General features: G+C 36.6%; 1 protein-coding gene across 1 annotated transcript; it reads right to left on the bottom strand.

The window, feature by feature from the left end:
• Window positions 1-26823: 26823 nt before the first annotated feature.
• Window positions 26824-64704, bottom strand: DSG1 (desmoglein 1). Its single transcript, XM_007455156.1, has 15 exons — window positions 64660-64704; window positions 55703-55738; window positions 55307-55438; window positions 53938-54093; window positions 52189-52333; window positions 46080-46246; window positions 40986-41120; window positions 40493-40678; window positions 37803-38062; window positions 36239-36378; window positions 33672-33950; window positions 32320-32453; window positions 32012-32084; window positions 29959-30167; window positions 26824-27867 (listed from the first exon to the last, which is right to left on the bottom strand). The coding sequence occupies exons 1-15, from the start codon at window positions 64702-64704 to the stop codon at window positions 26824-26826; spliced, it is 3141 nt and encodes a 1046-aa protein (XP_007455218.1).
• Window positions 64705-72089: the final 7385 nt, after the last annotated feature.

The following is a 72089-nucleotide window of genomic DNA, read 5'->3' as shown; positions in this document are numbered from 1 at the left end:
ATGGGGGGGAAGCTTCAGAGCCACAGAGAGCACAGCCACAGGGGTGCGGAGGGCAAAGCGGAGAGATTCCCACACAAAGGATCGGTGCCGACCAGCACTCATCAGCCTGAGAGGATGGTCTGCTCACCCTCTGGGGCGGGCGGGGCTGGAAGCTGAGGCTCGAGCTTCAGTCGGATCGGTAGGATCGCAGGGAGAGGACTGGCGGCGTGAACACAGCCTTGAAGGGGTTAGTGCGCCACGGCTAGCCGGGAGGGAGTCTGGGAAAAAGTCTGGAGCTGCCGAAGAGACAAGAGACTTTTTCTTCCCTCTTTGTTTCCTGGTGCGTGAGGAGAGGGGATTAAGAGCCCTGCTTAAAAGAGCTCCAGAGACGGGCGCGAGCCGCGGCTAACAGCGCGGACCCCAGAGACGGGCATGAGATGCTAAGGCTGCTGCTGCCGCCACCAAGAAGCCTGTGTGCGAGCACAGGTCACTGTCCACACCCCCCTTTCGGGGAGCCTGTGCAGCCCGCCACTGCCAGGGTCCCGGGATCCAGGGACAACTTCCCCGGGAGAACGCACTGCACGCCTCAGGCTGGTGCAACGTCACGCCGGCCTCTGCCGCCGCAGGCTCACCCTGCATCCGTACCCCTCCCTCACCCCGGCCTGAGTGAGCCAGAGCCCCTGAATCAGCGGCTCCTTTAACCCAGTCCTGTCTGAGCAAAGAACAGACGCCCACCAGCGACCTACAAGCAGAGGCGGGGCCAAATCCAAAGCTGAGCCCCGGGAGCTGTACAAAGAACAAAGAAGAGAAAGGGAAATCCCTCCCAGCAGCCTCAGAAGCAGCGGATTAAATCTCCACAACGAACTTGATGTATCCTGCATCTGTGGAATACCTGAATAGACAACGAATCATCCCAAATCGAGGAGGTGGACTTTGGGAGCAACGATATATATATATTTTCCCCCCTTTTTCTCTTTTTGTGAGTGTGTGTGTGTATGCTTCTGTGTGTGATTTTGTCTGTGTAGCTTTGCTTTTACCATTTGTCCTAGGCTTCTGTCTGTCCGTTTTTGTTTTTTTGTTTGTTTTTAGTATAGTTCTTAGCACCCGTTATCATTGGTGGATTTGTTTTTTGGTTTGGTTGCTCTCTTCTTTCTTTTTTTTATTACTTAAAAATTTTTTTAATAATTATTTTTTATTTTCATAACCTTTAAATTTTATTTTATCTTCTTCTTTCTTTCTTTTTTTTCTCCCTTTTATTCTGAGCCGTGTGGAGGACAGTCTCTTGGTGCTCCAGCCAGGCATCAGGGCTGTGCCTATGAGGTGGCAGAGCCAAGTTCAGGATATTGGTCCACAAGAGACCTCCCAGCTCCACATAATATCCACACTGTTTGATATAAACGGTGAAAATCTCCCCAGAGATCTCCATCTCAACGCCAAGACCCAGCTTCACTCAACGACCAGCAAGCTACAGTGCTGGATACCCTATGCCAAAAAACTAGCAAGACAGGAACACGGCACCGCCCATTAGGAGAGAGGCTGCCTAAAATCATGATAAGGCAACAGACACCCCAAAACACACCACCAGACATGGATCTGACCACCAGAAAGACAAGATCCAGCCTCATCCACCACAACACAGGTACTAGTCCCCTTCACCAGGAAGCCTACACAACCCACTGAACCCACCTTACCCACTGGGGGCAGACACCAAAAACAACAGGAACTACAAGCCTGCAGCCTGCAAAAAGGAGACCCCAAACACAGTAAGTTAAGAAAAATGAGAAGACAGAGAAACACAGAGCAGATGAAGGAGCAGGGTAAAAACCCACCAGATCTAGCAAATGAAGAGGAAATAGGCAGTCTACATGAAAAAGAATTCAGAATAATGATAGTAAAGATGATCCAAAATCTTGGAAACAGAATGGAGAAAATACAAGAAACGTTTAACAAGGACCTAGAAGAACTAAAGAGCAAACAGAGATGAACAACACAATAAATGAAATAAAAAATTCTCTAGAAGGGATCAATAGCAGAATAACTGAGGCAGAAGAACGGATAAGTGATCTGGAAGATAAAAGAGTGGAAGTAACTACTGCAGAGCAGAATAAAGAAAAAAGAATGAAAAGAACTGAGGACAGTCTCAAAGACCTCTGGGACAACATTAAATGCACGAACATTCGAATTTTAGGGGTCCCAGAAGAAGAAGAGAAAAAGAAAGGGACTGAGAAAATGTTTGAAGAGATTATAGTTGAAAACTTCCCTAATATGGGAAAGGAAATAGTTAATCAAGTCCAGGAAGTGCAGAGAGTCCCATACAGGATAAATCCAAGGAGAAACACACCAAGACACATATTAATCAAACTATCAAAAATTAAATACGAAGAAAACATATTAAAAGCAGCAAGGGGAAAACAACAAATAACACAAAAGGGAATCCCCATAAGTTTAACAGCTGATGTTTCAGCAGAAACTCTGCAAGCCAGAAGGGAGTGGCAGGACATATTTAAAGTCATGAAGGGGAAAAACCTACAACTAAGATTACTCTACCCAGCAAGGCTCTTATTCAGTTTTGACGGAGAAATTAAATGCTTGACAGACAACAAAAGCTAAGAGAATTCAGTATCACCAAACCAGCTTTACAACAAATGCTAAAGGAACTTCTCTAAGTGGGAAACACAAGAGAAGGAAAAGACCTACAATAACAAACTCAAAACAATTTACAAAATGGTCATAGGAACATATATATCAATAATTACCTTAAATGTAAATGGATTAAATGCTCCAACCAAAAGACATAGATTGGCTGATTGGATACAAAAATAAAACCCGTATATATGCTGTCTACAAGACACCCACTTCAGGCCTATGGACACATACAGACTGAAAGTGAGGGGATGGAAAAAGATATTCCATGAAAATGGAAATCAAAAGAAAGCTGGAGTAGCAATTCTCATATCAGACAAAATAGACTTTAAAACAAAGACTATTACAAGAGACAAAGAAGGACACTACATAATGATAGAGGGATCAATCCAAGAAGAATATATAACAATTGTAAATATTTATGTACCCAACACAGGAGCACCTCAGCACCTCAGTACATACGGCAAATACTAACAGCCATAAAAGGGGAAATCGACAGTAACACAATCATAGTAAGGGACTTTAACACCCCACTTTCACCAATGGACAGATCATCTAAAATGAAAATAAATAAGGAAATGATACATTAAACAACATGGACTTAATTGATATTTATAGGACATTCCATCCAAAAACAACAGAAAACACTTTCTTCTCAAGTGCTCATGGAACATTCTCCAGGATAGATCCTATCTTGGGTCACAAATGAAGCTTTGGTAAATTTAAGAAAATTGAAATCGTATCAAGTATCTTTTCCGACCACAACGTTGTGAGACTAGATATCAATTACAGGAAAAACTCTGTAAAAAATACAAAGACATGGAGGCCAAACAATACACTACTTAATAATGAAGTGATCACTGAAGAAATCAAAGACGAAATCAAAAAATACCTAGAAACAAATGACAATGAAAAAATGACGACCCAAAACATATGGGATGCAGCAAAAGCAGTTCTAAGAGGGAAGTTTGTAGCAATAAAATCCTACCTCAAGAAACAAGAAACATCTCAAATAAACAACCTAACCTTGCACCTAAAGCAATTAGAGAAAGTAGAACAAAAAACCCCCCAAACTTAGAGAAGGAAAGGAATCATAAAGATAAGATCAGAAATAAAGGAAAAAGAAATAAAGGAAACGATAACAAAGATCAATAAAACTAAAAGCTGCTTCTTTGAGACGATAAACAAAAGTGATAAACCGTTAGCCAGACTCATCAAGAAAAAAAGGGAGAAGACTCAAACCATTGAATTAGAAATGAAAAAGGAGAAGTAACAGAGGACACTGCAGAAATGCAAAGGATCATGAGAGATTACTACAAGCAACTATATGCCAATAAAATGGACAACCTGAAAGAAATGGACAAATTCTTAGAAATGCACAACCTGCCAAGACTGAACCAGGAAGAAATAGAAAATGTGAACAGACCAATCAAAAGCACTGAAATTCAACTGTGATTAAAAATTTTCCAACAAACAAAAGCCCAGGACCAGATGGCTTCACAGGCGAATTATATCAAACATTTAGAGAAGAGCTAACACCTATCCTTCTCAAACTCTTCCAAAATATAACAGAGGGAGGAACACTCCCAAACTCATTCTACAAGGCCACCACCACCCTGATACCAATACCTGACAAAGATGTCACAAAGAAAGAAAACTACAGGCCAATATCACTGATGAACATAGATGCAGCAATCCTCAATAAAATACCAGCAAACAGAATCCAACAGCACATTAAAAGGATCATACAACCATGATCAAGTGGGATTTATCCCAGGAATGCAAGGATTCTTCAATATATGCAAATCAGTCAATGTGATACACCATATTAACAAATTGAAGGAGAAAAAACATGATCATCTCAGTAGATTCAGTGAAAGCTTTCAACAAAATTCAATACCCATTTATGATAAAAACCCTCCAGAAAGTAGGCATAGAGGGAACTTACCTCAACATAATAAAAGCCATATATGACAAATGCACAGCCAACATCGTTCTCAATGGTGAAAAACTGAAACCATTTCCCCTAAGATCAGGAAGAGGACAAGATTGCCCACTGTCACCACTATTGTTCAACATAGGTTTGGAAGTCTTAGCCACAGCAATCAGAGAAGAAAAAGAAATAAAGGAATCCAAATCAGAAAAACAGAAGTAAAGCTGTCACTGTTTGCAGATGACATGATACTCTACCTAGAGAATCCTAAAGATGCTACCAGAAAACTACCAGAGCTAATCAATGAATTTGGTAAAGTAGCAGAATAAAAAATTAATGCACAGAAATCTCTTGCTTTCCTATACACTAATGATGAAAAATATGAAAGTGAAATTAAGAAAACACTCCCATTTACCATTGCAACAAAAAGAATAAAATATCTAGGAATAAACCTACCTAAAGAGACAAAAGACCTGTATGCAGAAAATTATAAGACATTGATGAAAGAAATTAAAGATGATACAAACAGTTGGAGAGGTACACCATGTTCTTGGATTGGAAGAATCAACATTGTGAAAGTGACTATACTACCCAAAGTAATCTACAGATTCAATGCAATCCTTATCAAACTACCAATGTTTTTTTTCACAGAACTAGAACAAAAATTTCACAATTTGTATGGAAACACAAAAGAACCCGAATAGCCAAAGAGCTGGAGGAATCAGACTCCCTGACTTCAGACTATATTACAAAGCTACAGTAATCAAGACAGTATGGTACCGGCACAAAAACAGAAAGATAGATCAATGGAACAGGATAGAAAGCCCAGAGATAAACCCACGCACATATGGTCACCTTATCTTTGATAAAGCGGGCAAGAATATACGGTGGAGAAAAGACAGCCTCTTCAATAATTGGTGCTGGGAAAACTGGACAGCTACATGTAAAAGAATGAAATTAGAACACTCCCTAACACCATACACAAAAATAAACTCAAAATGGATTAAAAACCTAAATGTAAGGCCAGACACTATCAAACTCATGGAGGAAAACATAGGCAGAACACTGTATGACACGAATCACAGCAATTTCCTTTTTGACCCACCTCCTGGAGAAATGGAAATAAAAAACAAAAATAAACAAACGGGACCTAATGAAACTTAAAAGCTTTTGCACAGCAAAGGAAACCATAAACAGGACAAAAAGACAACCCTCAGAATGGGAGAAAATATTTGCAAATGAAGAAACTGACAAAGGATTAATCTCCAAAATTTACAAGTGGCTCATGCAGGTCAATATCAAAAAAAAAACAAACAGACAACCCAATCCAAAAATGGGCAGAAAACCTAAATAGACATTTCTCCAAAGAAGATATACAGATTGCCAACAAACACATGAAAGAATGCTCAACATCATTCATCATTAGAGAAATGTAAATCAAAACTACAATGAGATAGCATCTCACACTGTTCAGAATAGCCATCATCAAAAAATCTGCAAACAATAAATGCTGGAGAGTGTGTGGAGAAAAGGGGACCCTCTTGCACTGTCGGTGGGAATGTAAATTGATGCAGCCACTATGCAGAAGAGTATGGAGGTTCCTTAAAAAACTAAAAATAGAACTACCATATGACCCAGCAATCCCACTACTGGGGATATACCCTGAGAAAACCATAATTCAAAGAGTCATGTACCACAATGTTCATTGCACCTCTATTTATAAAAGCCAGGATATGGAAACAATCTAAGTGTCCATCAACAGATAAATGGGTAAAGAAGATGTGGCACATATATACAATGGAATATTACTCAGCCATAAAAAGAAATGAAATTGAGTTATTTGTAGTGAGGTGGATGGACCTAGAGTCTGTCATACAGAGTGAAGTTAGTCAGAAAGAGAAAAACAAATACCATATGCTAATACATATATATGGAATCTAAAAAAAAAAAAAAGTCATGAAGGACCTAGGGGCAAGACAGGAATAAAGACACAAACCTACTAGAGAATGGGCTTGAGGACACGGGGAGGGGTAAGGGTAAGCTGGGACAAAGTGAGAGGGTGGCATGGACATATATACACTACCAAATGTAAAATAGATAGGTAGTGGGAGGCAGCTGCATAGCACAGGGAGATCAGCTCGGTGCTTTGTGACCACCTAGAGGGGTGGGATAGGGAGGGTGGGAGGGAGATGCAAGAGGGAGGAGATATGGGCATATATGTATACGTAAAGCTCATTCACTTTGTTATACAGCAGCAACTAACACAACAATGTAAAGCAATTATAGTCCAATAAAGATGTTAAAAAAAAAAAAAGAAATAGGTCACCTAAATGTTCCCTTCCTGGACTGTAGGAATGCCTTGATAATTCCAGAAAGGGTTTGTCATAATGGCTTGGTTTTCTTCATTTCTCTTTAGCCATTTCTTACCGGAAAATTCTTATGATTCAAATATTTTATAATTAGTTGCAGTGTGATCTTGACATAGCTAACATTCCTCCACCTTGAAACAAACTCGCAAGGAAATAACTGTTTAAAAGAAATGGACTTGATCAACTTTACTTCCCTACAAGTGTAGATCCCATTTGCACTGGGAATTTTGGCAGCAATCTGCCTGATTTAAGTATAAGTAAAAGAAAATAGAAAAATAATTTTACTTCTGATTATATATTTTAGAATTATTCCAGCATTTCTTCTGAATTAGATTATGTCTCTGATGTCATTTAAGTTGAATTCAACCAGATTACACCCTGCTTCTCTATGGCATTTGTTCCCTCAAGCATGGAGGATCCTTTGAAGTCACCAGAGGCTGAACTCATAGAACTCCCTTTGCTGGAAGGGGTTTAAAAATGGAGTGAATCCCATGTAGAAAGTCCAACAACTGACATAGGAGGCAAGGCTTCAAGTTTGTATTTCTTTCCCAGGCCTTTAAATTCTACTTACCATTAAAATGATCAAAAGACAAATATTCCTGAAAAGGAGCCAATCCATTCCTCCAGTTCTCTCTTGCACAGCAACCCCAGTGAGATTTGATTTTAGTCTTAATCCTCTGGGTCCTGAATTTGGCTCTTCAGCAAGATGTGCTTCGAGATGCCCTTCTAGGAGGGCCTGGGAGATAACTCTGCTGCTGTCTGGGCAGAGCAATTAAGATGTTCTATAATGGCTCTGTTTCCCCACCCCGAGCTCCTGGGCTGGTCTGGAAGGCTGGCATTGCTTGGGCTCTGGGTTAGAGCATAGACACACCTTGATTCTTATTGCAATGAAACCCTTTGTTGGACACCAAAGAAAAATCTTACAGAGTGAGGACAAGATTTACAGGGAAGATACCCAATGAATAATAAATTACTCACAACGTGAAAAATAATTTAAATGTCAGGGCCTGTCATCATGCTGAATAAAATTAGTAGGCTTCTTACTGCCAGCACTGTAAAAGCAAAATTACATATACTGCCACACACACACAAATGTCCACTACAGAACCAACTTCAAGGACTGACACTTTGAGCAGAGGACATTGTGAAAAGGCACCAAGCCTAAGTATGGTGTAGGGAGAAAGACAGAATAATGAAACTCTCATCTCTTAATTCTGGTGATTCCTGCTTCCCTCCTTAAGAAGTCCTATATTTGAGCTGCATTCTTCAATTTTAAAGATCTTCTAAAAATAAGGTTAAGACAAAGAAACTCTGATTTCACTAGAATATTTGTTTCCACATTTTAGCAACTTTTTTCCTCAATATATAGTCAAACCAGTGCGGTATAACATTAACTAAATTGTTTTAAGGTAACCACAATACAGAGTGTGTTCACTCCTCATGGCATTTCCACTGATAAAAAAGTACATAATATGGGTGAGGAACACCTTTAAACCTTCATAAATATATTTATTGAGAAGAAGCTGAGATTGGAAACCTGAGAATTTAAGGGGAAAAGACCAGAGCAGCATCTGTATATTTCTGAAAATCATTTTCCCTTTTTCATTTTTCTCTTCTCCTTTGTTTGTCTGGGTTTAGTGTACGCATAGTTTCCTCATGAAAAACTTTCAGGCTGGCAGCAACACTCACAAACATAAAAAAGAAAGTGTAGTTAAAGGTTCTCTAATTGCTAATAGGTGCTGGTTGGGGAATTTTAAAGGGAGACCGCATCTTGCCTTCACTACCCCATCCCTGCAATTCAGAAACAAGGCAGGTCTATCCCTAGTCAGGGAATGTATTCCAAATAACACTTAATTCCTCTAGAACCTTAGTTTAGCATTTTTGCAAGCATAGGAAAGAATCTAGGCAATTGGAGGGCTGGCATGGTATTCTAAAATGAAGAGAAATGAATTATATGTTAAAGATATTTATGGGACAGAGAGCAAGAAATTATACTTAAGCAATGGGAAAAAAATGAATTGTTATGAAGAGGCAGTATTTGGACATATCTGCCTAAGCCAAACCATATATTTGGGGATATCTGCCTAATTCAAAAATGTGTAAGCTGACCTGATAAACCATGTATATGGTTCACGTTTTAAAATACATCTTTGGGTGGTCCTCCAGATTGTCTAGAACTAATACACATACATTCATGGAGTGGATATTAACCCACTATTTCATTGTATGCTAGATTAGTCTTTAAACTAAGAGTTATGGAAACCTATGCTTGAGTAAATAAGCATTTAAAACATTCCCTTGTAACTGTTTATATCCAACTGAGCTTCCATCCTTCTTTGTTTTCATGAATTTTTCTCCAGAGGTTTGAAATGTGACAACTGTATCTACTACAAAAATTTTCTTTTATAGCTAGGTCAGAAAAGCATTAAATTATTTTTACTCTTTGAGATATATCCTCTATCAATGGTGCCAGTGAGCTTTGGGCTTTTGGGATGCACAGCATTTTCTCTTTGTTTTTGTATATATCAAAGGTACAAATGGTGCTACTGCTTGAGATTATTGCCAAGAGAAAAGGTGAAGTGAGGGGGTTCTCTCCAATCCAGCCTCCCAAGGACGTTTTCATTGGCTATAACTGCACTGTGGCCTTGTTTTTATTGTTAAAATTATTTATTTATTTATTTTTTTAGCATCTTTATTGGAGTATAACTGCTTTACAATGGTGTGTTAGTTTCTGCTTTATAACAAAGTGAATCAGCTCTACATACACATATATCCCCATATCTCCTCCCTCTTGAGTTTCCCTCCCTCCCATTGTACGAAACATTTGACTTAGTTTCGAATAAAGAAGGATGATGAGAATTTGCACTGTGTCAGTGAGTGGGGATATTCCTTGGCTAACTGAGTATTCTTCTATCCGTAGAAACACACCACTAACAGCTCTGGAGATGGTTTGTGTCTTGTGGAAATGTAATGTGCAATACTGCTTAAGATTTGAATTACAGAAACATAGGAGGAGAAAATAAAGTGTCCCAAATAAATGGAATTTCAGGCTTAAAAAAATGTATGGCTGACACCCTCTTTCTGTGTGCTACCCAGTTTACCATGGCCCATGTACATAAAATTCTTTCTGGTGTCTGCCTCAAAAGGAGAATATGAGAGGATGGTAGAGAGCATACAGGAACTTCACTGTTTCCAGTACTATGCACTGGGCCAAGAGGCAGGAATAAATGTGGGAGAACTTTGATTGCAATGGGAGTCACTGCAGAAAAGTAGAGAATGGGAGAAGCCAGCAGGGATTTATAGTCCATAGTGAATTTATGGTTCTGAACAATGAGTGAGTCAGAGCTTAAGAAGGAACTAAGGGATCAGGGAGAAATCTGTAGCTATCACGATGGTTTTATTTCCATAACAACTTCCAAGCAAGCTCTGAGGCAACCTCTAATAGTGTATTATACTAACATCAATAATATGAAAAATTGTCCATTGTTTAGCCAGTTAAAGAAATTTGTTTTTGTTTTATTTTAATGTTAAATTAGAATAATTTAATTTGCCTAAGAGAATTAATGAAACAGGTCTAGATCCCTATTGTTATTGTTTTTCACAAGGGGAAAATTATACTTTTCCCTTGCTGTGTCATATGGAGATATTTTACAAGGGTTTACCCCCTTTTGTTTATATCATGCTTGGTTGATTTCTTCTGAAATATAAAATTTTCTATCTAAATTGCTATTCATTGGGTGAATTTCAAAGAAAAGAAACAACAATCAGTAGAAATAAGGCCTATATCATTTAGATGATTCTTCCAGACTTCCCCATTTATAACTCCTGATTTCAGTGCTCCCCAGAATTTGCTGGAGATTACTCTCATGAGCAGATTTAAAAGATTCTGCAATAACTGAGAAATGGCCACTTCATGCCCTATGACCTTATTTGGACTTACTTTTTTGGGAGAGTTGAGATTATCTCAAAGTAGAATCCTCAAAGAATTTTAGTTAGTGAAATCCTTTTCTAGGCAAAGCACATGGTTTTGAGCTTAGATAGACAAAGAGCAACTACTTCTGTTTCTCTTGTGAGGTACCAGCCATCAATGACACAGAGCATGAAATATTAATGCTTAAAGATATCCTAGAGATTATCCAATCTGTACCCTCTTCCTTCTCTTGTCTCAATGTTACAGTATAGCCCAGAGAGGCTGAAAAGTTTATTAGTACTATGAAGAGGGCAAGAATTCTACCTCCTGATTTATAGTCAATTTATATATATACCAAGCCACTTTTCAGTATTGGCTAGATATGTGAAGGCAAAATGGAAAAGAGTGGACAGTTGAACGTTATTATTAAAAAAAACAAACCTTTCTGTATTGGAGAGTTGACCAAACTATTGAGTTTAACAGCTGACTCTGCAAGCGGAAATTTTCAAGTTAAGTTTGCCCTATTATTTATGTTTGAAATCAAACCAATTTGATTTCATTTGCTCATATGAAAGTGTGCATTGAATTTCAGGGGTGCTCTTGATATTTAATTATTGTTCTTGTGTTTCTGTAATATTGTCTCATCTTGCTTCCAAAGTTGTAGGACATTTTCATTCCAAACGTCATAACCACCTAACACATAGTAAGCACTTTAACACATATTTAAAAAAAATAATGCCACAGAGGACAGCTAATTCAATACATTCCAGTACAAATTCTTTTTGAAAAAAAAAAAAAGAAAAAGAAATCTCTACAGACAAAGATATTATGAAAGTGGTGTCAGGACAAAATTTTACAACAAATTATCACAGTTTAGGGTTACTGGTGGATATTCTTTAAGTATCTAAGGGCAGCTTAATCTCTTGAAAACAGGTGTTAGAGGAAAGAAAATTTAAAAAATATTTATGGTCCCAATCTATGTCAAATGCTACAGGCAAGGAGGTTCTAGAGTTGACTCAAGCAAAAGGGTTTTCATTAGCATGGACCTGGAGGGATGGAAAAAAGGTAAACAAAGCTGCCTCGGTCTTGACCTAGAGTAGTTACTGTGAATACATGTCTGTTCACCTTGAGATAATGGCATTGAAGATAAACAACCTGTCTCCTCATTAAATCCAGTTTATGTATGGCAACAAGGGTGCTGGCAAACTAGGTTATTTAGTGGGTGTTAGAAATCATGGAATTAAGCATCAGTTTCCTAAAGAGTTATGCTAATAACATAAGGATGATGTTAGTTTACACCCTAAAATCATACTTACCCACAGACAGACGCGCCTTGTTGGTTCTCTGGGACTTCATTGGTGTGGGATGTATTCCAAATAAGGGCAGAATGAGTAGCGTGGCTTCTAGCTCTGTATTAATTAAAGTGCATTACTTACATACTTACTGCATACTTACTACATACTCATTCCCCAAAATGTCACTGTAGTTCACCCCCGACTCCTGATCATGACAGCAGTGGCAGCAGTTCCACAATGTGGTAATTACTTAGATGTCAATCTGGCTACTTTGATGACACTGGCAGTGTTCTTCTCTAGCAAAGTTGTAATGTACATATATATAGTATATATATAGTTTGCTTTTGGTGTAGTTATGCATCTAGCAGACTCTGAATGGGATCTGGGCTCAGGTTGTTTTGGAAGAAATCCAGATATAGGAAGGTCAAAAGCTAGGCAGTGTTTTTAGAAATATATTTCTTGGGCCACTTGCAAAATCGTAAGGTCCAGTACATAACAAGAGCAGATTTCTCGGCCCCAGATTTACTGAATCAGAATCTCTGGAGGCGGGAACTAGAATTATTTATTCTTAACAAGCTTTCTAGGTAATTCTAGAGTTGCAGGCTGAAGTTTAAGAGCTACTGAGCCAGGGTAATTAACCTGGGCCTATGGGTAACCGGAAACGGCAGCAGGTAAACATGGACATTTTTCTAACATGATAAGATTAGCACCTCTTCATGGGAGGGAAGCGGTACTGGCTATTAGTGTTTCTTTTTATGTGAAAAGCTTGCTTCCTTTTTCCTTTTTCCCATTGTGTTACTGAGGTCTTAATTATAGATTTATAAACTTCTTATGTAAGGGAAATTAACCTTTGTCATATGCATTGCAATTATTTTTACTTATTTTTTTCTCTTTTAAGTTTGTTTTGGATTTTTTAAAATTTTGCAATTGAGAATGATTATATTTTTACATAGAATAGACTGTTAGAAACAATCCTGCTATTTCTTAGTACCCTATTGCTGCTGTAATAAGTTATCACAAACAGTGACTGAAAACTACACAAATTCATAATCTTACGTCTCTGATGGTCAGAGGTTCAAAATGAGTCTCATGGGGCTAAAATAATGGTGTCAGCAGGTCTGCAATTCTAGAGGCTCTGGAGAAGAATTGTTTCCTTGCCTCTTCCAGCTTCTAGTGGATGCCTGATTCAATTCTTTGGTTCATGGCCCCCTTCCGGCAATCCTATCATCTTTGCCTCTTTTCTCACATCTCCTTTATATCAGTATATGTACACAATTTCCCTGGGGCGTATACAAGGAGCAGAATTTCTGGGTCCTAAGTTAATTTTCTTTAACTTGTTTTCCCAAATGACTATACTGTCCTGGGCTGGGTTCCCATCATCAGTTTTGGAGAATTTGCTTTGCTCACCCACACAGAAAGCAAAAGCATTGTCAGACTTTTAAACTTTATCCAATTTTCAGGGTGGGTACCTGTTATCTCCTATGACTTTCTCTGATTGTTGTTGAGTTTAATATCTTTGCCTATGTTTATTGTCCATTTGGATTTTTTTCTTTTGTTAAAGGCATATTGAAGATTTTTTTCCCCATTTTTAATCAGATTGTACCTCTTAAAAAATTGATTTGTTGTTCTTTACATTATACATCTTGTGTGTCATTGTTGGATATATGCATTGCAAGTATTCTTCACTCATTCTGTGGCTTGGCTTTTTACTTTTTAAGAAGATATAATGTATAGAAATTTTTATTTTTGAAATTGTCAAGTTTATCAGTCTTTTCTTTTATGGTTAGTGCTCTTGTGTCTTAAGAAAGCTTTTCACACACTTATACAATATTGCCTTTCAAAGTTAAGTTCCTAAATCATCTGGAGATGATTTTTGTAAATGCTATGGGATCGATTTCATCTTTATTTTTTATATGTGTACCTTAATGTCCAGACACATTCATTAAAAAGAGACTGCTTTCTGCACTGCTTTCTGTAGTACCAATTATAATAAATCTGAGAGTGTGCATAAAATATATAATATACAAATAAAAATTTAAATAAATAAAATATTGAAAAATAATAGTGTGCATAAAATTGTGTATCTGTTTTTAAGCTCTGTCTCTCCCTCTTTTTCCTTTTGCCTATTCATCTATTCTTATGTTGGTGCTAAGCTGTTTTGATTGCATAACTTTGTTCTATTCAAGAGTGTTTTGTCTGTTCTTGGCCAGTAGCATTTCCTGTACATTTTAGAACCTAGTGTTTCACAAACAAACTGCAATTTTGACTAGTATTGTATAATATTTTAACAGAAATTAGAAAGAATTGTCAAAATTTCAATTTTGAGTCATGTACTGGAGTACACAAACAAGGAGATTTCTTTATATTTTTAGGTTTTATTTAATGAAGTTTTATTTTTTCATTGTTAGGGTCTTACAGAGACCTTTTAAAGGTTATTCCTTGGTAGTAGTATAATAATATAATATATTTTCTTTAATTACAATTTCTAACATTTTCTCGCTTATAGAAGTACAATTGATTTTGGCTTTCTGCCATTTGTATCCAGCAATTTTGCTAAACCCTTATTTTTAATTTGAATGATATATCTGAAGAGTCTTTTGGATTTTTAACTACACAATCATTTAATCTGACAATAATGATAGTTTTGTTTCTTTTTTTCCAATCCCCATAACCTTTCCCCCCTACTTTTGTACCATCAGCAAAATATTAAACAAAACTTTGATAGTGAACATCTCTATTTTATTTCTCTATTTCATAGAGAAAGCTTTTAATATTGTACCATTAAGTATGATATTTAATTTGGGGATTTTTGTAGATAGTCTGTATAAAGTTAAGAAAGTCTTCTCTACTCATAATTTACTACGAGCATATGTTTTACTAAACATGTCCTATATGTTGGGAAGATTATATAATTTTTCTCACTTAATTTATTTCTGTGGTGTATTACATGGATTGAATTTTCTAATGTTCACCCAGCCTTGTGTTTTCAGTTATAGACCCAGATTTGGTCATCATCATTTTGATATAGTACTAGATTTAGTTTGTGAATATTCTGTTTAGGAATTTTCCACCTATGTTCATGAGTGAAATTGGCATATAGTTTTCCTGTCTTACGCTAATCTTGTTGAATTTTTTGGTCAAAGTTATGCTAGCCTTCTTAAATGAGTTGAGGATTGTGATGTTTTATTCTCTTATCTAGAAGAGTTGTATTAGATTGAAATTATTTCCTCCTTGAGTGTTTGGTTCTTAAGACAGTTTGAGTAAATTGTACTTTTTACTATGAATTTCTCCATTTTATTTAAATCTTCTAATTGATTTGCAACGTGTTGTTTATAATAGCCTCTTATTATTTTCCTAATATCTGTGGAATCTATAGTTAAGTCCTATTTTAAAGAATTCTTGATATTTTAAATCTGTGCATTCTCTTTTGTTTTGATCTAGTATAGTATACTAGGTATATGAATTTTATTGGATTTTTATTTGATAGTACATGCCTGATGATTTCAATATATGAAGTGTTTTAAGGTGCTTTTCTGCATTCTGTTGTTTCTGCTGGTTTTTACTCATGAAGTTTATTTGGATTGGTCCCTGGGTTACCTTGAATGTGCTATAGTATTCTCTTTCTTCCTTCCTTCCTCATGTCTATGGGGTGAGGAAGTAAAGACGACATCTTTAAGGAGTCTGTCTTTCAGCTTTGACTCACCTACTGACCAGTGATATGGAATGGGTTTCCTATAAGAATGTTCTCTGACAATTCTATAACTTGCCTACATCACTGAATCTTGAAAGACTGTGTCATTTACTTTTAGAGAAATCTGCCCTCCACAGGAGATCTGGAGGAATATTAACTACCTCTAGAACTTCCTAGTTTTGGTCCACATTTCAGTCTACTTAGCAGACGTTGCATATGTGTGTGTGTGTTTGCTTTTTGTAGGTGGATTGTTATGTTCAACTATTATTTTATTTATTGTTATTTTATTTCATAAAGTTGAGTAGAGTAAAAATATCTTGACTCAACTATCATTAATTGGAAATCTTCATTGTCTTCATTTTTATCACATTTGTTAGTTTTTATTGTATAGAAGTTAAAATATCTTTTTATTTTATTTATTTAAGGTGTCTTATCTCTAATTAGAGCATCTTGTTTGTCAAGCGTGTAGAATTATCTACTTACAGTTAAGATCAATGTGCTATGCCAGTGTGGCATATTGAAATGGATAAAGATTTAGATATGGTTCAAATTCCAGGAATTTCACTAACTGGGTTTGTTTCCATGAGTGAGTTAATTTATCTCTGTAAATAGCAAATTCCTTATCTATTTTCTTCCCTGGAAGATTTTGGGACATTAAATTAGATACATTTTAATAGAAAAAACTAGCATACAGTAGTATTCTTTCTTGAGAAAGAATATTCTTGAGTAGTATTCTTGAGTAGTATTCTTTCTTTCATAATTTATAGAGTGTATATATCTTTAACAGACTTGCCATTTATTAAAACCTCTGGCATTAGGTGTAGATATAAGTTATTTTTTCTATATACTAGTATTCAGCTTTTACTGTTAGTCATTATATATGATTTTCTTATTGTTTGCTACTGTAGTTTATAACAAATTAATTTCTGACAATTTTACATCTGTGTTTAAAGTTTTATTCTATTTAATTGATTTTTAATCATTTTGGTTTTAATAATTTTAAAAATACATTATATATCTTAAAAAATATGGCTGATTATCCTTACTTTGCAAATAAGAATGTTTTAGAAGGAAAGCTTTTGGGTTGTTAGTGATGAGTGTTGCAAAGAGAAGTCCAGCCAGTCACCCAAATGGGACCTATTAACTACTTAACTTGCCCTGAGTTCCCCATTGCATGGTTTACATCTGAGTTTTCTAGGCTCACATTTATTTTTGTCTTTATATTGAAAACAGATAAGTTTTCCTGGTTACTGATGCTCAATAATCGTGTTTGTAGATGATTTATAAAGTAAATATTAATTTATGAGTTTGCAGTGGGGGGGATTTTTCCACGGTGGGATAACTGTAAATTTAATATTTTCTCTCCAGATGCCCTCTACTTGCCCTAGCCAGCAAGGTACCAACCCCCAAATTGTTTATTGATCATGAATAGAGAGCAAAGATGGATAGATATTTTGACATGCCCTTCATCTAAGCTGCAGGGCTGTCTAGTAAAATATTCTTCCCCTGTGAGAAGGAATGTCTTTAATTACTCTCCCAGAGAACAGCATGTGAAAAGGTCTGAACTTACATATATTTGATTTCATCTATCGGGTGATAGTTGTTATGATTTGTTTATCTCATAGGGTCCTGGAAGCACTTTTCTATTGCTACCATGATCGTTGTCATTTGAAGAAAGCTACATTCTCATTCCAATATTTTTGGACTCATTTTTCAAATATTTGAAAAATATTTAGTTATATTTGGAAATAAACTATTTTTCTTTAGTTAACCGTTTAATTCTAACTACATACTAGTAAGATCTAAATTTTTATATATCTAGTCTTTTTTAAGACATTTGATATAGATACATTTTACAATCTTAAGAAAATTAAATAATATTGTCCCTCATTTTAAAGAGGCATCATTATGCCAAAGAATAACTTCAAAAGGGAAGTTCTATTGGGAATGGCTGGAATTTGAGAAGCGCTATGATGTAATCTAGGGGCTCAGTTCTCACATAGAACGTCAAGGCAAGAATGGATTTTAGAAGAACTGAGGCATGAATGGATTGCATTTATTCATGTATCCAGCAAATAATTTTTCAGTTTCTGCTTGCCACTATGTTGACCTCTCTGCATCATACATTAATTCAAAATTTTTTATTTAATTGCTTCCATATTCAAATCATGACAATAGAATTTTTGAGGTACCTTTTTCAATTTTTGCAATAATATGTCTTAGAAACAGAGTGAACTGTATTGTTGTTGTTAGAAATAAGCTATTAAAGTGTTTGGGCTATGTATACAAAAAATAATGACTGACTCATAGCCCTTGTTTTTTGGCAGTAAATAGACATCAAACCCAATTATTTATCAAGGTCACTCCTAAATGTGTAACAGTAAAGCTAAGTCATGTGTTATAGGAGGATGATTATATGTCTAAACACTTTACAGGGAGAAGAATCTAATTAACATAAGTGATATAATATCATAAAGGTACAAATTAATGACAAGGGGAACCCGAAGACATTCTTATTTTATACCATTGGGTTTCGTTATCCAATCTATCGATCCATTCTTATTTACAGTGGAATGTTCAAGAAAGGCTTGTCAAATCAGAAAATTCTGAGGTTCCATGTCACATATTTCATCAGAGAATGCTCTGTAGAGCATACCAGTGGTTGTAACAAATCCTTTCGGTACTGTCTCCATATTTTGCCCTTATCACTTCAGGGTCCGCATGCCCGATTTCTAACTGCCAGCTCCTGTGTTTCTTCATTTCGTTGGTGCCATAGCCACTTTACCCACCTGTGCAGCAAGCACAGGGAATTCTGTGCCCAGGGGTGGTCCTTAATTACTAACTGATGGTAGCCGTTGTCTGAATACAGAATCACCTTCATTTCTGGGACGATTTAGCTCTATGGTGCAAGTACATTACCAGGGTTTTCCCTTCCCAGGAGGGCTGAGCTTCAGTTGTACATGGTGGTCACTGGCTTTTAATGGCTGCTTCCCTTTCCCTCTTTCATCTCCCCATTTACTACCAGTGGTTTCTTCACCTCCATCCTTTGCCCCCAGATTGCGCTCACATCCTGTCTCAGAGTCTATTTCTGCGTGAATTCAACTGAACATGTGATCAAAACCACCTGAGAAGCCTGGGTGAGTAATTTATCAAGCAGAAACTGGCATACATTTTGAAAGAGATATCTATTAATTTGAATGCAGCAAAGTATTTTCCTTTGAAAAATGTGACCAATTACATTCTGGGTCCAACCAGATATGAACTTTGATAAGAATTGGAGCCTGATATTTTGAGCAATTGCGGGAAAGTTCTTGAGGCAGGGGCTTTCCTCCCTAGGTTTTATATAAAGAGGATGGCTGGGACCACACAGGCACAGAGCAGACCGGGATATCCCAAGTTTGGCATAATTAAGCTTTGTTTGTAAAATTAGGAAAAGTAAGTCTCCCAGAGTCAGCTGGAGTTTGTCTTATTTGAACACAAGTACATGCCCAGAAACTGGCATCTGTTTCAAACTTTTTAGTCAATTTAATATTCTCCATTTGTATTTATTATGCTTGAGTCCTTTCAAGTGAGATTTTTATATATTATAAAAAGAATGAGGTCTTTTACGTTTTATTTTTTTTGGCCACAGCGTGTGGCATGTGGGATCTTAGTTCCTCCGATCAGGGGTCGAACTCACGCCCCCTGCATCGGAAGGCGAAGTCTTAACCACTGGACCGCCAAGGAAGTCCCTATAGTAAGATTTTAATTTAATCTATTGCTCAGTGCCCTTTTTCCAATTTCTTTTTGCATGTTGCTATTAAACTATCTAGGGCTTTTGGTTTATTTTTGTCACTTGTTTTGCTACCAAACTGTATGCTCAAACCAGGTAATAGGACTCTCTCATAAGAGAGCTAGCAACCAGTAATCTTTTAAAAATACAATTCTGAGCAGAGCACTCCTCTGCCCAAGCTTTCCAGTGGCTCTCCATTTCACTGAGAATGTCAGAATTCTTACAATGACTTGCAAGGTCGAACTCCATCTCATCCCTTGTTACTTCTCGGACTTCATTTCTTATTGCTTTCCTTCTTTCACTGCCACATGCATGGCTCTTTCTTCTTCCTTGAATACCTCAAGCACATGCCTACCTCAGAATTTTTGCAGTTTTGTAGTCCCCTCTCCTGAAGTGCCCTGTACCCAGATAGCCACATGGCTTGTTCCTGAATGTTTTTCAGGTGTCTGCTCAAATATTGCCTTATAACTAACTCTGCCTCAATTACCTTATATAAAAGAGTATCCCTCCCACCCTGCACTCCCTAGCCTAAGTTGCCCTGCTTTTTCTCTTGACCATTTATTGCCTTCTAACATATTATACACTTACTTGTTCATTGTCAGAACCCCTGCCCCATCTTGAACGTAAACTCCATGAGGAGCTTTGTTCACTACCATATCATCACTGCTTGGCAAAACTATTAGGCATTTAATAACCGTCTGTGGAGTGAATCAATGAATGAATCAATGAATGAACAATTTGGACAAGGAAAGAATTTATGAGGAAATGATACTTAAATTGCTACCTAAATGATGAAAAGATGCAACCATGTGAAAATGAGGAGGGAAATGTTCCATGCAGAGTGAATACCAGTTGCAAAGGCCAAAGTATTTCCTCAATCCATTTCCTCTTACATTCTCTATTATAACTATTATAGCCCAAGCCACCATCGTCTTCCCACCACCATCCTTTATGCCAGATCAGGCAGGTCCCTGTAGGCTGTTCTAAGACATGCAATGAAAATCCATTGAAATTCTTAAAATAGGGGATTGACTTAATCTAACTTATATTTTAGAAGGCCACATAGGCTCATCTGTAGAAAATTGTTTAAATGAGTCCAGTATGGAAGTAGAGAGACTACTTAAGAGGCAGTACTGGTAGGGTGGCAGATGGGGATGGAAATTGTTTGATGGCTTGAGATATATTCTGGTTATAAAATCAACAGGGCTTACTAATGGATTAAATGTGAGGGGTGAGGGAAAGGATAAAAGTCAAAGGACTACTTAGATTCTGGGTTGAGCACTGGGTCATTATAGTCATATTTACTGGGATGAGGGATATTAGAGGATAAATTATAAGCTTTAATCCCAAACAGTTAAAAAGGGGCTTGGATGAGTTATCATAGAGATAATGTAGAGTGTTAACAGGAGCGGTCTTGGGACAAACTTTAGGGGAACATTACCATTTAAAGATTGGGTAGTTGGGGAATAAACAAAAAATAATAAGAGAGAGAGTGGCCAATGAAATATAATCAATATCCCTAGAGGATGGTGTTATAAAAGCCATGAAAGAAGAATGTTCCAAGGAAGAGAGAACAGTCACTGTTTTCAGATTCTTTACAACAAATAAGGAAGGCCAGAACAGAAAAGTAGGCCTTGTATTTGGCGTTGTATAGGTCTTAGACAAATTTGACAAGGGCCATTCTAATGGGCTGATGGGTGAATGTTGTAGTCTCATGGGACATGGTAAAGAAAGGAAAGCAAGTGTACATGAGTCTAAGGAAATTTGGTGAAATAAACAAAGAAAAAATGAGACAGTAGCCACAGGGAAGGGTGCTGATGAAAATGTTCTGGGGTAGGGGAGAGAGCGAGAGAGGGAGATACAGAGAGATAGGCAGAGGCAGAGGCAGAGGGAGAGGGAGAGAGAGAGAGCGAGAATAGGAAAGAGAGTGTTAAGGAAGGCGCAAAGTCCTTGAGCTTAAATGGGGAATTGTCTTTTTATATGAGTAGGACACTAACTCCATTGCAATATGGTGGGGGGATAATATGGGTGTAACGGGTGGCTGTGCAGGTTTGGCAGAAGAAGATGAGTAGATTCAAGATTGATGACTTTTATTTTCTCAGTGAACAATAGGATTAGGTCATCAACTGAGAATAAGGAGGGAAGAGGAGGTTTGGGAGGGTTGAGGACAGAGACAGCATGGAATAGTAATCTGGTGTGATGAGATGAGAAGTCTCTCACAGAATCAGCTAGGATTAGGGAAGCATTTGATATTAACCTGAGATCTGAAATCGAGTATTTAAAATGAAAAAAGGCAACTCACTTGAATCATTTGTTTAGCTGTTTGTGTGCAGACAGAAATGCGGGGGTAAAAGATTTGGGATATGAAAGGGGAAGCAGGGCAAGGAGGTAGAAGGTATGCTCCAAGAGGTGACAGTTGGACTCATGAAGTTTGATTATACAAGGAGGGAGGTGAAGCTGACAGATACTGAGAAAGCGGTGGGAGTCCAAAGAATGGAGACTTTGATGAAGTGGAGGAATTGCAACAATCGGAATTCATAAGCAAGTGAGCTGGAAGGATAGGAGGAAGTGAAACTGAGGCATCCAAGGTCCTGCCATGCTGGGTTATGACAAAGAAGCAAGTGACTGAGGTGGCTGGGGGAATGGAGGCGTAAGAGCTGAGAATATGGGATGCTGAGTGCCTCGTCCATGGAGGTGGAGAGGCCACAGAAGACTGTGAGCCAGAATACAAGAGTCTTTAGTAAAAGTGGGGACATTATTAAGAGGTCAGGAAATGGCACAAGGAGAAGAGTGGGAGGGGGATATAAGCGGATCGCATGTGTCTGAAAAGGGGAAGGTTTTGTGCACAACGAAGATGATAATGTTCTGAAGGTGGCATTGGAGAGCACAAAGGAGATGCACCCCAATAAAGAGGAAAGTGTTTGGTTTTAAAAGCAAATAAGAAGAAAGGCCATTTAAAAGAAATAAAGTGCTGGTGTAAACAAAAAAATTAGAATATGAAAGAGAAAAATATGAAAGCATAAAGATGCTAAAAGTGTCAAATAAAAACTTAAAATGCACGTTATTGATCATTTACTTATTGCATGAGGCCGCTTAAGGCTGTGTCCTGACATTACTAAACAGCACTCTGGAGAGCAGGCTCCCCAGTAAACATGAGAAAAAACGATTTAGGAAACAGAAAATGAAAAACCTTAACAGTGTGAAAATAAAATAATGATCTCTATGGACTGAAAATAATAACTAGATTTGATCATCTCTAATTATTCCTTATATTCTAAGACCCATCCCCACCTTGCAATTCAGAAAAGGTAATGAAGGCATATTAAGCATTTTATTGCTGTAAACAGACCAACTTAAAATAGCCAACAGATGACCGAGCAAGGAACTGGCACCCAAATAATCCAAGAGTTTTTATACTGAAACTTGAAGGAAAGCACCTTGTTGTAAACATCACCCAAGATGAATATTAAAGTCTAAAAATACTCGTAAAATAGCGAAAGAAACACAGGTTAGACTAAGTACAGCTTGATGACAGTGTTTAGTAATTCAAATATAACTAGATGGAGGAATATAGACACCTAAACAATAGATTATTCATTGTTTTAAAATTATTTGATGGTTGATCCATTTATGCTTTTGTCCTAAGATGAATTGAATAATCTGGAACTGGAAGACAGATTCTGTTTCATGGATACTAATAATCTATATGGACCGGTGTATTCTAGTGCAATGTGAAATAGGTCTTACAAACACCAGAAGTCTCCTCAAAGGTTGGAATTGATTAAATAGGCATGGGGAAATGTGGCAATACTTTCAGAAGTTTGTTTTGGGCTTCAAATGTCTTTCTGAAAAAGCCAGGGCCATTTTAGCCGAGATTATAACACCTTTAAACTCTTGCTAAAGTCGAAGACTGTCATATGTGTTATATACTGGCTGACATTCAAATGTTGGTATAAATTCAGAAATGAATTGTGTCTATAACTAGAAACATCCAGTCAGAGTGAATATGTAATTTTTGAAGCTATATAATTAAAATTCTGTCAGAACATTATACATTGAATGAACATTATGAGGCTAAAAACTTTATATACAAATGTAGAACAGACGTCCAGATGAAGCCCTAGAAATAACCTGAAATAGATACTTTTTCCGTAAATTTTTCAGAGCAAATACATTTACATCAGGCAACATACAGAGAGGCTAACAATATGTAGCAGATGTATTTGGAATTCAATGTCAAAATTAGCTCAAGATGGTATTTTGTTTGATATTAAATAATAAAGTATTTATAATACACTAATTTTTGCCTCTAAGGACTACCTCTTTGGAAAGGGAGATGTTTTATAAATATTAAACGATTTGCCTTCAAACTATATACACATAACAATTAAATCACTCCTTTTTCCTTCTCTTTTGTTAGGAGCAAGTTGATCTGAGACTCAGCTTGCATTATGGGTTTGAATTATAACTATTCACATATAAAATAATTTTCATATCTTTATGTCTATGGATTGACGTAAAGTATGTGAGTTAGAGTAAAGCATCTAAAGAGAAGGATTAAATTCTTCCTAAAGGCTGTTCATTAAAAAAATTACATGCCTTTAAATGACTGTTAGAATGGTTGCTGTCTTAAAAAGGTAATTTTAAAATTTAGGGATAAAGAGTTAGAACATCAATGTGTAAACATGAAAAAATGAGTCTGATTTGAAAGTATCTTCCTAGAAAGATTGATGACTAATACTGCCATTTTTTTTCTTGTATCTCCCATGGTTTTATGTAACTAATGGATCTTAATAACAATAGTTATTAAGGATGGTTGCTCTGGCATTTGTCAGACAATCTAAAAAACATTTCTGGAAGATATCAGGAGTCTTAAGAAAACACTTCTGATGATATGTCATATCAAAGTGACAAATACTAACAATTAATTAATAATTATTTCTGGGCTTCCCTGGTGGCGCCGTGGTTGAGAGTCCGCCTGCTGATGCAGGGGACACGGGTACACGCCCCGATCCAGGAGGATCCCACATGCCGCGGAGCGGCTGGGCCCGTGAGCCCTGGCCGCTGAGCCTGCGCGTCCGGAGCCTGTGCTCCGCAACGGGAGAGGCCACAACAGTGAGAGGGCCGCGTACCGCAAAAAAAAAAAATTATTATTATTATTATTTTTATTTCTTCAAACTCCTGGACCCAGGCATACTCAAGTATATTTCAATAAGTAGCTTTTGACTTTATTTCTGTAAAGATTACCCATTATTAATGGAACCTCCAAATGGGAGAAAGAAATAAAAAAAATACTCCCTGTGAATGATTCTATTTACACCTCTGCATTTTGGCATGCTACAGACTATCAAAACTTTACATAGTGTACAGAGTTAAAATAAGATGTGTATTGTGGCTTTGAAAATATTGACATCATCTGCTATAACATAGAGGGAAATAGCTCTGGGTAAAATAATTCACTCGCCATCCCCCTTTGACAAGTGTTGAAAGTCCAATAACTATTCTTTGATCTTGTAACACTATAGGAAATTTGAGTAACTGGGAGGACTAATCCTTAAAATATTTTTGCCATATCCAGTTTCACATTAGTGAGCAAATATTAACATTGAATTTAGAAAAGAGAAAAAAATTCCTCTACCATACAACAGTAAATTTACCTCTAAGAATGCTTTGATTCTATTTAGAGATTTTAACCAGGTATGTAGCAAATTCACAGAAATGACTCATCATAAATAGGACATTATTAAATTTTGAAGTTAGAAAAGTATACTATATAATTTAGAAACTATCTATAAATTGGAGCATATATAATCCAAGAGCTTATTGACAAATCAAATCAGGAAAGTAAAATTTAGGTTAGTGAGAAAATTCGGTTAGGAGGTGGGATAGAGTAAGGAAATTGGATTGTCTAGTACAATTTCATTCCCATTAACACAATGTCATAAACTCTGTTAAAAGTTCCTAGCTGATCTCTTCAAAGTAGCAGCAGAGGGTTATTTTAAAAAGTACTAAACTCAATTAAAGCTAATAGTATGGTATTATTTACTGAACAGTTCTAACTTCCCCCATTAAATATTTTACATGTGCTAAAAAGTTTTTTTAGATCCCCTTAAAAAATTTCCCCAAAGCATAACTATACTGCAGGCTTTTTTTCACAGCTCAGTCTAAGTCAATTATTTTATCTTAGGAGATGTGTAATAAAGAGCTGTATATAAATGAATAACACTTACTAAAAACACAACCTGAAAATAACAATGCGATTCCCGTCTACTTCTTTGGAAGGTAATTTACCATGTCAGGTGTTACTTGCTTCAGCCTGAGAAGTATACTTGGCAGGTTTTCCTTTATTAAGTCAGAGTCACAGTGGTAAAGGGAAAAATGCATGTGATATCCTGCAACTTCGCCAGTATGCAATATACATCAATATTGCATCTACCACTAGACACAAACTAGAATCAGAAGTCCTTGACTCCATAGGAATTATAGCTGAAGCCCCATCTCAAGATCTAGACTCAGACGATGCCAGTTCACTCCCAGTCAATCTCACTATGTTGCCACCCTCTTATGGAATTTCCCTCCCAGGAAACATTTCCTGATTTGAAGTTTGTTTCATCTAGTGCAGTTATTAAGGTGGGAGTGCTTGGTGGCTTGTGGACTTGGCTGAGCAGCCATTTTTTTTCTTTAATGGTTAACGCTGGTCTAAATATGTGATTGGATTTTTGTTTATATTATCTGCAAAGTTGACAAGGCATTTGGGGCATATTTCAAATCCTTCCCACTTACTTGAGCGCATGTTGCATGTTTAGTTTTATTTAAATATTGCTTGAGCTACATGGCAATTCAAAATAGAGCAAGGAGAACGATGCCAATTGCCATCTTAAGGCCAGTGCTTTCACATGACCAAGTTTTATTTATTCCATGTGCTGGAGATACACTACAGGCCGCACAAAAGCCAAGCAGAGCCATCCAGGCACAAAGAAGACCCTGTCTCAAGCTTTAGTTCACGGTCATGATTCTGCTAGTATGACTATAAGAAAAAAGTTGACAAACGTTCAGGAGAGCTCTTGCCCAATAGCACTATTTCCATCTATTTTTCTCACTGAGGTGTCTCACCTTGTTCCACAATTTTCTTAGCACCTGGTTGTGCGTCATAAATCACACTGTTACTTTTTGGGCGGTGGGAATTAAACCTAAATCACAATTACTGAGAAAAAGTGTGCTGGGGTCCTGGCTACTTGGTGTATTGTCCTGTACCGTACTTTGTGATTCGACTTCTGGCTGTGATAGGGGAGGCAGATCCTAGGGTATTGCTAAAGTGATGCTCAGAGGAGCCCCTCAAGTGGCCAATGGTGGATGTGGCCCCCATGCTGCTACTCAGACCCCCACCCCCTCCCAGGCTGCTCAGCCCAATGCCACCACCATTGCCCACCAGGCCACTGCTGCCTATGCCACTGCCTCCACCTAGCCCAACTGGGCCACTAATGCCAGTTATGCCGGAGCCTGAAACTACCTTCTCTGTCACAATCACACTGTGGGTGTTTGATAAATCGGGGTGCACACTCAGATTGCCCACTAGGCCAGAAGTTGGCTGGATTACTCTTTCTGTCACTACTACATTTGAAGACTCTCTAGGATCAGGGATGGTCAAAGTGGAGGGCAGGCTTGAACCGGGTGTTATTACCCTTTCTGTCACTATAACATTTGACCCATCTCTCAAGTCAGGCATCTCTGACATCCCATGCAGATTGGCACCAGAGATTGGGCCGACCACCCTCTCTGTTACCACCACGTTTGATGCATGTCGGTTATCATGAACGTGGACAGAGGGCTTCAGAGTGCCCAAGGTGGTGTAAGACTCAGTTAAAGTGACATTACCATAGCCCAGAGGATCAGGAATAGGATGCTGTACCCCAGGTCCCGAGGGGTAGTTACTCTCAGAAATGATGGTGGTGGTGGTGCCGAAATGTGGGGAGGTGTGTGGGTGTCCACTACCAATGGACTCTGTTCCCTGCAGAGGGCAGATCGGTTCAGTGCTGTCAGGTGACCAAGAGGGATCAGGGTCTGGGTATGGTTCCACTCCTTTTCCCAGGCTGATATCTGCCAACTTCTTAAATTTAGGCCCCAGTGTATCCAAAAAGCTGTCATCCAAATCTTCTCCAATGAAGCTACAACAACCCACAGAGCCCGCAGGGGAACCTACACCTTCAATATCATATATGAGCAAACAGTCATTGGATGGGCGTGCTTCGTCTTCATCTGCATAAGCATATGCTTTCTGAATTTGTAGAAGAAAGAGAAAATGAAATGATGAATACATTTTTAACAGTAATAGAGGTCTTTATCATTATTTTTTGCCCATTATTTTTTTCCATAGCTTTACCAAAAAAAATATATAAAACAAAATTCTAATACCTTCTAGAGACTCTTTAGAAGTTATTATATAATTACTTGAAAGAATTTGGTTAGGAATTATTTTAACTGTAATTTGGGTAAATACATTTTGATATTTATTTAGATGGACTTCTTAATCTTAGCGCACTTGGGACACAAAAGCACAAAAAGAATCACATGAATGATTTTGCAGCCAAGTTAGAAGGAGGTATACTTGAAAACATTGAACTTAAAGTATACCAAATTTGTGTATTTTTTTGGATTTGTTTAAATTAGGTAGTTCATAGTTGATTTGGGTTCATTCAGAATTGTGCTTTTCTTCCTTCAGATGAAGTGAATATGGTGGTTCCATGAAGATTTATTTCAGTGTGGCTTTTTAAGCAAAATAACAGGAAAATTGGACTCTGGGTCTATGCCACTTTTGGATTCAGAATTGAAGGTGACCAAAGACAGTTGTTAAAAATAGAATCTCCTCCAATTCAAAGTGAAAGCTCACAGACATGTGTACTTTTATTTCATCTCTTTTGTTTGTAATATTGGATTGCAAACTTTCAGGTTAAGCAGAAATACCTTTATTAGCAAACCAACTCATTGTGCCATTTCAATTCAAAAATAGTTTTTGAGTCCTTACTGTTTGGCAGACACTCTCTTAGGAAGTTGGCAATAAAGTAATGAGCAAAACCAGATAAAGTCCCTCTCTCACAGGGCTTACATTTCAGTAGGATGAGCCAGACAACACATAAACGTATTTGTTAGGAGGTGTAGAGTAAAGGAGTAGAGAGGGATAGCGTTGCTCTTTTAGACAGAGAGTTCAGGGACAGCATCTCATAAAGTGATGGCTGTGCAGAGACTAAAGTCACGGGGACAGTAAAGCAGAGAGAGTGTTCTGGGCAGAAGGAGATACAAGTGCAAAAGTTGTGAGGCAGAAATGGAACTTTTCATGAAAATGATATTCATTTGTAGGGACATGGATAGGAAGTATACCTATGGATTTCAACAACTGTCCCCTTATTATTTGCTGCTATTTGGAAGGCTTTTACTAGTATTTCAGTTCAAAATATCAGCCACCCTCTCATTAGGAGAGTTAATGACTGTATTTTAGGCCAGTGTGTAGAAGGACATAAATGTATCAGAGACAGTATCAGAGGTAGGAAATATCTGAAGGTTTAAGTATCATATGGGGTAGAACCACGGGCAATTCTGTCTCTACCTGAAGATGGCAAAATTAATTCTCTCTGGTTCTTAGAATGCCCTGGAAATGTACTATGGCTCTTGGACCCACCCTTATTGCGTGTTTACTCTGTGCTTGGAACTGAGCCAGGTACTGGCAACATAATGTAGAGCCCATGCAGCCGAGGCACTAAAAAAGGTGGTGGACATGTAACCAACCGATTTTAGCAATGGTATGTTCTATAAAATGTACAAACAAAGTGCTACAGAGATACACATAAAGAAACATCAACGCTATTTTGGATGAGAGGATTCACAGTAAAAACTTCAGAAAGGCAGGGGTGTTTGAACCGGATAGAAAGATGAGTGTGGGTTTGTGAGAGAGAAGATCAGGTAAAAGCATTCCAGGATGAGCACAGCATAAGCAAAGACATGGAGGGCAGTAGACCAGTGTGAACAAGGCAAAGGGGCTTGGCAAGCAGGGTGGCTGGTAAGGAGTAATTGGAGATGTGAGGGTGTGAGGGAAGAGGTCAATTGGTTAATTCCTGTGTGAAGGAGATGGACTTCACACCACAGACAAAACAAAGCTGGGAGCCACTGGTTGTTTTAAAGTGGGGGAGTAAAGTGCTCAAGTCAGAGTTTGAGAAATACTATTAAGCAGGAATATAGATTGTCAGGTGTAAAGACCAGAGGCTGGGAACCTAGTTAGGAAACACCCACCAAAGCCCTGTTGGGAAATAGTGGGAGCCTGGGGTAGAGATATGGGTGCAGGATGGAAAGGAAGGCATGGGGATAGAGAGCTTACCTGGCAGAAGTAACTATCCATGAAGTTCATATTCAGCCCTCCTTCTCTACATTCCCTCATAGAACTTCTTCTTAATGTTCCAGAATATTCTTGACATATCTTAGGTTGTCCTGATGTTTTAACTCCATCCACTAGTTCCAACGCTGTCATTCTTTCTCCTCCTCCAAGATCTTGCATTTTTCTGCCATGATACTCATTTGTGTAAACGCCTAAAAGTGTTGATCAAATTAAATTTTACTTTCTCCTGTAAACTGTTTTTTCTCTAGTGTACTGTAAACTAAAAGTTAGTAACTTACTGTAATGTATAGTTTCTCCATTTAAGTACGCAGTTGTGAGTGAGCAAAGAAATAAAATGAAGGTAATACAGGACTTCCCTGGTGGCAGAGGGATTAGGAATCTGCCTGCCAACGCAGGGGACACAGATTCGATCCCTGGTCCAGGAAGGAGCAACTAAGCCAGTGTGCCACAACTACTGAGCCCGCATTCCACAACTACTGAGGCCCACATGCCTAGAGCCTGTGCTCTGCAACAAGAGAAGCCACCAAAATGAGAAGCCCGGGCACCACAACAAAGAGTAGCCCCTGCTCGCCACAACTAAAGCCTGCGCACAGCAACAAAGACCCAGTGCAGCCAAAAGTAAATAAATAAATAAATAAAAATGAAGGTAATACATAAAGAAAGGAGATGCAAATATGATATTGAGTTCAAAATAATATTATTTATCAATTTGTTAATTCAGTAATTATTTGAGATACTACTATATGTTGTGTTGGGATCGGGGGCTCCACAGAGGTTATAAAACCCTATCTATGCCTTAGAGAGTTTGATTTCAAATTGGGGGAAAATACCCAAATTCTAAAACTTAAAAAAAAAACAGTATAAGAATACTCAATGTATTATTAGAAGCACAGGGCATCCAGGGCATTCAGAGAAGAGGCCATGGCTATGGTGAGGGGATAGGTTTGCATGAAGACTCTGGGATTTGCACTTGATTGTGAGGGGTGAGTAGAAGCCTGTTACAAAATTCCAGGCAGGTGAGATAAAAGGGTGGCCCAGACTATGGAAGTGCCATGGACAGAGAAAGTGTTGACAATGGGGTAGGTGTCCTATGGCTTTCATATTTTGAAGATCTTGAGTTTAGGTATAGTGTTTCATACTTCTAACTCTGGTGCCTCTCACTGTGCTTTGTTCAAGGTTTGTAGACTTAATGAGAGAATAAATGCATAAATAAATCCTGGTGGATTTGAGGATTTGACAAGTCTTGAGAACTGACTGAGTGTCAATGAATAGGGAGATAAGAGAGTCAAAAATGAGTTTCTGCTTTTTAGGTGGAGGGTGTTGGGGTCATTAACAATAATGGACACCTCAAGGGGAGAAATAAGTTTACAGACTAGCATCTCCAGTCTTCTGAATGTGGTCCAGTTCTATAAGTCATAAACATTCCTATGTCTTTTACATTTTGAAGGGTTCAAAGTGGAAAAGTCATGATCACAAGTTTGAAAAAGACTGAATGAAAAATAAGAGAATCAATAATATTTATTTACCTTGAAATAAGGCAAGACAGTACAATTATTTTCAAAGATATGAGTTTTTAAAATTTATTCCTCTTTTTCTTAGACTGATTTTGTGAATTGTGGAGGCAGATGCTAGCCTCAATAAATGAGCATATGTCTATTTAATAGGGCTGTACTTTAATTCAAATTAGTGGTTTTTAATAAATAACAATTGCTCTATTAGACAAAAAAAATCTCAGCCAAAATTGACTTCTGCTTACAATTCAGTACTTCTCTCCTATTTATAGAAATCCTAATCAGGTCATCTCTTGTGTACTCTCTGATGATTGAAGAAGATAAAAAAAAATACAACCTAAAAGAATAATAAGTATTGTAGGATTTTCTTTATCATTTAGTTTGCAAATTAGTCATTTAAAAAAGAATGATGGGAACAATTGTAAAGATAAGACAATTGAGAAATGGTAAGGTATGCAAAGACAGAGAATAGAGTTCCTCGTTAGTCATTTGAACTATGAAAACTTAAAAAAAAATTTTCTTACCTGAGTTGTCAATGCACTCAATAATATCTGCAGTATTGGGTGGTATTTGTGGTGCACTGGTATTGGTCAAATCCTAAAGGACAGGAAACATTCTCCCATTTGTAATGATTCTTTTCTTTCAATAATTATACACTGGGTTTGTTCTCAAATTACCTCAGATTTTCTAAAAGGATACTAAAAATAATCTGAACCTCATTTAGAAAGGCTTCCCCAGTTACTGTCATCTAACTTTGATGTACCTTTCTCTTCGTTTTCCCCATCGGCTATCCCAGAACAAAGAACAACCTAGACTGTTAGTGAGCACTTACCACAAGTTTGGGCTGCGGTCCTTCCACCGCCCATGAATGCATTGTTCCATCCATACATTCGGGAACAGGCTTAAAGCTGGCCCTACAACCAGGGATACCTCTACAGTCACAAAACATCAACAATAATGGGACCACTGATGGTGAAAAGATAGGAATATTGCAATTAGCAGTGGGACCATATTAAAACAAAACAACCTGCTTTTATGATTAAATTTGAACGCCTAATATAACTCCATTTGATTCTAACATTATTATGAAAGTTTCAGAAAACAAGCTGAATAATGGTGAGATACCAAAATCAATGTAAGCCTCAGACTGCAATCAATTTTTACTTGTTATATAGTATTCAGATTACAGATCATATTATACTATTAAAGCAGATGAGTCTTTTCCCTGTCATTACTTAGGAAAATATTAAAGGAAAAATATTCCTCAGAGACTGTAGCATCTGGCTCATCGCCACTCTAATTTCTATCATCATCCAAGGCAATATTAAAGACCACCTGAAGAATCCATTGGATATTATACCATCATGTCTAGATCCTTGGCTAGGTCCACTCTAGTGACCATACAATGTGTCCTATCTCTAAATGCTTCCATGCGTGGTACTTCCTTTTCATTATCTAAGTATTGTTGTGAAGTAAGTTTTATTATTTCACAGATGGTAAAAGCAAGGCTCAGAAAACTTGGGTAAACTTTGAAGGACTCAGACAATTGAATTTAGAAGCTGGAGTTTAATTCTTCATCTATTTGGCTCTCCTTTCCTTAGGCTGTGCAGCTTTGGCACAGCATGAAATCCCTTCAAGGTCTAGCCCCTGCCTATCTTTCTAGACTCGACTCTCACCATGCTCTCAAGCACATCCTTTATTTCTTCTATGCTGGAGTCTTTTATTTCAGTTATTGCGCTCTCATTCTTTTGGGATTTCGCACATGGATTTTTTTTCCTTCTTATATTGTGTTCCCCTTTTCTTGTCCACTAGGCTACCTCCTATTCATCTGTTAAAACCCAACTCAGAGTTTACTTTCTCCATGTAGCCTTTTCTGATTGTTTCAGTCAGTTATTTCTGACTGTCTTCTTCACTCAAATAGCAATTTGAACCTGTCTGTTATGGTACTTTCCTATTACATTGAGATTCAAAGCAAAAAAGGTTTTATCCTCTACTGCACTCTAAGGGGTCAAGTTGTTTGATGTTTTTTTTCATGTCGTAAACCCAACACCAAACATAGAAATTTCTTGATAAATGCACAAAATAAGAATTTGTAAAATATATTTCATCAAAGGATCAGAAAACTTATTTCCTCTCCACAATTTTTTAGGGGGCACATAAAAACAGGACTGTTAAAGTACTTACATCCTAGGATCAAGAATCCCATGATGAGTAGTCCAATGCCAGCAGGACCAAGATATACATTATCATTGCTTATTAGATGAAAAGGAGTGGTGTGAAGTGCATCAGAAGTACTTGGGCTAACCATGCCAACGTTTTTGTAGTTATCAGTGGTAACATCTGAGGAAGTAAGGCCATTTGTGCTAGTACTGGTATTATTATTATCAGACGATGCATCATCTTCCCCAGAATTACTTTCAAGTTTAATAATAATTGTCCCAGTAGAAGTTCTTTGAAGAGCATCTGTAACAAGGTTTAAAATGAAAGAAATATTTTATACATTTAGTGTAATAATTGTTGGACAATACAAAACTATTTTCTCTTTGCATCAGTACTTATTTCAATGTGTTTATTCCCACCAATTCAGTACCTCCGAATATTGTCTCTTGTCTGTGACTCAGTTTTTAAATCAAACCATTATGAATAAATATTAGTGCTTGAGAAAAACTGTCCTATGTGTTGAGAAACATACACAGTAAACACCACACTATGTATTGGTCAGCAGTGTGTCATAAGCCACTGTGGAGACATTTCTAGACCATGTGTTGCACACTTCTCCCTGTATTAGACTAGATTTTGTTTGCTGTTTTACTGTCTTTCAACTTCAGTTCTTGTCTTTTTTCCTTTGATGGGCTGACAAAACCAACAAGACCTTAGGCAGATTGGTCAATCATTTGTATAAAAATATCCTACTGATAAAGTAGCATATCCTCAAACTCACAGCCATCAGTTCAAACAACTCATAGGAGAGGGAATTTGGCACTATTGGGGGAGGGGAATCTTCATATCAATAAAACGAAGCACTTTTGTTTCACAAGCAGATATTCCAAATTTGCTTTTTTCTTGTCCTTCAAAGTTTCAGTAAATTATTGTGTTTGTTGACTAAACACAGGAGGAGAGACATCTGTGATTTGTTTCAACTTAATGGCTCCACAATTGCTGTTGGCTTCAGCAAGTTACTATTATTGTTATTATTATTTCTATTATATAGAATGTAAGTGCTGTTGTTAGACTTTGTCCATTGATGTCACTCTAGAATCTGGCACAATGGCTGATGTTTGGTTAGAATTCGATACTTAGTTTCTGGATAAATGAATAAAGATATCCCTGGAAGTACATAACAGAGATAGGTTTACATACAGTCTATCTGATATCAAAGCCCATGCCCTTTCAGCCCAGCTATCCTGATTCTATTGTTTCTGCTTTGTTGGAATACAACAATTCTATTGTACTGTTACTGTTTTTTTTATTTTTATTATCATCAGATCTAATGTTTATCCCCAGAAGGTGGTATTTTTTAATGACAAAGGGAATGCTCCCTATTTGCCATCAGCCTACAGTTTAGTAAATTAAAGTTCCAATTTCTCTTTCATGTGTCCAGTTAAGCTTGATGTTGGATGTAAGAAAAGGAGTAAACTAGCAATTGCTTAAGACAATTTCAGCACTGAAATAAACTTTATATGTAGATGGAATAAACATTTCGATTTGTAATAAACATTTTAAAAACTACATTTATTTTGACTGATTGTGGAAAAGACCAGCATAATTTGGTAAAAATTCTGAATTGTTGAATGACTTTAAAGAAATGCTGTTTTATTTCTTTTAAACTTGTGAAGCAAGTGGAAATTGTCAATCCCTTCTTAGGACAAATGAAAGAAAAAGAGGAAGAAAGGGAGAGAAGGAGGAAGAAGGGAGGAAGAGAAACTGAAGTAGCAAATATTGCTTAGAATTAGCCTCGAGGAACTTCCCTCCTAGTGATTAGCCTAATTTAATTTTGTTGGTTTTGAAAAGTAATATAAGCATGCTAATTCCAAATTTTTTACGCAAAATTGTACATCAACTTTCCAAGGATCATGTAAAGTTAAGTTAGCTTGGCTTTGGGTCTGTTTGAAAATAATTTTACAGTACAATTAAAAATTTTCTATTACTGACATTAATACGAACTAACATTTATTTATTTATTTATTTATTATATATTTGCGGTACGTGGGCCTCTCACTGTTGTGGCCTCTCCCGTTGAGGAGCACAGGCTCCGGATGCGCAGGCTCAGCGGCCATGGCTCACGGGCCTAGCCGCTCCGCGGCATGTGGGATCTTCCCGGACCAGGGCACGAACTCGTGTCCCCTGCATCAGCAGGCGGACTCTCAACCACTGCGCCGCCAGGGAAGCCCAACTAACATTTATTGAATGTCAGCACTCGTCTAGTGCTTTACATGTAGTAACTCCTTAAGTACTTCTAAATCCATAATGTTATTGGCCCATTTTATGGAAGAGAAAACTGAGGGATAAATGGGTTAAATAACTTCTCTAAAATCTTAAAGCTAGTAAGTGATGGTACGAGATACCAATCCAGTCTAATTCCAGAGCTCACAGTCTTAACCCTAAATTATAATGCCTCTTGTATCATTCAGGATTTGATTGTATAATACCCAATATGATAACTTTTGTTGGAAAAAGGGTTACTTCAAAAGACAGTAATTAACGTATATATAACTTCCAGTAGACGGGAAAAAATTAAATTGATTTCTTACCATCTATAGATAGAATTGTTCCTTGGTATTTTCCCCTAAGTATTTCATATTGTTGAACAGTAACTTTATTTCTCAAAGTAATTATGCCCGTTTTTGAGTCAATAGCAATTAGGCCCGCTGGATTACTTCCCATTACATACCTGTATTTGAAAGACAATGGTACAAATTAATGTTAGCTATCTAAAGGCAGGGGGTAGAGATAGAGAGATTTTGATTTTAAACCATGTTTCCAGCCAGTAGTTGTAACTCCTGGATATAATTTTCAATTATTGGAGACTTTATTTTTGTGGGGGCAGTTTCAGCTGTTTGAGGACATTCAGAAATGGATGAAGATTTAAGTTTAAGAAAAAAGAATTACTGAGCAGCCACTTGTGATGGAATGTCTGTTACATCTAGCCCACTTAGATGTACGAATAATCCTCTGATACCTGCAGTCTCATTTTCATTTGATTTTGGTAGCATCAGAACTGTCCTGGACAGCCCAGATGCTGGGACTTCCTGGGCTGCTGCTAATTCTAAACTATTCTCTTACCAAAGAAGTTACTTCTTCAGCAGCTTGGCTTTCATCCCTTCCCTATTTCCACTCCCCTCCCCACGTACACAGTGAATATACAGGACTTCTTGTGGATTCCAAACTCTGTCCTTGTCTCGTGCCTCTATCCTATTCTCTATTCTCTTTCTCTTCTCATCTTTGACTTTGAAGTTTTCCTTCTCATTTATATGTTCGTTAGACAAACATTGGTTAGATAGCTCTCTGTGTCAGGCATTGTGCTAAACTCAGGAAATAGAACTTGGAAAGCAGTCAGATAGGGGTGTGGTCTTCCCTCAGTGAACTCACATCTGTGGAGTACAAGAGAGCTTATCAGTAATGGCGGTGCAGTGTGATAAGAGCTATAACTGAAATACTCACATGGAGTGAGAGGAACACACAGAAAGAACTTTTAAAACTCATTTGTGAGGTCTTTCCACTCCACCATTATTCCTGATCACAAGCACATTTGCAAAATACGTGTGCACATATACACACAGATTTTTACTGATCAAGTAGAAACACTCAGATACGTAGAGTTAAAAAAAAAAACTACACAGCTTAATTTTTCCTTAATGTAACCAATTTTTCATATCAAGGTTATTGTTGACCAATATTACGTGCTGATTAAAGAGAGAAAGTAACTGAAATGCGTTAACTAAATCTAACTGATTTCAATCTGGGCAAATTTGCAATGGTAAAATCAATCCATCAAATCTGCCAAGGGGAATAACCATGATATGTAGTAATCAGCTAACTGGTAAATAAAATATATAAACACAGGAGCGTCAAACTGTCCAGATAAAATATTTTCACATTTTAAACCTTCACATTTTTCCATCTTACATTTTGTGCAAATTTTTATATTTTCTTAAGTTAAACAGTCTAAATTAGGTAATAGTTCCCCAATTAGTACGTTTTATGATTGAATTTCAAAAATAGTGACAAATACTTTAATTCAGATACTTTCTAAAAAGAACATATTTACTTAAGTTCAATATGTGGTGAAAACTAGTCGGAAAATGTCAGTCTTACCTAACAGTGGTTGAAGGTAGACCTGTGTCCAGATCAGTAGCTATAAAGTCTCCCAATCTATAGTTTTGTCCCATCTCACTAGTTACTATGAATGTCTTTGAACCTGGACGGAACACTGAGCCTTCAACTACATTTAACACCGTCACAGAGACTGCAGTTGCTGTGAGTTTATATTGAGACATAATTGATTGATGAAATTCAGCTTTATTTTTAACACCAAGACTAAGTTGAAGATTCTTCATAGCTTCATAATCTAGGGGCTAGAAAATACATAGTGAAATAGTTTTACTATAAGGGGAAAAATATTCTAGAGGAAAGAGTTATTCTTTGATAATAGGCAAAAAAATTCTTACATCTTTTTCTTTAATTAAATATAAATACATATAAATACACACTCTATTCTTACTTTATATTCAATTCAATACAAACACATGAAAATACAGTAAGAAAAAGTCCAATTGTCTTAGATCCTTTGTTGAAAAAGTTGAAAATATATGAGTTCTAATTGTCCACCAAACTAAAACTTAAATACTTAAACTAAAAAACTTAAAATACTAAAAAACTTAAAATAATACAGGTGGTCAAATCCATGCATTTTGTAATGCAAAGAGAGGTTCTGTTAGATGCTATCATTTCAGGTTTCTCAGAAAGTAGCTCTATTTATTAGGAAGAATGGGCCAAGTATATCATAGGTTCAATCATTTGACTGATTTTATCCATAAAGAACTATTTACAAGAAATTTTACTATGTATATGTGACTTCTTTCAATAAATCAAATAATAGAATGTAGTATATAAATAATAAAAAGAAATCCATATTTTATTCAACATATCCTGGAAAAATTCATTTTATATTATAAAATTAACAAGTAGTCATTTTCATTATGAAAGACAGTGTCAAAATCCACTACTCATAAAATCCACAACTATGCATTATGCCTATAAATACCAACTATATATTTTTTAATGTTCATATAACAGTAGTTTAGATGACCATCGATTCACACACTGAGCTCTCTACTTAGCTAAAATTTTCAGTCTTTGCTCTAATATTAGCTTTATTTGCAACTCCAAGAATGGCTATAAAATTATGTATACATATACATCACACACACGTATTACCTATATATATAATCCTAACAAAAGTATTAATATATGATGTCATGTCTGGGAGAAAAATCAACATTATTGCCATTTTACAGACAGAGATATTGAGGCCAGATAGATCAATTAATTTTCTAAAGTAATATCATAGTTTGGGGTGAAATAGATTAGGACTCAGTTTCCCCAGCAGGGAAACCTAGATAGTGTAGAGGAAAGAATGTGAACTTAATAGCTAGAGAAGCTTAGGTTTAAATGTCAGCTGTCCCACTTACTAGTGTTGAGAACTGAGCAGGTTACAAACTCTCTCTGAACCTCAATGTATTTATTTATAATGTGGGCATATAACCTATTTTACAGGGATGCTGTAGAGAATAAACTAAATCATCTGCACACTGCCTCAGTGAATGGAAGCTTGTAGGCATGGTGACACTTTATGAAGACATAAGAGACAAATGATCACACATTCCTGTGGGGACAGAATTCCTTAGGAGTTTATTTCCCAGAGCAATTCTGAAGGAAGAAAACAGTTAAAAAGGGATTACATTTCACCATGAGGAATACATATTGCATGCATCACGTACAATCCATGCACAGCTACTGCAGATTTTAAAAAATAGACTGACAAGTCTTGTAGCACAGGGTGAAATCTTCACTATCAGCTCCCTAGGAGTCAGACATTTTTCCCCCTCGAATCTCAGAGAAAATTCTACTGCAGGTAAATGTGGTGGATCAGTAATATAGAGGGGACACAGAAGAACTGTGTTGACTTGGACCAAATCTCTATGACTTGGACCAAGTCTCCAGTGTACTTATATCTGTAATAAGCCTGGGTCAGCTGCAGAATTGAGATGAGAATGTGATAATTCTACAATTAAAGTAATTTAATTTTAATTCTGTGAAAACACACTGGATGAACTATAACTTTTAATTTATGTGATGAATGTTATTAATGAATAATAATTGATGTACAGTGTTGACAGGGACACTTTTTTTTATGCAATGTTTAATCTGCTTCAAAAAATATTCTTCAAATATGTAAAACAAAACCTTAAGGATTAGTCGTACTTTGTTGTAAGCATAAAATAAGATTTGTGTTTAAAAATGTATGATCTGGGCTTCCCTGGTGGCGCAGTGGTTGAGAGTCCGCCTGCCGATGCAGGGGATGCGGGTTCGTGCCCCGGTCTGGGAGGATCCCACATGCCGCGGACCGGCTGGGCCCGTGAGCCTGGGCCGCTGGGCCTGCGCGTCCGGAGCCTGTGCTCCGCAACGGGAGAGGCCACAACAGAGAGAGGGCCACATACTGCAAAAAAAAAAAAAAAAAAAAAAAAAAAAAAAAAATGTATGATCTGTGAGGGAATATTGTATTGATAGAAAAGAATTTCAAGTAAAAAGTTCAATGCCTGTCTTTATGAAATTGTATAAGCAGAAAAACTCTCTATAAAAAAGCTCTATATCATGTATAATTCTAAAACACAGTAATTTTTATTCTTTCACCCACTCAAGTTTGTGAAATGTTAACATCATTTTAAGATTAACACTTTGAAAAAAACCAAGAAAACAAAATATTTAGGATAATTATTCCATACCTTAATAACCTTTAAAGTTCCCACATTTGTTCTTTCATTCATTACTATGTCAAACCAATTTCCCTCATTTCCAGAGATAAAGAAAATGACTGCCATCCAGTTAGCTGAGAACTCCTCATCCAAATCAATTATTCTAATCTGGAGCAAATTTGAATTTAGAGCATTTTCTTCAATACTTATGGAATACTGAAACAAGAAGTAAAAAATTTTAGCACAAACTATGTGAGAAATAGAACTATATTAGTTTTATATAGAATGTTTATAGTTATTCATGATATAGAAAAGAGATCTATGTTTGTGGTCTCATTTTTCATTGTTCAAATAGTGGTTTTTTCATATGTATTATGTAAACAAACATGAGATGAAATATTTGTGTACATTTGGGTTGTGTGTGACTAAAGATGACATGTACATATATAAATAGAATTGTTTGAACAAATTTTAGAAGGTAATGAACCTAAAGTTGTTGCTAAATTCAAGGACTAATACTTACTGATGACTGTTCCATGTATGGGATGTTATCATTGACATCGAGGATTTTAATGCTGCATTCACACTCTGCTGCCATACCATCTGCTCCACCATCGCGGTCTGAGCCTCTTACAACTAGAGAGTACTGGCCATATTGCTAAAAATACACACAACAAACAATACCACAGTTGATGTAGACAGTTTTTATTTTGTCTCATACAAAGATCTTTTAAAATGTTGGATCAACATTTACATAAATCTATGATGAAGATAGAGGTAACACAGAATATTGAAAATTCGAAAATTTCACATGAATCAATATGAAGTTGCCACTTCTATTCCCAAAAATTCTTATTCAGCATCATTTAAAAGAAGCAAAAATTTTAAAAGACATCATTCCTTATTATATGTTGAAAAAGTTTATAAAGGGTGAAGCAGAACAAAATGATCAGGAGGGGAGATATTAAGATTTACTAAGAATTTATGGAATTAAAATTCTGTACCCCAAATTATCAACCCCTGAAGAATAAAGAGATAGCAAATGGTTTGCATTTTTTGGGGGGTGGCAGTACAGTTATTGATGATCTGTTTTCTTGATTCTACACAAAGGTACTTAAATTTTTAGAAGCTGGTAAAAGCCATGAAGCCTTTCCCTGACACATGCATATATGCATCCTCACTCAAAGTTGTGGATATAATTTTAGAGGATTCATAGTTAGAGACGTCTTGAGGGCTCTCCACAAATGCCAGGTTAAGAATATCTGCTCTGAGAAAAAGGGAGAGGGCTCAAATCAATAAGATTGGAAATGAAAAAGGAGAAGCTATAAAGGACACCACAGAAATACAAAGGATCATTAGAGAAAACTACAAGCAACTGTATGCCAATAAAATGGACAACCTGGAGGAAATGGACAAATTCTTAGAAAGATACAATCTCCCAAGACTGAACCAGGAAGAAATAGAAAATATGAACAGATCAATCACAAGTACTAAAATTGAAACTGTGATTAAAAAACTCCCAACGAACAAAAGTCTAGGACCAGATGCCTTCGCAGGCAAGTTCTATCAAACATTTAGAGAAGAGTTAACATGGATTTCTTCTTCTGAAACTATTCCAAAATATTGCAGAGGAAGGAATACTCCCAAACTCATTCTATGAGACCACCATGACCCTGATACCAAAATCAGACACAGATTCCACAAAAAAAGAAAACTACAGGCTGATATCACTGATGAACATAGATGCAAAAATCCTCAACAAAATACTAGCAAACAGAATCCAACAATACATTAAAAGGATCATACACCGTGATCAAGTGGGATTTGTCCCAGTGATGCAAGGATTTTTCAATATCTGCAAATCAATCAGTGTGATACACCACATCAACAAACTGAAGAATAAAAACCATATGATCATCTTAATAGATGCAGAAAAAGCTTTTGACAAAATTCAACACCCATTTATGATAAAAACTCCCCAGAAAGTGAGCATAGAGGGAACCTACCTCAACATAATAAAGGCCATATATAACAAACCCATAGTCAGCATCGTTCTCAATGGTGAAAAACTGAAACCATTTCCACTAAGATGAGGAAGAAGACAAGGTTGCCCACTCTCACCACTATTATTCAACATAGTTTTGGAAGTTTTAGCCACAGCAATCAGAGAAGAAAAAGAAATAAAAGGAATCCAAATTGGAAAAGAAGAAGTAAAGTTGTCACTGTTTGCAGATGACATGATACTATACATAGAGAATCCTAAAGATGCTACCAGAAAACTACTAGAGCTAATCAATGAATTTGGTAAAGTAGCAGGATACAAAATTAAGGCACAGAAATCTCTTGCATTCCTATATACTAATGATGAAAAATATGAAAGTGAAATTAAGAAAACACTCCTATTTACCATTGCAAATATCTAGGAATAAAATATCTAGGAATAAACCTACCTAAGGAGACAAAAGACCTGTATGCAGAAAATTAAAAGACACTGATGAAAGAAATTAAAGATGATAGAAATAGATGGAGAGATATACCATGTTCTTGGATTGGAAGTATCAACACTGTGAAAATGACTCTACTACCCAAAGCAATCTACAGATTCAATGCAATCCCTATCAAACTACCACTGGCATTTTTCACAGAACTAGAACAAAAAATTTCACAGTGTGTATGGAAACACAAAAGACCCCGAATAGCCAAAGCAATCTTGAGAAAGAAAAACAGAGCTGGAGGAATCAGACTCCCTGACTTCAGACTATACTACAAAGCTACAGTAATCAAGACAGTATGGTACTGGCACAAAAACAGAAATATAGTTCAATGGAACAGGATAGAAAGCTCAGAGGTATACCCACGTGCATATGGTTACTTTATCTTTGATAAAGGAGGCAAGAATATACAATGGAGAAAAGACAGCCTCTTCAATAAGCGGTGCTGGGAAAACTTGACAGCCACATGTAAAAGAATGAAATTAGAACACTCCCTAATACCATACACAAAAATAAACTCAAAATGGATTAAAGACCTAAATGTAAGGCCCGACACCATCAAACTCTTAGAGAACATAGGCAGAACACTCTATGACATAAATCACAGCAAAATCCTTTTGACCCACATCCTAGAGAAATGGAAATAAAAACAAAAATAAACAAATGGGACCTAATGAAACCTCAAAGCTTTTGCACAGCAAAGGAAACCATAAACAAGACGAAAAGACAACCTTCAGAATGGGAGAAAATAGTTGCAAATGAAGCAACTGACAAAGGATTAATCTCCAAAACATACAAGCAACTCATGCAACTCAATATCAAAAAAACAAACAATCCAATTCAAAAATGGGCAGAAGACCTAAATAGACATTTCTCCAAAGAAGATATACAGATTGCCAAAAGGCACATGAAAAGATGCTCAACATCGCTAATTATTAGAGAAAGGCAAATCAAAACTACAGTGAGATATCACCTCACACCAGTCAGAATGGCCATCATCAAAAATCTACAAACAGTAAATGCTGGAGAGGGTGTGGAGTAAAGGGAACCCTCTTACACTGTTGGTGGGAATGTAAATTGGTACAGCCACTCTGGAGAAAAGTATGGAGGTTCCTTTAGGAACTAAAACTAGAGCTACCATATGATCAGCAATCCCACTTCTGGGCATATATCTGGAGAAAAACATGGTTCGAAAGCATACATGCACCCCAATGTTCATTGCAGTACTGTTTACAATAGATGAAAGCAACCTAAATGTCCATCGACAGATGAATGGATAAAGAAGATGTGGTACATACATACAGTGGATATTAGCCATTAAAAAGAATGAAATACTGCCAGTTGCAGGAACATGGATGTACCTGAAAATTATCATACTAAGTGAGGTAAGTCAGACAGAGAAAGACAATATCATATGATATCACTTATATGCAGAATCTAAAAAAAAAGATACAAATGGACTTATTTACAAAGTGGAAACAGACTCACAGACTTTGAGAATGAACTCATGGTTACCAGTGGGGGAAGGGTGGGGGGACGGATAGGTTGTGAGCTTGGGACTAACATGTACACACTGCTATGTTGAAAATAGATAACCAACAAGGACCTACTGTATAGCACAGGGAACTCTGCTCAATATTATGTAACAACCTAAATGGGAAAATAATTTGAAAAAGAATAGATACATGTATATGTATAACTGAATCACCTTGTTATATACCTGAAGCTATCACAACACTATTAATAACTATACTCCAATAAAAAGTTAAAAAAATAATTAAAAAATAAAATAGTTAACCAACAAGAACATACTGTATAGCACAGGAAACACTGCTCAATATTCTGTAATAACCTAAATGGGAAAAGAATTTGAAAAAGAATAGATACATTTACACGTATAACTGAATCACTTTGCTGCACACCTGAAACTAACATAACATTGTTAATCAACTATAATCCAATAAAAAATAAAAATTAGAAAGAATAAAATATCTTCTCTGGTGGCTTGCCAGTGATTGCAGAGTTCCTTTACTTTTTAGAGCTCTTCACCATTACAACTCTTTTCATGTTAAAGGAAACCCACTAGGCCCTTTAAGAAAGCTTGAGAGAGAAATACCTAAATAGTCAATTTCTTCTTATGGTAATTTTCAAACAAGTAAAAAAGGACATAATGGTAACCTAGAAACTGATGGCATTTGGATCAATAAAGAGTGTTAAAATAATCTGATTTATCCTAAATCTAGGAATCATTAGCAGGGAGATGTCATTTTAAAATAACTATAATACTTAAAATGAAATTTAATTAAATATCAAATAGAAAATAAAACTTCCTCATTTATAACTCTAAAATATATGCACATCAGTTATATTCTATCCACATTAAAAATCATAATGGAAAAAGTTGATATTTTAAAATTAAAACAAGGGACCACATGGCATTATAGAAACCATGCAATGCTGGTTCTAATTTGGTAAAAATCAGTAATTATTTTTTTATTTGTAAATGAAAAGACTGGTCTGGATGTTACTTAATTCCTATCCGTCATTCTGATTCTGTGATTCATTTCCCAAAGTACTCAGTGGGCTGTCAGTAGGTGAGTTATAGGAAGAGAAAAAAAAAAGTGTTCTCTTAAATGCGCCTAGGATATGCTCGCTCAAAGAAAGATAAACAAACAAATAAACAAAACAAAAAAAGAAAGATAAACAAGTTTCTTAGCCTGTAAAAATTCTTGGAGCTTCTACCGTGTTCACACGCATTGTGACTCACCAAGATGGGAGACATAATAGCAATTGTTTCTTAAATTTATTTCATTATAGGACATACTTTAAAAAAAAAAAAAAAAGGAGCTTTTGCCTCTACCATGTGTATATTTTTATGTACTCTCAGAATGTAGTTTTCTTAAATTGAGACAAATGCTAAGTAAGATTAAATGAAAAATGAGTATAAAATCTATTTGAGGGATTCCTATTTTTTTCACCTCACAGATATTTATGTCATTACCATTATGTGAAAAGGTTATGTAATTAAAATTTTAAATACTGTTTTCTTTTTTTTTCTCTTAGAACTCTTGCTTTTAGAATCAGTTCCTTTGAGACTACAACTCACTCAAAGAAAAAAGAATTACCTCTCTGTCCAGAAAATTATTCATTGTTCGAATTTCTGCAGTGTATCTGTTGATAATAAACATTGGTGAATCAGAAGGTTCTTGTCTTACGATCTTGAAGGCTATTTTTGAGTTCAAATTATTTGGTTCATCTGCATCAGTAGCATTGAGCATCATCACCAGTGTATCTAGAAATTAGGAGAAATTGATTGCAAATGGATAGTTGCATTTTTGTTGTAGTATAATATATATTGTTTTTCCCACAAGGTGTTAGGGTTAGTTGGTCCATATAATGGGCACTCTACCATTTTCCCTTTCTACTGCTTCGACATACCAATATCTTAGCTCCTTTCTATACCTTTGTCTTGATGAAAAGATCACATTTTACCAGGGACCTTAGACATTACTGATAGCTAGAAAACAAAGAAATATTTTCTTCTGCCTTTCCATTTCTTATTCTAGTATAATTCTTTTTTTAAAAGGCTGCTATGGTGAAACAAAATGATATAAGGCCAGACCAACTCATTCCCAACTATAGCACTTTCTAGCTATGTGATCTTGGCCTCAGTTTCCACATCTATAAACAGGGATGATAATAGTACCATCCTCATTGAGTTCATGAAAGAATTAAACATCTATATGAAGAAAATTATGTGAAGTTCCTATTGAATGATGCACATTCAATAAATATATATTATTGTTGTATTTTGCGTGGTCTCTAGTAAAATGCTAAGTAACTAGTAGGTTTTAAAAAATGCTTGTTTAATTACATACTTTGTCCTATCCTTCACTTTTTCCAGTAATCTTATTAGCAGTTTTGATGAAGAACACTGGAGAATGTAAAAAGCTTCCAGCATTCATAAACTAGATTTCTCTACAATCAACTCTGTTCCAAGCACAATTGGCCTGTCTGTAGACACCAACTACCAGCTCCCATTTCTCTCTCCCTCAATCTCTCTGTGTGTATTCATTTCAGCATCATTTTTTAAATGTTTTCATAGGCATTTAATTCATTAATTATGGTGTGTTCATACAACGAAATCTCATGCAATTGTTAAAAGGAATGAAGAAACATGTATTTCCTAATATGGAAATGTGTTCAAAATATATTTCAATAAAAACTCACATTGTGGATAAGTATGTAAAATATGGTCACATTTGTTTCTTCTTTGGAAACACGTTTATATATATTTACATGATTATAGAAAGTATGTACCTAAGTAACTAGTGATGGTACTTGCCCCTGAAAAACGGTGCTAGGGAGAGCAAAGAACGCATTTCTATTGTGTTTTTACTCATATTTTGTGAATTTTTACAACAAACATTCTTTTTTTTTAAAACATCTTTATCGGAGTATAATTGCTTTACAGTGTTGTGTTAGTTTCTGCTGTATAACAAAGTGAATCAGCTATATGCATATGTATATCCCCATATCCCCTCCCTCTTGTGTCTCTCTCCCATTCTCCTTATCCAACCCCTCTAGGTGGTTGCAAAGCACCGAGATGATCTCCCTGTGCCATGCAGCTGCTTCCCACTAGCTATCTATTTTACATTTGGTAGTGTATATATATCAGTGCTACTCTCTCACTTCGTCCCAGCTTATCCTTCCCCCACCAGTGTCCTCAAGTCCATTCTCTACGTCTGTGTCTTCATTCCTGTTCTGCCCCTAGGTTCTTCAGAACCATTTTTTTTTTTTTTTTTTTTTTAGATTCTGTATATATGTGTTAGCATACAGTATTTGATTTTCTCTTACTTACTTCACTTTGTATGACAGACTCTAGGTCCATCCACCTCACTACAAATAACTCAGTTTTGTTTATTTTTATGGTTGAGTAATATTCCATTGTATATATGTGCCACATCTTCTTTATCCATTCATCTGTTGATGAACACTTAGGTTGCTTCCATGTCCTGGCTGTTGTAAATAGTGCTGCAATGAACATTGTGGTACATGACTCTTTTTGAATTATGGTTTTCTCAGGGTATATGCCCAGTAGTGGGATTGCTGGGTCATATGGTAGTTCTATTTTTAGTTTTTTAAGGAACCTCCATACTGTTCTCCATAGTGGCTATATCAGTTTACATTTCCCCCGACAGTGCAAGAGGGTCCCCTTTTCTCCACACACTCTCAGCATTTATTATTTGTAGATTTTTTATGATGGCCATTCTGACTGGTGTGAGGTGATACCTCATTGTAGTTTTGATTTGCAATTCTCTAATTATTAGTGAGGTTGAATATCTTTTCATGTGTTTGTTGGCAATCTGTATACCTTCTTTGGAGAAATGTCTGTTTAGGTCTTCTGCCCATTTTTGGATTAGGTTGTTTGTTTTTTTGATATTGAGCTGCATGAGCTGCTTGTATATTTTGGAGATTAATCCTTTGTCAGTTGCTTCATTTGCAAATATTTTCTCCCATTCTGAGGGTTGTATTTTTATCTTGTTTATGGTTTCCTTTGCTGTGCAAAAGCTTTGAAGTTTCATTAGGTCCCATTTGTTTATTTTTGTTTTTATTTCCATTTCTCTAGGAAGTGGGTCAAAAAGGATCTTGCGGTGATTTATGTCATAGAGTATTCTGCCTATGTTTTCCTCTAAGAGTATTATAGTGTCTGGATTTACATTTAGGTCTTTAATCCATTTCGAGTTTATTATTGTGTATGGTGTAATGGAGTGTTCTAATTTCATTCTTTTCCACGTAGCTGTCCAGTTTTCCCAGCACCATTTATTGAAGAGGCTGTCTTTTCTCCATTGCATATTCTTGCCTCCTTTATCAAAGATCAGGTGATCATATGTGTGTGGGATTATCTCTGGGCTTTCTATCCTGTTCCATCGATCCATAGTTCTGTTTTTGTGCCAGTACCATACTGTCTTGATTACTATAGCTTTGTAGTATAGTCTGAAGTCTGGGAGCCTGATTCCTCCAGCTCCAGTTTTCTCTATCAAGATTGTTTTGGCTATTCGGGGTCTTTTGTGTTTCCATACAAACTGTGCAATTTTTTGTTCTAGTTCTGTGAAAAATGCCATTGGTAGTTTGATAAGGATTGCATTGAATCTGTAGATTGCTTTGGGTAGTAGAGTCATTTTCACAATAGTGATTCTTCCAATCCAGAAGCATGGTATATCGCTCGATCTGTTTATTTTATCTTTGATTTCTTTCGTCAGTGTTTTATAGTTTTCTGAATACAGGTCTTTTGCCTCAGGTAAGTTTATTCCTAGGTATTTTATTCTTTTTGTTGAAATGGTAAATGGGATTGTTTCCTTAATTTCTCTTTCTGATCTTTCATTGTTAGTGTATAGGAATGCAAGAGATTTCTGTGCAGTAATTTTGTATCCTGCTACTCTACCAAATTCTTTGATTAGCTCTAGTAGTTTTCTGGTAGCATCTTTAGGATTCTCTATGTATAGTATCATGTCATCTGCAAACAGTAACAGTTTTACTTCTTCTTTTCTGATTTGGATTCCTTTTATTTCTTTTTCTTCTCTGATTTCTGTGGCTAAAACTTCCAAAACTATGTTGAATAACCGCGGTGAGAGTGGGCAACCTTGTCTTGATCCTGATCTTAGGGGAAATGGTTTCAGTTTTTCACCATTGAGAACGATGCTGACTATGGGTTTGTCATATATGGCCTTAATTATGTTGAGGTAGGTTCCCTCTGTGCCTACTTTCTGGAGAGCTTTTATCATAAATGGGTGTTGAATTTTGTCAAAAGCTTTTTCTGCATCTATTGAGATGATCATATGGTTTTTCTCCATCAATTTTTTAATATGGTGTATCACATTGACTGATTTGCATATATTAAAGAATCCTTGCATTCCTGGGATAAATCACACTTGATTATGGTGTATGATCCTTCTAATGTGCTGTTGGATTTTGTTTGCTCGTATTTTGCTGAGGATTTTTCCATCTATGTTCATCAGTGATATTGGCCTGTAGTTTTCTTTCTTTGTGACATCTTTGTCTGGTTTTGGTATCAGGGTGATGGTGGCCTCTTAGAATGAGTTTAGGAGTGTTCCTCTCTCTGCTATATTTTGGAAGAGTTTGAGAAGGATAGGTGTTAGCTCTTCTCTAAATGTTTGATATAATTCGCCTGTGAAGCCATCTGGTCCTGGGCTTTTGTTTGTTGGAAGATTTTTAATCACAGTTTCAATTTCAGTGCTTGTGATTGGACTGTTCATATTTTCTATTTCTTCCTGGTTCAGTCTCGGAAGGTTGTACTTTTCTAAGGATTTGTCTATTTCTTCCAGGTTGTCTGTTTTATTGGCCTATAGTTGCGTGTAGTAATCTCTCATGATCCTTGGTATTTCTGCAGTGCCAGTTGTTACTTCTCCCTTTTCATTTCTAATTCTGTTGATTTGAGTCTTCTCCCTTTTTTTCTTGATGAGTCTGGCTAATGGTTTATCATTCTTATAGCAGCATTTTTTAAAGTTTAAACTGTAGGTATAGTATTTTAACGAATAGAATTAAAATGTAAGAATTATTTGAACTTACAAGAAGTTATACCACTTAACAGTTAAAAATAACTATGGGATGCTGAAGTTTTGAATTCAAATGAGACATTATCTCTGCTGTTTTTTTTAATATATCTAGGACAATCTTCAATGGTACACTAAGCAGTTAATATACTATCCCACCCAAGTGACTGAATATTTGGCAGTTAAAATATTTCCTTTTACAATAATCCATAAGGAAGCAATTGCACGTTTAGAATTTTAAAGCCCTTGTGTAAATACTCGTTCTAGTTTCTAGATATTCTGGTGCCCCTCCACTATCATTCCTTGAGATGGTCAGCTTTAAATATATTGTACATGGAGGACCAAAGAGGATTAGGTTTGTAATACATTTCAAATACATACTATCAGTGACTTGAGTAAAAACAAACAAAACCCACATTTATTATATCATATATAAGAAGGGGCAACGATGCTTGTTTTGCATTTATTTGTTGTCAAAGAAAAGCTCTTTAAGATTATGGCTACCAGATAGCTTGTCTGGAAGTGATTTCTATGTGTGACTTTAGAGTCGTTAAAATTAAAAAAAAAAAAAAAAGGCAGTATAAATAGAAATGGATGAGATTCCTCTTCAAAGTAGTCAGGTTGGGAGGCTAAATTCTCCCAGTGCCTCTGTCATCATTGTGCAAAGTACTTTTGGATTTTTTCCTTAGGAATCTACTACAGAGCTGGTGTGTGAGAAAATGCTTCCTGTTACTTTAGAGTTGCTCCTTGTGTATGACAGTTGGAGCTGCTTCCACAGTTGAAGGGAAAGCCATTATGGAGATTTCCTCATGCCTCAAGCATGTTCTACATGCTTTTCCAACCTTATCTTTTACATTCATGATAGAGTACCTTGACAGAGTTTAGCCTCTAGTTGTCTGGCTGTTAAGAATGATCTGGTTGAACTACCATATGACCCAACAATCCCACTACTGGGCATATACCCTGAGAAAACCAAAATTCAAAAAGAGTCATGTACCAAAATGTTCATTGCAGCTCTATTTACAATAGCCCGGAGATGGAAACAACCTAAGAGCCCATCATCGGATGAATGGATAAAGAAGATGTGGCACATATATACAATGGAATATTACTCAGCCATAAAAAGAAAGGAAATTGAGCTATTTGTAATGAGGTGGATAGACCTAGAGTCTGTCGTACAGAGTGAAGTAAGTCAGAAAGAGAAAGACAAATACCGTATGCTAACACATATATATGAAATTTAAGAAAAAAAATGTCATGAAGAACCTAGGGGTAAGACAGGAATAAAGACACAGACCTACTGGAGAACGGACTTGAGGATATGGGGAGGGGGAAGAGTGAGCTGTGACAAAGCGAGAGAGAGGCATGGACATATATACACTACCAAACGTAAGGTAGATAGCTGGTGGGAAGCAGCCGCATAGCACAGGGATATCAGCTCAGTGCTTTGTGACCGCCTGGAGGGGTGGGATAGGGAAGGTGGGAAGGAGGGAGACGCAAGAGGGAAGAGATATGGGAACATATGTATATGTATAAAGGATTCACTTTGTTATAAAGCAGAAACTAACACACCATTGTAAAGCAATTATACCCCAATAAAGATGTTTAAAAAATAAATAAGTAAAATAGTCTTGTTTACTTAATAAAGTAGACTACTTACTGGCATTAGAATTTTCTTCTATTTGTCCTAGAAAAGTAGACATAGAAAATACCGGAGGGTTGTCATTTACATCCAAAACCCTGACTCTGAGCTCGAGAATTCTCTCTAAATCTTGGCCCAGTGAATTCACAGCCCGACAATAGATCTAGGAGAGAAAAGAGGAATAATTACATGGTGCAATACATATTTATTAAGTTCTTGCTTTCTTTGAGCATTATGCTAGGCATTGTGGGAAACTAAAAGAACAGTAAGACATATTACTTCCTACTTGAAGGTAGACACAAGTAGTACTTATAATCAATAAGGGGAGGCAAACACTAACTCAAAATCCCATTTGAGAAAAGGTAACACGATAAGTTACACGAAGGAAGAGCAAAATTACTGTGACTTCATAGGAGAATGTAGTGATTGAGAGATCTTCAAAGAAAATTTCAACAGGTGGAGCAGGGAATTGGCAGGGTGTTTCAAGCAAAGGGATTTACATGAGGAAGGAAATGGAGTGGTGAAAACTCGTTGTTGGAATTAGGAATAGGGTTTATGGGACTTGAGAATGTGACAAAGGAGAGTCACACGGGGGCTTCAGAGAAATATAGCATTCATGAGATAAGTGTGGCTATGTGGGTGTTTATATTATTATTTGGTGTATGCAAGTGTAATGCATACTATTTTGCCTATGTGATATATTTCATATAAAAATGCATTGTGCATCAAGAAAAGCTAATAGGCTGGCATGTTGATTTAGAGTTTTCAGGGAAACATTGTGGGAGACAAGGCAGGAATACAGACTTGGAACAGAAGACTAAGGAATTAAAGTAGTTCGAGGCATACGGAAAAGCAGTATGAGTGAAAGCCTGCAAGCGTAGATTACTATTTGAAGGCATTTTGGAAAATTATGGAGTTTGAATAGAAGAGGTTACAAGATCAAAGAAAGTTTTAAAATTGTCTTTAGTTTTATTTTTCAAGTATTACCAAGTGTTGACCCTAATGATAGATGGAAATGGATTAGCAGCCAATGGAGCAAGCAAAAGAAAGATGAAAAAACAAAGTTGATTGATTAAGGTTCTTGGACAGGTAATTATGGGAAAATAGATAGCTTTGGGGATAAGCAGTTGAGAAAAAGAAGAAAATCGATCCCATTTTTGGATTTAATTCAGAACATTTCTGAACTGGAGGAGAGAGAATTAATTGTGGGAGTTTGTGATGAAGGGCCTCAGACTTTTTAATGAAGTTGGTCACAGGTCAGCTTCATAAAGTGGAAATGAGGCGGAGGGTTTGAAGTTTTGTCACAGCAACTGTAAAGAATAGAGTGAGATTCGTTAAGGGTGAATTAAAGTATCTCCAAGGCACATCCTGAGTTCAGGTGAGCTTGAGCAATGTGATTTTATCATAAAGTATGTTCACTCAGGAAAGGCTCCATCAGGAGCTCCAGAATCATTTGGCACTGGAGTTAAGAGGAACCGATATTCTCAACTGAATTAAAGTAAAAGAAGTTAGGTGCTTGCCCTTCCAAACAAACACTTTAGCTTGACACCGGGGACTGACCAGAGGTTAGCATTTTTGCTAAGGCAGTTAAGCAAACACTCCTTTCTGTCTTAATCTTTTGTTTCTTTTGGGTCATAAGATGCTCATGAAATAAGGGACAACCAAAAATGCCTAATATTGAGACTCTTGAAATCAAATCAAGTATGATCTGCGCTTAAGATAGTCCAAAAATAATATAGGCCTGAACATACATATTCACCCACTTACAATGAAAAAAGGGGTGACCTCTCGATCAACTATGGATGTTATATTAATTTCACCAGTTTTTTGATTAATAACAAAGATCCCATAAGGTGGTTGATCAATTCCTACTCCAGAGATGTGGTATGTAACTTGCTGGTTTGCAGCACAATCTGAGTGAATCTGCAGAAAGAGCACAGGTGAAAACATACATTACAGGGAGCAAATCAAGAGTGCTATGTCCAGAGTGCAATTCTCAACTATCTTGAGAATTGTTGAATGTGAGTATCTGTTATCTTTTGAGAAATGCTGGAAATAGAGAATTATTTTCCTAGATAAGAGGAATAATAACAGCTTTATATTTTCAATGGTAAATGACAACATAATAAAAGAAATTCAATTTCTGTTTCTACCAAATTAGAAAGAAGTAAAATATCACCCTAATAAATCTAAATCTATGCAGTCGTCTTTCATGCATTCATTCATTCAACATTTACAATGGATCGTATTATTTTTAGTCTCTGTGCTAACGTTGAGGCTAGAGTAGAGAGCTCCTTGCAGTCTTAAGGAGTTTACCAATATTATTACATAATTTTGATTTTTTGATTAAAAAATTTTTTAATGTAAAGTTTTAGAAGAAAGTTTAAAGTAGATTTATGTAGGCGACAAGAGTTATCTGACTGTGTAGATTTTAATTTTGAAAATGACGAGGATGTGAAACCAGGGCTCTCTTGGAAATAAAAAATTGTACGACTGTAAGCAATCTTATGGGGAAATCTCTATGTAAATTTGTGTATATATGTTTGTATGTGTGAATCTGTGTGTGGGGATACGTTTCCGTGTGTGTGTGTGCACACATGCGTGTGAGGACGTGTGTGCAAAAGGAAGAAAAGGGAAAATAAAAGGAAAAGAGCGTATGAAACAGGGTACATTGTGAATGTCCATAACAAAGCCAAAAGTAGGAATTCAATTCTAAGAAATTAGGAGGCAGAAGTAGCACACATTGAAATAGTTCCTGTGAATGTGCTGAGCATTAAATCCATTGTAGAAATCACTATATTTTTTTCATCTAGAGTTTGGGGTGACATATGATCATGTATATTAATTTCACCAGTGTGGTGAGTCAACGTTTAACTGTTTACCCGAGTGCCTAAATTTCTTAATTTATACTTTTAATGGCTTCAATTTTCATAATCTTTCATAATCTTTCAGATTATAGTTTTGTTCTGTATAATTCAGATTATAATTCAGATTATATAATTCAGATTATAGTTTTGTTCTGTATCATAATTTCTCAGTGAGATGTGTTCATAAAATATTTAAAAGATAGGTTCTTTTGAAAATTTAACTCCATCCATTCTGATTTTCGATTTTATGCTTTGGGGTTGATACTTACTTTGGCGATTGGGTTCCTCTTTGAGTTGTCCTCACCTTCACGACAGGCTGCAGCGAACTTGATCCACTCACGTTTTTGCCGCCTGATGGAACGCCACTTGATAGTGCCATTTTTACTGTTATAATCTCTGACCTTGGGTGGGCAGGATAAAGTAATAGTATCTATTAACTTTTATCCATAATTCACGTTCCACTGGAGCTTTTGGAGGATGGGGTAATTATAATGTCAGAAAGAGAGGATGTTTCATTGGGAAAATTGGTAATTTTGATAATCTATTAATTTTAGCATAACATTAACTTTACTTATAAGGATGAATTTTCTTTGGAAAATATGTTGCTTCTCCCAAACTGTTTTTCTTATTTTTAATTTGGAAAAAATTAATTTGCTATATGTTACCTGGATTTGAAATTCACTGTTAACTTCCAGCACCACCTATAAAAAAATAAGAACCATAATTAATTTTTAGTTGAATGCTTTGTAATTCATGCTATCTCACAGCTTAAAAAAAAATTAAGCAATAGTCTTGTGGGTCATTAGCAGGTGAATCTGGTTTTATCTCTCAAGTTCTGATGACGATGCTAAGGATTCCTTTATGTTTGGTTTTTACCTTTCAATTTTGCTCTTCTTTTCATTACTTTTATTGTTAACCTCTTTTTCATTCTTAGCCTATGCAGATACTTGTAATCATATGAGCTAGGACATTTGAAGCTAGAACCCAGGGAGAATGAGAGTTGGGAACTCAGGACCTCTTAGTAAATCTTGTGCCTGAAGAGCTGGAGATACTCGGATGCTATTTAGTGATTCAACAGCATGTTATGATACTAAAATATTTGATGATAGTTTTGGGATCTGACTAGCCACAGATGGAAACAGAAAAAAGAATTGGAGTAAAGAAATGATATAAAGCAGAAAATATCAGGAAAGCTTTGGAATATTTGCTTTTTCACTGTCCAATTCTAGATGGAAGATTTTCTAGTATTCTTGAAAATCTTAAGGTGATAAATCTTTAATTTGCTTTGAAATATGAGAATAAAAAGTTCCAAAATAAAAACAATTTTCTTTATGTAAAATTGAGTTCATATTTGATATTTTATTGTTGGCACTAAACAAAACATGATATAAATGCATCCTTCCATAGCAATGAAAATAAATTACAAGACTGTAGGGACAAATTGCTGTGTAAGCAACTTTCATTAGTCTTTTCTCCTGCATTAAACAATTTCCCGGTCAAACAAGTGAGCTAGTCAAACAGAGCTTTGCCTAGTTTCGACTCTGGCCTTGATCTTTACATATGATTTCTAGTGAAAATCATACATATAATTTAAATTATTTTTCTCTAGAAACAAAGGCGTTTCTAAAAACACACACACTTATATATTAAGTCTAATATATCAATATGCTTAGGACATTGTAAAATATCTATCTAAAAATTAGGTGTGGATTTGAAGGGTTTGTCTACATTTATTAAATTTAATTTAGAATCATTAAAGATAGTGTAAATTCTTAGCTTTTTTTCCCCCTAAATAAGAAGTTTTGAACTTTATCTGTTTTGTTTTTCAGAATTGCTAATTATGAAAACTGTTATCACAATTAGATTTTATCTGGACTGTTGATAAAAGAAAATTATAGTTTGCATTTTAAAAAATATGAATAACAGTAATTTCAAAATATAGTAAATTACTTTTTACAGTTAGTTTCAATTTCACCATTAAAGAAAAATAAAATTTTAGTCTCCAAGTACATATTTTTAAAAATTGCCATAACTGATAATTCAGGAAAATATGTGTTTATGGTTAATATGAGTGTGTAAAGAGATAATGTTTTTATTATAGGAATTATACACTCCTGGTATCTATTTAATGTTAATCATTATCATTAATCACCATTACAGTTCACTGAATGATAACTAAGTACTAGGCAATGTGTTTAGAGAAATCCGTGCATTCAATCTTCATTAGTACATGTGGTCAATACTATAATTGTCTCCAATTTACAGATGAAGAAATTGAGGTTTGGATATTAATTTAGGGCTAAATACAATCCAGCACAATTCAGCCGAAATTTGTTCTTGAGGTGTGGGTTTTACAATAAAGTATAAGAGCCTATTCCAAGTAAATTACTAAGTAAAATATACTACAAAGAATTGACATTATTACAACTTTGAGAATTCAAAATAATTCTGATTTTAATCTAATCTCATAATATCCTTGTGAATTAGGAAGGCTTATATACAATAGTAACAACAACAATAATAGTAATACTATGGGGTAGGGGAGGGGGTAGAAAAATAAATGGCCCAAATCATCCAAGTTACTTTGGACAAGTAACTGAAATGTTATTGTAGAGTCCTTCTTGGGCACAGAATTGAAATGATGTTAATGCAGATGTGTATTTCTTGCTACCTCTGAACTCTTGAACACTTTTTGCTCTTGTTTGTGGGAGTGGGACGACTGGGGTGTGGGTGTATCTAATTCGTCTGTTTGGAAGCCATTTCTTCATAGCTACAGAGTTGTGTATGCGTCTGTTACCTGTCTTGTACTTCCCTTACCATACTGAAGTGTCAGTGCCTGCTGTTTGTTTTGGAGAACTATGCCAGATGACTAAGAAACCTTGCAACTTTATGGAGCTGGGTCATTCTTTTTCCCATGAGTAGCAACTTAGGCAGAAGACCAAGCAGGTTTCACCACAGTGTCAGGCTCTCGACTGGATTAGTAATTAAAACACTGCCGAGTCTGCTTAAAAATGTGTTTTGTTGACATAACTTTATTGTGATTTGCTCCGAGTCCAGAAAAAACTCTGAAACAGAGTCACTCTTCGACTTTCAAAGGCAAAACAATGAGATAAAAGGAGGACTTGGCAGAGTCAGAAAACTCTCAGTGTACTTCCTCAATTCTCTGAGCTTTAGTTTTCTCATTTGTGAAATGGTGGGGGTAGACTAAATTATATAGTTACCTTTTCAATTCTGACATCAAATCTCTGTGTGCAGTAGGAAAATATGGAAGTTTTTTGATCACGGTAAAGGCATGATAAAATTGTGGGTTTAAAAGATTACTCTGCCAACAATTGGTGGGAGTGGTGGGAAGACTCAGTGATTACAGGCCACCAGCAGCTGAATGTTTTGCATGAAATCAGGCCAGAGATGAGAAGCTGAACAGGAGCAGTGGCCATGGGGACAGATGGGGCAAGATCAAGGGGGAGATACTGCATGGTTGAAATTGACAGGGCTTGAGAACCAATGAGATGTGGGAGTCAAGAGAGGGAAGAATCTCAGGTGGTGGCAGTTTTAAATGGGCAGATCAGGAGCAAGGCCACAGCAGAATTTAGCTGGTTAGAACACATCAAGTTTGAGATGCTAGAGAAAGGCCTGGGCAAAGATGCTTAGCAGTTTGAAATATGACTTGGCACCATGAACAGTGGTGGTCCAAGACTGATATATGGAGGAATATCTTCGCAGGTAGGTTAGTTGAAATCATGGGAGAATTTGAAATCCCTCAAGAACACAGCAAAGAAACAGCCTGTGGGTGAGAATGAAACTAGGGGAATCCCTACATTTATATAACTGGGAACAATGACAAGAAATGAGAAACAAAAAGAGAAAAAAGAAGAAGTGGCTGAAAAACAATAGGAAGAAAATATCATTGGATGTCAAGGATGTCAAAGGAAGGGAAAAGTGAAAGACAGATGGGTGTGAACTGTATCAGATATGAAATAGTTGAGCAGAGTGAATCCTGAGGAAATCTGAGATTTTCTGTGACCTTGAACAGATGCTTTCAGTTGGATGGAACAGAGCCTTTCTGACTGAAAGAAACTGGGGAATAAGATGGAGGGGAAAAGGACATAAACCATTTTATTTTCTTTTGCCCGTGCTGCGAGGCATGTGGGATTTTAGTTCCCTGACTAGGGATCGAACCCGTGCCCCCTGCAGTGGAAGCACGGAGTCCTAGCCACTGGACAGTCAGGGAATTCCCAAGAGGGCATAAAGATAGTCACTTTTCTAAGACGTTTGGTGATTTAAAAAAAAAGCAACAAAAATATGTGATGGTAGAATTAGACGTAGTGTCCAAGAAAATATTTTGGGAGAGGGAGACGGGGTTTTGAAGGAGGAGAAAGAAAAGAGTAAGAAATTTTGATTTGAAAGTGGAGAGGTTCAGAATGAAAGTCCTTGATGGAGATGTCATGATGGGGAGAGTGGGAGGGAATAGGCAGAAAGAAAGGACTTTGAAGACAGGGTAAGGAAGAGAGGAGGATGGAGATGAAAATCACTTGATTGGAGAGAGAAATTGAAGGACACTATCCTGAATGATCTAGACCTTGTCCCTAGAATAAAGATAAGGTTATTTGGGGGGCAATTAGGGGACTAGTTTGGATTCTGAAATGAGTTGGGAATATGTTCTGTGGAGACTGTGACAGAGACTCACTTGGAGATGAAGACAGCGTTGTCAAGCTGAGTGCATCTCAACTCTCTTGACCTCTGCCTATGGGTGTTGCGGTGAGTCACTTAACCATTTGGTGCCTCAGTTTCCTCATCTGTATATGAGACTAAAGCCCTTTCCAATTAAGACATTCTAAGAAAGCAGTGCATAATTCACTTAAAGCTCATCCTCAATGAGTCCTCCCTGAATCATTATTTTAGGAGCCAATCCACGTACTTTTTAAAAAAGCCACAAGACACAAAATTGCATGCTAATTTCAATGACTCTCTAATTATACTCATTTTTAGTTATTTCTTTTGATATTGAGGTTTACATTTCTTTGCATCTTGAAAGTAGTAAGTGATTTTTATAAGGAAAACCTCTTGCATTTAATAATTGTAAGGTAGTCTTCCACAGTCTCTTGATAGTTTTTTAAGCATCAAATTCTGATGTGTTTAACTGTTATATACATCACAAGGATGAACCTGAGATAAAGCTAAAATATAATAATTTGCTTCTTTTAAAAAAACCTCCTGTTTTGTCTTTCTTTTGTATTACTTGGACAATAGCTATCAGTCTGGAGTTGACAACACCTTGATAGCTCATTCCTCATATTTGTTTATTGGCTTATTTATTTATTTGACAAATACATATCAAATGTATATCCATACTTGGGTGTGGACCCAAGGCTGGATTAAGACTTTCAAAGGGCTTAAGCCCTAAAACTATTATGGTAAGCCTTAGATTAAATGTAATAGTGCATCGTAAAAATACATGATAGGGAAATTCAGCATGATTATTTTCATGTTTAATACCCTGATGATTGTTTGGAGTGTGTGGGGGGAGAAAAAGATAAACTATCCCAAAATTCCCTTTTGATGCCTCTACTTTGTGAATTAAACATCTACTGAGCAACCTTGCACTGGTGCAAGGCACTGTGAAGCATACAAATGTGAGTCAGAACAGAACCTGCCCTCCAATAACTTACAGTCAAGTCATTTTATGAGCAGCAGGCAGCCATTAATTTCTGAAGATGTGGTTTTTCATTAGACAAGGTTGTGCCCTGTGCTCATAGACCAACTGAGAGTATGGATCAGCAGCCAGTGGCATTTAAACCACTTTGACTTGCCTAAGTCCATTAAAGGACCTTGCACGCCAAGCATAGCCAGCAAGGGTGACATGACTCAGTGTTCTGTAAGGGTGTTCCCTCACTGAGAGAAGCATAGTGAGTCTAACTGCAGTACTGAGCATGCATCCTGCTTCTGTGTTAGGCAATGCCTGTTAGGACACAGGGAACCTCAGCAACAGTGTCCTTGAAGAATGTGTAGTGGAGAAAAGAATTATCAGAAATTAAGTGCTCTGGGTATAGACAGTGTTATTTTTCTAGATTCATGAGTCTTGTTAAGTAGGTAAATCTTGTCCTTTAGGGGCCATGCCTTCAGATTTATCCAGTTAGCATTTCCTAGTTCTTTAGGCTTTCTATTACCTAAATCAGACACAGCAAAATGTGTTGCTCTGTGGCAACTCAAACCAATTAAATGACAAATTTGTACTCTCTATTTTCATAAAAGTGAAAGAACATGGTGATCCTAAATCTGCTGTGAAATTCCAAAGCTTTTAAGAGCATCATCATTTTGCTTAAATACAATTTATAAACTTAACAGGTGAACTGAAATGCTGCTTCCATTTTCTATAAAATATTTTACTGAAGTTCTAATGTCTATAATATGTATCACTGTAATATGTGCACAAGAAAGCATAAAGAATCCTCTCTTTTGCTTCTCTTCTGTTTGGTCTGTACTAGTTTGTTAGTCCTTCTCTTGCTTTAGGCATCAATGAACACAATATGGAAATTTAAGATGACTGATTCACATTAAGTTGATGAATTATGTAATAAAGTATATATTACATTCTGTGTATTTTAGCCCTGGTCCTGAGAAATACTCTAAAAACACCTGCTTTATCCTTAATAATTTCAGCTAAGTTCAAATTGTGGAGTTAGCTTATCAGGTGGTCAGGAGGGTTTTTTTTTTAAAGGAAGTATTAACCATGGAAAGAAGAGAAGCTAGGCTGGTATGATGATCTGAAAAACTGATCAATCCTGGTAATAGATAAAGATAGGTTTATTTGTTCTTTGAGTGTAAGCTGCAGAAGTTGGCTTTTATAGAAAAAGACACCTTGAGATTTGTATTGATTTGAGGTGACTGATGGGACCTGGTAAAGTCACAAGTAAGTTTTAGAAATCAATAGAACTATAAAAATTCTAGTGGTTCTACTTTGCTTTCCCACAGTCACCATGCCATATCTTATACCACTGTTACAACCATTCACAGGGATTTCTTATATTTGATGCAAAGGTAACATTGTTTTCTGGTCTAGAATTCATTCAAACCACCCGTCAGACCCCTGCCCGCCACACACACTAATCTCATGGAAACGAAAAAGAAAGAAAAATAAATGTACCATCAACATCATTTATTTGGCTTGCAGTGTTATAACAGCTGCAAACTATTGTCTGTCCAGCCAAGTTGTCTACATAATGGAATAGTCGTGTTTCAAAATTGTCCAAATATACTCCCTAATGTAGATTTTCACTTACCAACTTTGAGCAGAGAAGAATATAAAGACTTTACATAGATTTCTTTCTTTCTTTTTTAATTGGTAAAAGCAAACATTCAGAATAAGGCAAGCAGAAAAGTAAGAGGAAGAGTTTGCTATAGTGATGGTTAATTTTCAGAAAAAAGTATTTTAAAGCAAAAATATATTGGATAACTCCAAAGGACATTTATCCAAATCATCTGGTAAAATCAGTAGTAAAAATAAATTGTGATTTTCTAAACCTCAGAAAGTGAAATGTTTTACAAAAAATGTTACAATAACATGAAATGAAACAACTCAATTCTTTATAAGTTCTCTGAGAAATAATTTTCGTAAGGTGTATGAAAGACTTATGATTGATCCAAAGCAAAATATGGCAACAAACAAACAACCTACATATAAACAAACAAAAACTATCCAGACTCAGAAAATAAAGTACAGGGCTTCCCTGGTGGTGCAGTTGTTAAGCTGCCTGCCAATGCAGGGGACACGGGTTCGAGCCCTGGCCCGGGAAGATCCCACATGCAGCGGAGCAACTAAGTCCTGTGCACTACAACTACTGAGCCTGCGCTCTAAGAGCCCACGAGCCACACCTACTGAAGCCCATATGCCTAGAGTCCGTGCTCCACAGCAGGAGAAGCCACCGCTATGAGAAACCTACAAGCGGCAAGGAAGAGTAGCCCCTGCTCGCCACAACTAAAGAAAGCCCAGGCGCAGCAACAAAGACCCAATGCAGCCAAAAATAAATAAGCAAATAAATAATTTTTTACAAAAAGAAAAGAAAAGAAAAGAAAGTACAAATGCCCAGAAATCTCTGTACAAAGAAAGTTCAATGAGGATACATGATTTTGATAAAATGATATATTGTACTGAAGAACGACTAGTTACAATTGGCTGTTTAAAGGAATTTTATAGGATGTAATTAGTTAGAAATAATCTAAAAATAGTAAAAGAAGGCATCTTATAGATTCAATGAAAGTACATAAGCATTTGAATACACTTTAATCAACTGACACTATAATAGGCCTTAATTGGATCAAGGTTATATGAAATTAAAAATAAAAGTATTTTATTATTGCATAATTAACAAGTGCTCCTATGTTCAAATGATGTACTCTGTGGTGCTCATTAATCCCTGCTGTGTCCCAAATTATGATATCATCTCATCCTCAGGATCACGTCCATGGAATAAGGCTAATGTTTGAAGGCCAGTTTGGAACTACAGCTACAGCTTACTGATGCTCATTTATAACTAAATTCACTGGCTATGGCCTCTCAATTAAAAGTGAATTCAAGTTAACCAGCATATGTTGAATCAAAGATCTATCTTGTTATTATAGAAACCCAACAATCCAGTTCAAAAATTAAGCAAGTAGAGACACATATGCACCACAGCACTACATCTTGCCAAACTATAGGACAATTTACCTGGCACTCATCTCTTTGGATTATATTAACCTTATTTTGATAAAGACTACGATTTTCAATTTTTCAACATAAGTAAAATTGAGTCAACACACTGGTGTTGCCCTTAGAATTATCTCTAAAGAGAAGACTAGTAACATGTAGGGGGGCAATGATAAAGCATTCTGTTACATTTCTCTGATCATAAAATGTACAACTTTTATGTCACGGTCATTACTGACTTTCCAGTAGTAAGAACCAGTATCATAATAATTATACTTACTCCTTTATTATAGCCATCCCTTCACCTACTATGTCATTTATAAATCTCCTGTACTGCCATTCTTTTTGAAATTAAAAAATGTTGTTTTAAATGAAGTTATAGTTTAGCACTGTGGGGCTTCTGCTATTAGTGATATGGACCCCCAACCGCATATGGAACCATTGAGATTGTTTGGATGGTGAAGCCAGTCACAAACAGCTATGATTTTAATTTGTATGGATCCTAATTTTATGTTTTAAAATTTAGAGTGAATCTACTAGCAAAGATACCAAAAGTATGGGAAAATGTCTAGGTTAAAAATCAAGATACACCTGGGAGATTAGTTTTCAAAGCCTACCTGCAAAAGAGAATTTGAACAACAAAATGCTATTAAGTAGTGATATGACTTTCCCAAATTCAGTGTTTTCCTGGCATGACTTAGCAATGACTTTGATGTCAAAGATGTGATATGATGAGTTAACACTGATGCATTAATATGATCTTGAGTCTTCAATTAAGGAGAGAAACACTATTTAAAAATCTAGTTCCTAAAATCACCTTATCATTAACATAAACCTTTAACAGGTTTAGGTTGGAAGTAACATAAAAAAACATTTAAAATCCTCACTTGTTTACAGTGAAATGATGATGGAAAGTTTTTAACAGGATCCACTTACCAGGAAAATGAACAGCACTGCAGCTGTTCTGAAGGGCCAGTTCATTGCTGCTGGGTTCTCTTACATCCAAGACCAAGGGTGTTTTGTTTGTTCTTCTCTGTTCTTTTTCCTCCCCCCACTCAGCTGGTGTCTGCTTAAAATAATTTCTCAGTAGGTGTTCTTATGTGCAGGCTTTGAGGTGTTTCTTTCTTCTCTGGGAGCAGGTCTGAATGTGCGTATAACCTGTCTAGATCCCCACCCTAAAAACTTGGGCTGGTCTCATTGCAGCGCTTAACAAGATCATCATTGCTCTCGGGTAAAAGCTTGGGGACACACCCTCTTCTAGCTGAAAGGCAGCTCTTTGTGAGGCATGGAAGATTCATTCCTTTATTGAAGGTTTCCAGTGGTAGGCATTTAAAATGATCAGAAGTGTGGAGAGTTGTACAACTTATAGGGGCTTTTCACCCTATGCTTTATTTACAGGTTGTTTAGCTTCTTCCCATGCTAAAAAGGCAAGTGGAGTCTGGAAGTTTATATTATTCAAAGAGGATTATCTGGCCGATGCTCCTTGCCAGATCTTCAGATCACAGTAGAAAATTATAAACTTTCCATTTCAGTGGTCTTTAGGAAACAGTCATTTTCTAAGCTATTATTTAAGAGACAGAAAATTTGCTAATGTAAAAGTGAGGATTATTTTTTTAAATCATTAGTTCATACAAGCAAAACTGTGATACTTATAATGTTCCTTGCATAAATCACAGTTCCTTTTAAGTGACCAGCCTAAGTCCAGGGAAGTCTCTGTTTTCTCTCTAAATGGATATCTTCCTTCCCCAATCATTTTTCTCTAAGTTTCTGTCCTCTTCAAATGCAGTAAAACAAAATTTAAAATATCACTAAGCCAGCTTAAAAGTAAACAATCAAATCCACCAATTAAAGTCCTGTTGATAATTTTAAAAATGAGGATCAGAGCCTGAAATACTAATGGAAACACAGAAAGCTGTTCTTCAGGTGAGGTGGGTTAAAAGTCAATGACGAGGGGCTTCCCTGGTGGCGCAGTGCTTGAGAGTCCGCCTGCCGATGCAGGAGACGCGGGTTCGTGCCCCGGTCCGGGAGGATCCCACATGCCGCGGAGCGGCTGGGCCCGTGAGCCATGGCCGCTGAGCCTGCGCGTCCGGAGCCTGTGCTCCGCAACGGGAGAGGCCACGACAGTGAGAGGCCCGCATAACGCAAGAAAAAAAAAAAAAAAAAAAAAAAAAAAAAAAAAGTCAATGACGATTCCCGAGCCCAGAGCCAAGAATCTATATAGTGAGCCAATTAGAGCACAGGGAATACACTGGAGAAAAGGCTGCCCACACATGCAAACGGGAAACTGAATGCAGCCCTGAAGTCTGTGAAAATAAATAATGACTCTCACAGGGAAGCCTTTGGAAGTGTTCTGGGGGTAACCTCCTGTTCATCTGGCAATGTCTCGTATAAATATTGTGAGTGGCAGGAAGTCTATGGAGATCAAAATGGCAGTCTGGAAAAAGAGATCTATCTGATAAGATGTTGATTATGGTCAAAAGGTGTTAAAAATTGTCCCAGAAAGGAAGGATATCTCTGCGGGTTCTCTAGAATGCTGTCATTTCAATGCAGGTATGTGGCAAAGAAGGTTACTCCACACTGACTTGAAGTTTCATGCTATTCATCGTGGAGTTTAGAGGGAAGGAGATAGGCTCCCTGTATTTACTTGAAGTGCATAAGAATGCTTATGATAGGGATTGGTTGATGTGAATAAATAAAATAAAAGGAGATGATCAGGCCAAATTTCTCATTCATCAAGTAAGATAGAATGTAAGTATCGACCTATGACTTAGTCTGAGTAATGTATTAGTAGTAGGACCGTCTGACCATGAATGACTGAAGACTCACTGGGCACTGGAGGCGAAAGGACTTGCTCCTGCAAGCTTTCCACTGGCCAGTGAATGTTTTATCCACCTTGAATTCTGGGCGTGATGCTAAGATGTACAAAGGGCCTCTTCATCCAAAGAATGACTCTTCCCCACACCCAGTTCTGACTCCACCCCTAACTCAAGGCCTTGTTCCACGGTATCAACCAACTAGAGCATCCTAAGGCAGCAAAGTCTCCAGCAGCTTTCTGGAGAGGATTCTGCAGAGCAGTGGCTATGTTAATTGTCACATGAGAACTAGTGACATTAAGCAAGAAATGGGGAAGGGAGTTTATGAATCACCATCCCTCCTCCTTCATCTCTTTCTCTGCCTTTTTCTTTCCTACTCATCTTAATGTCCTTAGAACAGTATGGTCCAACAGACAACTTCCTGAAATGTGGAAACATTCTCTATCTGTGCATCCACTATGGTAGCCACTAACCATATGTGGCTATTGAACATTGGAAATGTAGCTAATAGGACTAAGGAACTGAATTTTTAACTTTAAGTTAAATTTAAATAGCCACATGTGGCCAGTGCTTACCATATTGCCCAGTGCAGAGAGGTTAGAGCTTCACTGCTTTTATTATCGTCCATCTTATTCTAAGCCTTAATTCCTGTTCTTTATAAAGTCAGCTCCTTCTAATTAAATCTACCCTATTCTTCTGCTCAGTTGAGGGAATTCTAGCTTTCTGTTTTTCCAGTCAGCACATTTGATTCCTTTTCCTTTATACATTTCTGTTATCTCAGTTGCCAAGTCCCTTATTTTTGACTCCTTGCTGATCCTATTTCTTAATGCCAATGAATTGAGAAACTTTAAAACATAGTTAGGCAACAGCACACACCTCTCTCATTTCTATGGTCATGTTTTCTCAGGTATTTCTTCCAGGTCCCTTATCTGTAACCTCACACCCCACTGTGACATAAGTGCTGTATAAGGTTGCTTCTTCTCTCTGGTCTCACTGTACCCTATTTCTACTATGAACAATGTTCATTATGTGCACCTCCACTTACATACCAACAGTTCTCACTTTATGGGAATTTTATGAAATTTGGGGGGATTTTTCTGTTTTTTTTTTTTTTTTTTTTTTTTTTTTTTCTGGTGTTTTCCGGTAAGCTGACAGATTTTCTCACAAGGATAAAAATTCTTCTGGGAGATAATTTTGCTCTCTCAGAAGGCACTGCACACCCTAGAATGTCAACCCAAGTGTCTACATTTCTATATTTTTTCACAGCTTGGGATACTGTAATAGCCTCTTGAAAGACAAAATAATCAGCATCTTTCACAAGAGGTGATGTATTCTACTGATCTAGAATTTCTTAAGCCTTATTAAAGTGACTATTCTGTCTCCCTTCATTTACACAGCACCCATAGCATGGACTCATATATTCCAGAGAAAAACTTTGGAATATGTTTTTATGTTATATGTGAGCCTCTGGTATCGTATATGTATCTAAATTACCTTAATCAGCTCTAGAAATTGTTTAAAAAATAGGTGAAAGATTTTTTTTTTAATGTTAAAAGTGGAGAATTGAGATAAATGTTAAGGATAATAGGAACAGAAACGTTTGTATTTCCCTCTATATTAAACTTGCTATGAGATGTATTGATTCCAGGTCTTTTTTTAAAAATAAATTTATTTATTTTGTTTATTTTTATTTTTGGCTGTGTTTGGTCTTTGTTGCTGCACGTGGGCTTTCTCTAGTTGTGGCGAGCAGGGGCTACTCTTCTTTGTGGTGCGTGGGCTTCTCATTGCGGTGGCTTATCTTTTTGCTGAGGGCGGGCTGTAGGCGTGCGGGTTTCAGTAGTTGTGGCATGTGGGCTCAGTAGTTGTGGCTTGCGGGCTCTAGAGCACAGGCTCAGTAGTTGTGGCACACGGGCTTAGTTGCTCCGCAGTATGTGGGATCTTCCTGGACCAGGGCTCGAACCCACGTCCCCTGCACTGGGAGGCGGATTCTTAACCACTGTGCCACCAGGGAAGTCCCTTGATTCTAGGTCTTGCTCACATTGTTTAAAGGCAGACTATTCCACAATGAGTCACATAAAAAAGTCTGGGGGATGGAGGCTGCTTTAGATTAAATAAGACTTCGTGTATAACCATCAAATGCAATGTCTGATACTTAATGGGATTCCTGATTTGAACAGAACAGCTACAGAAATAACTTTGGGAACTAAAAATAGAACTACCATATGACCCAGCAATCCCACTACTGGGCATATACCCTGAGAAAACCATAACTCAAAAACAGACATGTACCACAATGTTCATTGCAGCACTATTTACAATTGCCAGGACATGGAAGCAACCTAAGTGTCCATCGACAGATGAATGGATAAAGAAGATGTGGCACATATATACAATGGAGTATTACTCAGCCATAAAAAGAAATGAAAGTGAATTATTTATAGTGAGGTGGATGGACCTAGAGTCTGTCACACAGAGTGAAGTAAGTCAGAAAGAGAAAATCAAATACAGTATGCTAACACACGCATATGGAATCTAAAAAAAAAAAAAAAAAGGTTGTGAAGAACCTAGGGGCAGGATAGGAAGAAAGACACAAACGCAGAGAATGGACTTGAGGACGTGGGGAGGGGCAAGGGTAAGCTGGGGTGAAGTGAGAGAGTGGCATGGACATATATACACTACCAAATGTAAAATAGATAGCTAGTGGGAAGCAGCCACATAGCACAGGGAGATCAGCTCGGTGTTTTGTGACCACCTAGAGGGGTGGAATAGGGAGGGTGGGAGGGAGGGAGATACAAGAGGGAAGAGATATGGGGATATATGTATATGTATAGCTGATTCACTTTGTTATAAAGCAGAAACTAACACACCATTGTAAAGCAATTATACTCCAATAAAGACGTTAAAAAAAAGAGAAAGAAATAACTTTGGGGCTATTTGGGAAAATTTAAATATAGACTGTTGGAGAATTATTATAACTTTTATTAGTACTAACCTGACTTGAACAAAACACCTATAGAAATAACTTTGGGGGTATTTGAGAACATTTAAATATAGACTGTTGGGGAATTATTATAAATTCTATTAGTACTATGTCCTATTTATTTATTAATGATTTATTAATATGATTTATTGTATCAATTTATATTTATGATGATATTTATTTATTATAATTATATAAAATTATACAATTGATTATGATTGGCTAATTATAATTATATTTCTATTTATTGATATGTCTTTATTTTTAAAGATACATGCTAAATTATGTAGGAACAAAATCTCATGATGACAGAAATATTTTTAATGGTAATTCAGCAATAAAATAGCTGAAGTAAATATGGCAAAACGTTAACTGTTAAAGCTAAATGATAGCATATGGTTTTCTCTTTGTTTTCTGTATATTTGAGAATTTTCATAATAAATTTAAAAATAATGGACTAAAGTAGGTGTTAGCAAATTATAGCCATGGGCCAAATCTGGCTCATTGCCTTCTTTGTTATTTTATTGGAACACAACCATACTCACTGGCTTATGTATTGTCTATGGCTACTTTCCCTTTACAACAGCAGAGCTGAGTAGTTATGACAGAGACCAAGTAGCCTGCCAAGCCTAAAATAATTACTTATCTTGCCCTTTACAGAAAAAGTTTGCTAACTCCTGCATCAAATGAATAGTTTGTAATACAAAATATGATTCATTAGTACATTAGTTGATTTTAGGAGAATTCAGAAGATTGATCTAGAGTGTGCACAGAAATCAGGAAGCAATTAATTATTGAAGAAAAGATACATCTTAATAATCAAATTATATTTTTAGTTTGATATTTTCAGAAAGACTTTATTTAATTGACTAGAATAATCTATAGTCTAACTCTTCTTCCTTTCCTTTAAATCGGATATAAGGAAAACGTTTTCATTTTTCTCTAGTCAGTTCCAGAATGAGAGTCCAACATCATCACATCTTATGTGTTTTTCTCTATATAGAAAGAATATTCATTGGCAGGGGAAAATCTCATGTGATTCTGAAAACACTGGACTTTACTTAAATATTTTATGATTAAATGAAGATGGTTTTTATTGTCGGTTTTTAAAAAAATATATTTAAAAATATTTCTAATTGAACATCCACTGCATGCTCAGTACTGTGCTTGGTGCTATGTAATGTTCAAAATAATTTTGACCCCTATTCTTAAAAAGGTTACACCATAGCTGCAAACATCCTGAAACAAAAGTATTACTACTCCTTTCTGGAAGACTGTCCGACCCACACACGTATGTGTATCAGCTACCACCCCAGGGTACTCTTTGAATTTCATGTGCAAGTTCAGTCCTCCCTTTTACCTATAATAAATTGTCATCAGTTCAGTTCTACAATATTTTTTTCTGTGGCCTTCTCTGTGCCTATACGAGGCACGGGAGTTGCAAAGATGGATGCAACATGGTCCTTGCCCTTAAGTGGCTCCAAGCTAGCTGGGATGAGAAAGAAAACACACTTGTTCCCAACTTGCTAAATAGAAACATGCACAAGGTGCCATGGGAATCCTACACATTTATGATGCAATAGAATTGATCCCTAAAATGCTTGATTTCTTCTTTTCTTTGTAGCTTACCTAACTCAACTCTTGATATACTTGAAATTTGTATCTGTGCCTTTCTGTCTTCATTTTTGCTGTCATAGATCCCCTCCTGGCTCTCTTCACCTGACATCGCCGGGCCACACCTCTCATTGCGCCTCTGCGTTCTTCTCTTTAGTTCTGTATTCCTCTTCCAGAACATTGTTTCTGAAACATTGCTTTCTTTATGTCATGCCTCTTCTTGGGTAACTACAGTAATCATACTTCCTCCCAAATCAAAACGTCTTAATATTGCAACCTCTCAGAGGCAAATTTATGTCTCCAACTTATTTACTGTATCTGGTGCAAACGAAATGCAATCACCCTCTAACATTTCAAGATTTTCCACCATTGCCTTTCATTTTGGAAGACTCTGCTTTTGATGATGATGATGATGATACTGTCATGTTTCAGGGTAATATATTCATTGACAGCTGTCTAGAATATTTTCCATTTAGGGGTGACCATATAGCCTATGAGATGATAAAAATTTACTTCATCATTTTCTGAAACTGTTATCTGACTGCAGTTTGAAAAATTCAGTTCCACCAACATTCTTTCTTCGGGAGCACAGGCTCTGGACGCGCAGGCTCAGCGGCCATGGCTCACGGGCCCAGCCGCTCCGTGGCATGTGGGATTCTCCCAGACCGGGGAACGAACCTGCGTCCCCTGAAGCCGCAGGCGGACTCTCAACCACTGCGCCACCAGGGAAGCCCCTCCACCAATATTCTTGAGCCCTACTAGGGACTGTACTAGTTTTTAGGAGAGGTAAAAATGGGTAATATGAAGAACCTAGGGGTAAGACAGGAATAAAGACACAGACCTACTAGAGAATGGACTTGAGGATATGGGGAGGGGGAAGGGTGAGCTGTGACAAAGCGAGAGAGTGGCATGGACATATATATACTACCAAACGTAAGGTAGATAGCTAGTGGGAAGCA

The sequence above is a fragment of the Lipotes vexillifer genome, unplaced genomic scaffold (assembly GCF_000442215.2).
Source record: "Lipotes vexillifer unplaced genomic scaffold, Lipotes_vexillifer_v1.1 scaffold90, whole genome shotgun sequence".
Classification (NCBI taxonomy): Eukaryota; Metazoa; Chordata; class Mammalia; order Artiodactyla; family Lipotidae; genus Lipotes; species Lipotes vexillifer.
This window is presented reverse-complemented; position numbering and strand designations above follow the sequence as displayed.

Coding starts and splice junctions, on each gene's coding strand:
- DSG1 (XM_007455156.1), bottom strand. CDS start 64,704: ATGAACTGGCCCTTCAGAACAGCTGCAGTGCTGTTCATTTTCCTG. Junction 32,454..33,671: donor GGGATTCTTGATCCTAGGAT/GTAAGTACTTTA, acceptor TTTCACCATCAG/TGGTCCCATTATTGTTGATG. Junction 32,085..32,319: donor GACCGCAGCCCAAACTTGTG/GTAAGTGCTCAC, acceptor CCTGTCCTTTAG/GATTTGACCAATACCAGTGC.